Raw genomic sequence first — 72089 nt, 5'->3', positions numbered from 1 at the left:
TATTACAGTATGTGTCAAGTTTTCGTACTAAGCTCAACAGAGTATGTGAGTTAGCCAGAGAGAATCTTACAGCTTCTCAGAAGAGTATGAAAACTAAATATGACAAAAAGACAGTAAGACGCAGATTTGAAGTTGGTCAAAAAGTATTGGCCTTACTTCCAGTTAGTGGTAAGCCACTTGAAGCTCGTTATTTTGGACCTTATGTAGTAGACAAGAGGCTAAGTGATCTTAATTATATTATTTTCACTCCTGATCGGCGTAAATCTAGACAACTTTGTCACATGAACATGTTAAAGCCATATGTAGACAGAGATAGCACTGATCTCAATGTTGTACATCCTAGTGGAGTTGCTATCTCTTGTTTTCCAGTGCCAAGTTGTAAGAGAGAATTAAAGCGTTTTTGGGCATGGCAGGTTATTATCGTAAGTTTTGTAGGAACTTTTCATTTGTTAGTGAGCCACTAACTTAGCTGTTAAAGAAAGGTGCTAAATTCTTGTGGTCCATTGAGTGTCAGAGATCTTTTGATAGATTAAAGGCCATGCTAAGCCGCGGCCCCATACTTGTAGCACCTGATTTTAATTTACCATTTAAGCTAGCTGTTGATGCTAGTGATATATCTGCTGGGGCAGTTTTGTTACAAGAAAATGAAACAGATCACGTTGATCACCCTGTATGTTTTTTCTCGCGCAAATTTGACAAGTGCCAGAGAAATTATTCGACAATAGAAAAGGAGTGTCTGTCCTTTATTCTAGCATTACAGCATTTTGAAGTATATGTGACTTCGTCAAGTTACCCCATTGTTGTGTATACAGATCACAATCCCTTAACCTTCTTGCACAAACTAAAAGGTAAAAACCCAAGATTGTTACGGTGGAGTTTGCTTTTGCAAGAATTTAATCTAGAGATTAGACACATAAAACATAAAAAGGAAAGATAATGTGATTGCTGATTGTTTGTCACGTGTCTAGTTGGTTTTCTGCAGCTTTGTTTGTAAAGACTGTGGTAAACGTTATTATTATTCATAATTATGAATATGTTAAAGAAAGTTTTATGCAAAACTTTTTTTCCCTGAAGGGTGGGGGTGTTATGTATGACTATTTAACGTTTTCATGTACTGTTAGTCTGCGGACCTTTGTGTTATATGTTATAAGCATAATAGGCCCTGTTATATATGTACAGCGCGGACCTGATGGAAAGCACCTTGTTCAATGCTTTGTTTATTTCACTGGCTGTTCATTGGCTGTTAGTTCTGTGTTTAAAAATAGTTGAACTCAACCTGGGACGTATATAAGCCGTGTTTTCTGTGCAGAGAGGTGGTATTTTTGCTGCATCCACTGGGAGCCAGGAGAGTGTGCGACGCTCTCGTATCGAGTCCATTATATTGATATGAGCTGGTGATGCCAGTTTCGTTTATTATTGGTTTATTTTCGTTTTTGGGTTTATATGAATTTCTGCGGAAGTCACGTTTATTGGTGTTCGGATCTTTATTATGATTATACGGTGTTGACTGTGTAATTTGTTTAACACGCTGACCTCACCTGACCGAGAAGGTCGTCAAGGACTCTAAACTGAAGTTTTCAGTTTTGCAAAGGACGTTCGTTCTGCCACAAGGTGACATTACTCTACGTCTCTGAACGGCTCGTTTGTGAGTTTCTGCGGGAAACTGTTCTAAAGTGGATTATACCTCCATGCCTGTATTTACCCTGTGTTGTGCTCTGCGGGTGTGACGTCATTCAAAGGCTTGACTGTTCCAGTTCTGTGTAACCTGTGTACTGTGTTCGCGTTCGCTAACCTAGCGAAGTGCCTGACTGGGACAATTTGTGACTTGTGTGAATTGTGGGTTTATCCCATGGTCTTTACGTTGGATCTCCTGGAATACGTTCCTTGGGATGCAAAGGTGAACTGGAAACTTTTAAAGTCCGGTAATACTGATGTGTATGTTTTTTATGTTGTTGTTGTTGAACTGTCTGTAAAACTGTATGTCTCATTTTATATATATAAAGCATTGTTTACATTGTAATATTGAGTCACTGAGTCTGTTTTCTGTTGCTGTTTTCAATACCGTAACAGTATTCATATGGAAACAGGTATAGGTCTGCCAAAAGAGGCGCACAATTGATGCCCATTGGAATACAGGGTTCGTACGGGTCATGGAATTTCTGGAAAGTCAGGGGAAATGCTTTTGCTTATTCCAGGTCCTGCAAAGTCAGGGAATTTTGTAATGCTTGACTTAGGTCATGGAAAGTCAGGGAATTTTAGCAATATGTAAATCATTTGAAATTACAAATACATGAAAATAAAATATGGTATTGCAAACCAGAAAATATATCCAAAATAATGCTCTTAACCATCCGCTCACGTTCGTGCTAGTGTTCTCTGATTTAGGGTATGTAATCGTAAATAATATTGAAGAGCTCCGAAATCAGGGGTGGCAACTCCTGTAGCTTCCCACATGTCTCGGCCATTTTGTCCAGTTATTGAAGCGTAAATAAGTCAAACAAACAAGCGGCGTTGTCATGCCCAAAAAGTGTCGTTTTAGTGATCGCTGGTTGGATGATGTACGGTATAAGGACTGGTTGGCTGGTTTGAGGGATAAAACCGAACTAGCTAAATGCACCGTACTTCAGGAATCTTCTGTTCAAACGTGCCAATGTGAAAACACAGAATAAACAGATGGACATGTACATACGAATATGGAACAATGAACAAGTTGTTTCACGTTACTTTACCTCATTTATTGGACATTCTACTGCTGATGACAAGCAACATGTGTTTGGAACATGTACAGCAGAACTGAATATGACCTCACTTCTCCAGTTGTCATTGGACGGGCCAAATGTGAATTGGAAGCTACATGAAATGATGCAAAAAGAGAGAGGAAGAGCGGGTTTCTCGAAGCTTATTGATATAGGGAGCTGTGGACTACATATTCTACATGGAGCTTTCAAACATGGGATAGATGCAACGGGATGGACTGTGAATGATTTCCTAAAAAATGCACATTGGTTGTTCAAGGATACACCTACCAGACGGGAGGACTATGAAAATGTGTTACGAAAGAGCTCTTCAATGTGGCCTGTGAAGTTCTGTAAGACACGGTATAATTTGTTTGTTTGTATTTTTTGTTTGTTTGCTTTTATTGAAACACGCTGTGTTTTATTCATAAAATACATATTTACTTCAAAATATGTATTTCTCTTTTATAGAGATATGTTTTAATGTTTTAAGTTAAAGCCACAGTTCTCTGAAACTGATATAAACCTGTTCTTGAAAATATAATATTAATAATAATTTAATTAAAAATAAAATTATGAAGATAAACAAAATATAGTCTAAAAGTTATAGTACTTTTAAGAGTTTATAGTGTCAAAGTTTAATGTAGCAATTCACAAGTGTTTTTCACAGGATGTTTTGGACAGGTCACAAACCTGAAATTCACACATCTACTCAGTGTTGCATTGTAATACTTGTATTAATCATCATATTTATTTTATAAACAGACTCTTATGCATTGTGGTAAGTTTATGAATTTTTTTGATTTTGTAGATGGGTGGAAAATGTTACAGTGGTGGAACGCCTACAGACGATATTTCCACACCTTGCCATGTATGTCCAAGCTGTGGGGGATGGTAAATGCCCTAACCCAAACACTAAGTCATTCAGATCTGTTAAGGAAGCTATTAAAGATCCTCTCAGGTCGGCAAAACTTTCATTTGTTTTGTCTCTTTCCAAAGAAGTGACCCCATTCCTAAGGCGCTATCAGACAGATAAAACAATGTTGCCGTTCCTGGCACCTGATCTGCATTCTCTTCTTAGAAGTTTTAATGGGGAGGGTTATCAAAAACGATGTGCTGACAACAGCATCCACAATAGTTAAACTAGTGAACATTGATGATACTGCCAGGAGCAATCACTGTGCCTCTAAAAATATACAAATAGGGTTTAGAACTGAAAATTTAGTGGAACAGCTTGTAACAATGAAAATTATCAGTGACAAAAGAGTGTTAAAATTCAGAATGGAATGTAAACAGAGTTTGTTGAAAGTTATTAACAAACTACAGGAAATGTCTCCTTTAAACCACTCCCTTGTTCGTAATTGTACTTTCCTGAATCCGAAAAACATGACCTCAAATGATACATGTACCAGTAATCTAAATAAATTGAAACATGCCTTGAGAATTGTGGTGGATGCTAGAGTACATGATGAGCATCTATGCGATGGCATCATACGTGAATACCAACGATTCACTACGGACGTTGTTCCGAGCAGAATGAGTGACTTTAATGGGTTTGACTATGATACTTCCAGAGTAGATGTACCGTTATTTGACACCATGGCAAACAAGACTACATACAGTCATTTGCGGAAATTTGTTGCCTCCCTACTTCTGCTGTCTCACGGACAAGCGTCTGTAGAGCGAGGCTTTTCAATAAATCGACAGATTGAGGTTGAAAATCTTAAAGAACAATCTTACGTGGGACAGAGGATTATCTGTGACCATTTGCAGGCAATTCGCAGTATTGACAACGTATCAATAACAAAGGAGCTGCTGTTGTCTATTGGTGGGGCGAGGCAGAGATATTGTGCGTACCTAGAAGAGCAGAAGAAAACAAAAGAAGCTGAAAAGGTGACCGAGAAACGGAAACTGTTGATTGATGATATAGAGGAGATCAAATTGAAAAAGAAAAGACTGGAGATAGACGCAGCAGCCCTGGAAAAGTCTGCCGATGAGTTCGCAATAAAAGCAGAGACAACTCGCAATTTGACATTTATGGCCAAGTCTAACAGCCTTCGCCAGTCTTCTAAAAGAAGAGAGAGGAGGTGAAGGTGTCTGAGAAAGAATGGAAGGAGAAACTAGATCAAATTAAGAACAGTTAACTTGATTGTCAATCAAATGACTGAGTGAAATATACCGGTATACTAAGTGTTCTAAAGAAGGAAAAGTGTATATTTTTATATTAAAATACATGTATGTTGTTCTCAATGCATAATTTGTGTTATTTTAACAGGGATAGCTAGAGTTACTTCCCTGGTTTCACTTAGTCAGAGAATTTTCAAGATTCTCATGCTCGGAGCTCCATCATTGTTGGTGGTACACAGAAATCTGCTCACACACTGATATTGTCAGTGGAAATCACTAGGAAGATATAAAAGAGCCGTCAGTATCTTCCGTGCATGATGGTCAGTGTTTCTTTAGAGGCACTCTGGCTTCCTCTACCAGGAAAACTTGCATGCTCTACCAATAGTTTATAGTATGACGATTAATGCCAACCAATAAATCAATCCATCAAACATTGGCTGAAGAAATGCCAATTGTGACGTCTTCCCCTCCTTCATAAACAACATTCTTTGTGTAAGATTTTGAGTCACAAGGATTTGTGTACATTCGTATTATTTGCTGCTTAATTAAGAAAGCTGATCCGGATTGTGTCTATCAAGTTCTTAATTTAAACACTAATGGACGGTGTCAAAACCCGCCTTGATGGCCTGGTGTATAGAGCCTTGCCAGAGGCTGGGGAGATCCAGTGTCAAACCGTATTCCTCGCTTGACACTCGGCATGGGAGGAATAGAGAAGGGAAAACACAGGTGACAGTTGGTCGGCCCGGTGTCCACTTAACTAGTGACTGGCTGGGCTGTCATTCGGTATCTTTGGCATGATGCTTCAGTGGAGGCAGCACTTTGGGAACAAGGTCCTTCCCTTACCACAAGGAGATAGTATATCACTGTCATATGACTGAAATAATGTTAAGCGCAGTGTTAATCACCAAGCAAGCAAGCAAGCAAACAAAAGCATGAAAGTACCTGGAATTTCATAAAATCTACCTGGAAAAGTCATGGAATTTCACCAGATTATAAGTGTACGAACCCTGGGAATACCTATGCACCGTTGGTAAATGGTATTCCCGAATTTCACATAAATGTTATTAATGAGAAATTGAAGTAATTCAATAAAGAGTGAGTCGTAACCTTCATAAATAGTGGAACTAAAGAAAGCCTTATTGCTTCTTACGTTAATGTAATGGTGACCTGTTTTAGTCAATAACGAGACAAAATAGCGACGATATTCTTTCAGTAAGATCTTTGTGAGGAAATGTGGTATAGAGAGTAGAGAAATCCCATGTGGATACGTCTTTGTACGGTATAATTCATATGAGCATCAAGCTCTTCTGTAAGGCGTTTGGAGTTGTTAAGAATCCACATGCAGTTGACACCTGAATTTTTTGTTATGGCACAACAATACTTATTCTAAAATGACTTTACTTCTTGTAAAGCTCTCGTAAGTAGGGTCGACAAGAGTTTGGTGGTATTTCTTGAACCCGCAATAAATCGAGCCTTGTTTGGGGATTTATGCATTTTAGGAATCCAGTAAAGTTGTGGTATTTCTGTGTGACGGGTAGGTATATTTATGCGCCTTTCTTTAGGAAAGGTTTTGTGTTTATTAAATTGTTCCTCCAGAGTACATGTAGTAGCACAATACATGGATGTCGTTGTAGATGCACATAGCTCTTGAACGAGAATTTGATAATAATAATTCTTGCAAATAGATATGGCATTATTAGGAGCCTTGTCTGCTACAGTGATGACAGATTTACTATGAAGGTCAGCGAGTGTTTCTTGCACAATGGGATCCTTCAGAACCTGTTTAACTTTAGGTAGAGCGTGAATGCCTATACGGTGTATAGCGAAACTAACCTTCTTTTTGACAATCTCAAGCCAATCGTTAAGTATCGAAGAATCCATTTTCTCCCGCTTTGACCATATTCCTCAAGCGCTGAGATGATATTTTTTTTGGTTAGATCAAATGTTGACATTTCTCTTTTCTCTACACTTATGACCTCTCACAAAGAGATTGCTTAGATAATGATTCTTTATAATATTAAGGTCACCAGTCAGGACATGTCTATTTGTAGGTAAAAACTGAGGATTCACAATCCCAGCTATAGCCGCCAGAAGTATACGTCGCCAAATCGAACTCCTTGATGGCCTGGGAATAATTGAAAATTTAGGAAACGATAGGCTTTGTATACTCATAGGATATGGAAGGCACAGCACTACGAACATCAAGTTCATTAAAGATGAGTGGTAGGTTAACTAAATCAAGGCCTCCGTCTACATACTTTATCTTCAGAAAGTCGATCGTGTGAGTTTCAGTTGTAGTTACAGGGCGATATAATCGAAAATACTATACGTCTTGACACAGATGTATCAGGTGAGATTGAACATTAAAATTGTGTATGTTACTGGATACGTCTTGACCTACCTGTTTTAGCAAGTTCAATGTCAGTGCATATAATACTGTGCGTAGAACATACATGCTATTGGTGTCATACGACAATCCTACTAAACAGCTAACTGTAACGTGTTTGTGAATCATGTTTCTATTGAACATTGCCGATTCCCATCACGTTATCATTCAACCCATACGGGAAGACTGAACCAATCTCTAGCATCCAGAAAAGCTCATGGTCACGGATTTTACGTTCAAATTCGACATCTGTCTCATTTGTTGATGGATAAACCGATTCTATTATTTGAATGCTGAAATGGTCCCAATCATGGTCGGAGGCAGAGAAATGCTTGCCTATTAGCAATTGTTTCTTGCGCACGGACTTACGGTGCCCGTTCACCCGTAGATGTAGTTTCTGGGTGGTCTTCCCAACATACTGCTGACCACAGTTCTTGCATGTTACCAAGTAAATACAGTTGGAGGCAATACAACCTAAGTTAACGTAGGAATTAACAGAATAACATTTACCAGTCAGTGAAGGAAAAAAAGTGGCAGATGTATCAAATGATGGACATGTAAGACAATTGGTATGTCCACATTTGGAAATAATTAAATGTTTGCCTTGGGAACTCAGTGTCAAACAATCGTTCAGTTGGATAGAACACGGTTTGGTGGAAATACCAAGTTTAATGGTCTCAAATATATCCGATATTCGGATGGAAATGGGTCATAGTGCAAACGAATCATTTATTGACTCGCTCTGGGAACATGCACCACTATTGCCAGCGTTAGTCCTATACATATTGTTGCAATTCATAGTTATTGGTATAATTGTGCATAGGCCTCGCCACAGGGTCACAAACCACAAGCAGAATCGGGGCATGCACAGGTAATATAAATATAGCGTCATGTCCGACATTCATATACCATTCGTAGTCCGTGGATATTCAAGGCATGAATTCCATATCATAGTTCTAATTCGTAGTTCATGAATGAGTTCCAGGTCAAATAATAATTAATTAAGATATCTCAGTCGCGCTTTGATTACAACTATTCATAAGTCTATTTAACACATTCTTGGCACACTCACATAAACACCGAAGTCAATCCAGATCGTTGCCGCGCAGCACGGCGCGTCGAATGGCGTGGGTGGTTCGAGACAGCAGTGACTCAACGACACACTCCCTCCTCCCCAATCGGACACATTTGCAACATTCTATACAACTGTTCCCAGCTTTGCCGTTTTCAGGCTTTACGTGTATCGCGAGGGAAAATCGCGAAATTATGCAGCAGGTACCACCGGAAGAAACACATGCGCTCTTTTTAGCCTATAGTGTCATTTCTTCTCCTTTAAACAGAGGCAGCCTAGAAGTCTCCCAGGAATCTCTTGGCGTAGTCCTGCAGCTAGCTCTTTATACCATGAATAAATGTTTGTATGCTTGTGTATGTGTATATGTATGCTTGTGTATGTATATATGTATGCTTGTGTATGTATTATGTATCTATGTATGTATGCTTGTGGATTTATGTATGTATGTATGCTTGTGGTTTAAACTCGTACTTTACAATTTTTCAGTCATATAACGACGAGGGATCATTAGGTGCTTGTACATATATTGTGTCTTGGGGCAGGGCGAGTCCATGCAGAAGATAATAGACATGCACCCCACCCTGTCACATTATACTGATACCGGACCAACCAGTCATGTTTCCTTACCCTAACTTCTCAGTGCTGAGCGTTTAAGCGAGTACCGTTTCCAAAATGTTTGGTATGACCCGATCCAGGTTTGATCAGGTGGCCACCCAACTTCGCGCCGGGCGCTCTAACCATTAGGTCAATAAAGCGGTCCATGAAGTCAGGTGGTTGGTAGGATATCTCCACCGCCATGTAGTTGAAAAATGCAGCAGTAAACACTAGGAAAATGAAGGTCATTGTGTGAGTAAAAAGAAACGGAAGTCCTGTGTTTCGTTTCAGTGACAAATATTTATTTCCCTCAGACAGTCTTAGGCACAGCAAAAAAATGCGAAAAGAAGTTATGAAAGATACACACGTATGGTTATCCTTGTTAAAGCGCTGACTCGCTACCACAATAAGGCCTTAACGACTGCAAATCAGGAGAATTGACAGGTACCTGGTCAAGGTCGGTGGGTTACCCCACCAAAAACATCACCGCCGTCGTGTAAGCGAAAAGGCCAAAAAAAACTAAATAGAGATAAAAATGCTGCATTATTATGCTGTGGTGCGGGGGTTCCACCCGGATCCACAGACCACCAAGCGTCCCTCCTTCACTTGTGTGATTCCCAGGTAGCTGGCCTGATACAGCCTGAAGTGCAGGTGCCTGTAGACCTGCCCTCCTACCGGGCTCACTTCCCGGGTCAGATGGCAACCTCGAGGTCAAGGCCGTACGGCCCGGAGGTAACCCTCATCCTAAAGTTCTTGGTCTAAACAAGCATCAGGGTTGGGTGGCCCTGCCTGTCCCTCTCCTAAGTCCAGGCCAAGTCACGTTCGGGAATAGACATGACAGTGAGGGCAGCGTTGATCAATATCTTCAAGAAGTCGTAAAATGGCTGGGCAGATCCGTTGCTTAACTTCCGGTATGCAGAGGTAAAGATATCTGGCTCCTGCAACAAGAGAAATACAAGTATATCAAGCACAATATCAGTCAAACATTTTCTGACCTCAAATAAATAAATACATAAACAAATGCAGGCCACACCAGTCGGTTGGAATAGAAATCTGGACAGTGGTTTGCTAATACACTAAGTCTATATTTACAATGTGATTTTAATAGTATCAGTAGTAGGGAAAGTTGCAAATGCGTCGCATTGAGGAGGAGCAGGTGTGTCGTTGAGTCCGCGCTCTGTGAATGAGGTCACAAGTTCCATGTCCAGCCAAATCTGATGTCACGCCCAAGAGCATCAGCTCCATGTCGCGCCAAAACGAACCAATGGATGAGCTCCATGTCGTTTGCGCCAAAACTGGGTGAACTCCATTTCATTCGCGCCAAAACCGATGTCATGCGCAAAAGCAGCTCTGTTTTCTCTCTCGATCAATTCGTTAAGGTCCGCGTTGCGTCGTCCAGTGCGCAAGGAGGATGAGGGAGGTTTTGTTTTTCCCTTCATGCATTCTCGTTTTGTTTTTTTACCTATGTGTGTTTTTTACAGGGAGATGACTAGGGTGGTGCGCGTTATAAACATTGACCAGTGTCGGGACTTTCATGTTGGCGATACAATCGTCATCACGAGACATATCTCATCGTGACAACAAAATAATGGACACTTACAGCATGTATTTATTCGTTCATTCGTTGATTTGTTCACTGTTCGAGTTCGAAAAAAAAATAAAAAAAAGTTTTCAGGTTGACGACCCTGGTCTTTTGTGTTGGTTATTGTCTTTACCTGTTTGTTCAGGGATAGTCTATCTATCTATCTATCTATCTATCTATCGTTTTGATTGATGTGGATAGGGTTCGGTCGGTGACGGCATTAGAATGACGACGGTGTCTTCTTTATGTCTTTTCTGGCCTGGCGAAGCTCCGTACAACACCGCAATGGAAAGACTGGGTAGCTGTCGTCACCGACCTACAAAGCTACACGGGTGTACTTCGTAGTATGTTTGCGGATGGTAGGGTGAACGAGAGCCGACTGCAGGTGCTGCGGGGGTACACTGAAGACGTCTGTCAGCATGTCGAGGATTCCCGACCTATTCAAGCGTATTACGTAGAGATTGTTCTTCCCACGTTAATGTACGAAGTGCGACTCCCTCCCAACCACACAGAGGTCTATCAACGCTCCGTGTTACATACCTGTACATTGCTGTAAATAATAATAATAATACTGTTACCTTACTATGGAATCCATCCCCGGTTTTTGTGTTTTCTTTTTTTTCATATGGACTGGGTCAGTGTGTCAAGCTAGGGTTGGTATCTATCCCGATAGCTCCTATGTATTATGTATGGACGCACCAGCTAGCTGGCTGGCAACAATGTATACAATGTATACAAGGCGCAGCCGAGCAAAAAAAACACGTGTCCAAACAAAAACCACGTGTCAAAACAAAGCACAGCTGACAGCATTGTCGGCCTGACTGCGGGCAGGCTGGCTGGCGGGTAGGATCGCTCAGCGTGTCTTTGCAACACTGTTCGCCCAGGAAGGCTCACTGCTGCAGGCAGAGGGTCGGTGTTATGAACCGTAGAGCCTGTCGGTGGGATTTTCCTGTCTGGCTACCTGTGGGCTGTGGTACGGATGGCTGGATCGACACCACACCCAAACATACATGCACACTGGAGACTCTACTCTACTCTACTCTACTATACTATACTATACTCTACTCTACTCTACTATACTATACTCTACTATGCTCTACTATACTATACCATACTATACCCCACTCCACTCTATACTATATATAGGCGGTCTGAGGTAGGTTCACTCATTACACACAACAGACACCAAGCAGTAAGGACGACGTTGCGGACTATGCCTCGCACCAACCCACGGCGGAAAAAAAAAAAACCAGTCACGCCGGGTCGTGGTTCAAACCCGATCGATACCGCTCTCCATGCTTTGTATTATAACCCGGACAGTCCAGCGGCTTACAGCGGGGTTCAAACCCTGCTCAAGGCAGCTCGACAACAGGAACTCAAAGTTAGTCGAACCCACGTGTCGGCTTGGCTGGCTCAGCAGGACACGTACACACTCCACCGGCCTGCACGCCGCCATTACCCGCGTAACCGAGTGGTGCTTGGGGGTATGGACAGTCAGTGGCAGGCGGACCTGGTCGACATGACAGCGTTCGCCAAAGAGAATGACAACAACCGTTACCTACTGACCTGCATCGATGTCCTCTCCAAGTATGCCTGGGTGATCCCACTCCGGGCCAAAACCGGGGCTCGTTTTCAACAGATTTTCAAGACGGGTCGCCGACAGTTGTACCTCCAAACGGACGAGGGGAAAGAGTTTCTGAACAGACCGTTTCAAGCCTTTTTAAAGGACAAAGGGGTGTTTTTCTTTCACACGTTTAACGAAACCAAAGCCTCCGTGGTAGAACGGTTCAACCGCACTTTGAAAGGTCGCATGTACAAATATTTCACCGCTCACAACACTCGGCGATACCTGGACACCTTACCGGCGCTGGTTCGCGGTTACAATCAAGGCTACCACCGAAGCATACGACGAGCTCCTATCGACGTCACCCCCCAGAACCAGAAGGAAATCCGGTAAGTCTTGTACGGTCCACCCACAGTCAAACGTTCGGTCCACCGTTATCGGGCCGGTGATTTCGTGCGTATCAGTAAAGTGAAAGGGAAATTTGAATAATCATACCTGCCGAATTGGAGCACGGAAATGTTCCGCATCGTCCGGTCCCACCCTCGACAGCCTGCTGTGTACACACTGGAGGATTTGAACGGGGACCAATTGCTAGGGACGTTTTACGAAACCGAACTCCAACCGGTGACAGCCGCGGTGGATAAGTTTTATCAGGTGGAGAAGATTTTAAAAAGGGAGCGGCGGCGAGGAAAACTGTACTATTGGGTGAAGTGGGTCGGTTATCCACCCAGCTTTAATTCTTGGGTGCCGGCCACGGACGTGAAACGTATTTAAACCCGAGGCTAACGGGATCGCTACCACTTCCAACTGACCTGCCTTAAGGGATGGATCGGTGAATACAAGGCTTGCGCGAGAATAAAGGGACCGTAGCAGCCGTACTGGGCGTTCTCTTGTACATCGGTGCTTTAGTGGGTGGATTGGCTGCGGAACTCAGCCTACTACTGCTCCAAGACCAGTCAACCCTGCAATATCTACGAGGATAATTGAACAAGACGCGTTTCCGCTGGATTGGGACACCTGTATCGCCACCCCAACCACCGTCAATTGCCCATCGGTTTGACAATGCCGAGAACGCCGCCACTACCACTAGCGCCATTACCCCGAGCTGGGATCGAACTCCCACGCCACAACCCTCCACACCCACCACAACCACACTACACCGACGGCACCCACTCTCCTCAAACTCCTCAAACGCCTCAAACTCCTCACCTCCTTCACCCACCCCTACTCACCCCACCACACCAATACCTAGCATCATTTCCACACTTGTCTATCTACCCCCTAACACAACACAGGCAACGCAGGTAACACACGCACCATCACCTGCCGTCATTCCCCCCACTATCCACCACCCCCACCCGTACGACGATCCAAACCGCCGACGGACCTAGTTCTTCCCATGGACACGCGGTGGGAGCATCCCTTTACCTGCATTGTCAGCGGACCGACGGGATCTGGGAAGTCTGTGTTTGTGAAACGGTTAGTAGAACACGCTCAAGCTCTCATTCATCCACCCCCACAACGCATCGTCTGGTGTTACGGGGAGTGGCACCCATTGTACACCACGTTACCTCACGTTCAGTTTGAAGAAGGTGTGCCCAGTCCGTCCACTTTCGACTCTTCACCAAAGGCAGTCACCACCGCAATATCAGCGTGGTGTACATCGTGCAGAATTTGTTTAACAAAACCAAAGACCATCGAACCATCAGTCTGAACGCACACTACTTGGTGTTGTTCAAAAACCCGCGAGATGTATCCCAAATTACCACGATCGCTAAACAAATGGCTCCAGGGCGGACACAGTATGTGCGCGAGGCCTTTGAAGATGCCACGGCTGAACCTCACGGGTATTTGCTGGTGGATTTCAAGCAAACCACACCCGATCACCTGCGACTTCGCATCCACATTTTCCCCGGGAAGATTCAACACGCCTATCTCCCCAAGTCATAACACCAACTTTGAACCTACAATCTATCACATCAGTTTGTTTTGGCTGGCTGGCTGGTGGGCTGGCTGGTGGGTGGGCTGGCTGACGTGTCAGCTGACGGACTGGTAAAACAGTGTATTATTGCGGCGAGCGGTGACTAGGTCAGTGTGTCAGTGTGTGTGTGTCATCATAAACATAACACACCTATCTCCCCAAGTCATAATACCAACTTTGAACCTACAATCTGTCACATCAGTTTGTTTTTGGTTGGCTGGCTGGCTGGCTGGCTGGTTGGCTGGCTGGTGGGCTGGCTGGTGGGTAGGGTGGTGGGTGGGCTGGCTGACGTGTCAGCTGACGGACTGGTAAAACAGTGTATTATTGCGGCGAGCGGTGACTAGGTCAGTGTGTCATCATAAAACTTTGAACACACAGTCTATCACCTCAGTTGCTCTCACGACGACTACCCGTGATGAGGTCACGCCGTCTCCAACGTTACGGTCCCTTATTAACCCTGCTCGCACGAGCCACCCCCTCTATTCGTCAGGCTGTGCTGCGGGGTAACGATCCAAGATTACTCCGGTGCTTGTGTGAATGTGCTAAGAATGTGTTAAATGGAAACGTTCCACTCTCGCCGGCTCAGAAGGTGAAGTTACAGCGACACAAGACGGGTCTTCGCACTTTGGTGAAGAAAAGTGTTCCCCTGCATAACAAAGGACGGATTGTTCAATGTGGTGGATTCCTGCCACTGCTACTCGCCCCCCTCCTCGCCAAAGCCATTGTACCAGCCGTTCTCGGGGGTGTTGTCGGCGGTGTCGTTAAGGGTGTCACTAGTAAGGCTATAGCTGGTGGCAGGTAATGCAGCACGCCAAGAAAATGGCCTTGGTCGAGCCGCGGCTCTTAGAGACGCTCACACGACCTTCACCTCCAGCCCACCCACCCCTAGCCTACCCCAGCTCCCCATACCCCGTCCCCAGTACGGTGAAAGCCCTCAACACGCTCGATTGAGAGTTGGCCTCGATCCTCCACGACAGGACTCTCTCGGACGAGGAGAAAATACAGCGATATCACCACACCCTTCAACGGTACCGAACGTTTCAAGATCAATACCAAATCGGGCAGCGACCGAGGTCGATCCCACCTCATGCCAAACCCACGCCCAGTCGTTTTTTGAGCGAGGCGGACAAGGCGATGGTAGACAAACCAACCCAGACCCTTTAGCCTACCACCCCTACCACCCCTGGCCCCTCACACGAACGCTCAGCACCCCAGGATCACTACCGGGCTTGGGTGCGGGAAAAAATGAGCACATCCGCCGAGCTGGGGAATCCTCCGATCACCAGAACCCCGACCAGCCCACAGAACAAAAAAAAACCAGGGCCTCCACCACTACCGCCTCTAGTACCACACACACCACACACACCACACCAAAGCGACCCAAGAAGACGCGACGAGGCCAGCGACCTGAACTCCGGCCCGCTTCATCTTTCATACGCCCGCTAAGGTGGGGTCCCTATTAATTAAATACAGGTGCCAGAGGACAAAACGATCAGCCCACCTGAGGGAGATCATCTCATCCACACCATGTTTTACGTGACGCTACCCAGTAACAGCTCGCTCGACTACTTCCCCAACAATACCTTGACGCGTTTCACCACCCAATTACCCCGCCCCATCCATTTGACAGGTGACTGGGAATGTGGGCTGGTCGAAATACAGTATCCCCGGACCTGGTTTAACGTGCGGTCAGGTGAAGTGTGGTATACCATAGACTCCCCAAAGGACTCGCACCACGGTACGCATAAGCTCATATTACCAGCCGGCTACTACCCGACACCCAAAGACCTGGCCTGGCGTTGACCAAATTGTTAAGCGAGACAGAGATCTGCGATCTCCAGGAGCACGCCGGGGACTTAACGTTTGAGTTCGACGATATGCAGCGGAAATACAGCGAGCGGTTTGAGAAACCACTGGGGCTTGGTTTCAGCCCGCGGCTAATGGAACTCATGAATTTACCGTACGGATGGGTCATGGGACCGGCGGACCTCATGTATGTCGGTGCACAGGATTTAACGATCAACACACCCACGCTGTACGTGTACACAGACATTATCGAACCGCGTGTGGTGGGGGACACGTTGGCCCCGCTGCTGCGGACGGTTACCACGGAAGGGCAGTATGGGGAGCACGCGTCCAAGACTTTCCAACACGTGGAATACATCCCCGTGCAGTCCAAACATTTCTCGACGGTGGACATTGATATTAGGGACGACACGGGTCAATCCGTCGCATTTGAACGCGGTAAAGTGGTGCTCACACTTCACTTTCGACAGCGGCGTGCTTTACCCTTGCAATAATGGCATCACAGCAGGCTTACATCGACTATTACACCAAACAAGCCGGCGGAGGTGGGTTACCTGTGTTTCGGGGTGTGGCTGTCCAGCGCGGTCACGGTTTGCTGGGCGGTCTCAGCAAACTGCTCCCACAACCCTTGTTAACCTCGCCGGCTGTGAAAGCACTGGGCAAAACGGCGTTACGAACCGGACTGCAAGTCGTGGGGGACGTGTTGAGTGGGGGCGTGTCACCACAACAGGCTTTGAAACGATGCGGTTTGGCGACTGGAAAACAGCTGCTGGTCAAAGCTAGTCGCTACGCCCGACAGCGGTTACTGGGTGAGCCTATCAAACGGAAGACACCACGCGTCACGCCCACTCGTCACCGACACGTGGGACTTAAAAGACGTACCGTCAAGCTCAGAAGAAGACACATCAAAGCTCGAGCCACATCGAATGCCCTGAATCCACCGGATATTTTCAGCTAAACACACACGCGCACGCGCCCATACACAAGCCATGGCTCTTCCCCACCCCGAATGCTGCCCGTCCGTCAGCAGTAAGTTTGATTTGTGGACCTTACCCCCGACCGACACCAGCGCTCGAGAAGGCCGCTGGGATGCTTACAGCCCCATCGCCAGCCTGAGTGATGTGGGACCTGTGGAATTTGTCATCACCAACGCCGACGCGGACACTTACTTGGACTTGGCCAACACCATGCTGTACGTGAAGGCAAAAATCCTCAACGGGGACGGGACGGCTGACAAGAAGGTGGCTCCGACTAACCTGTGGATACAATCCATGTGGCGACAGGTCGACGTCTCCCTGAACGATAAACTCATCACGCCGTCCACCAACATGTACCCATACCGGGCTTACTTGGAGACATTGTTGTCTTACGGTAAAGAGGTTAAAAATAGCCAGCTGTCTGCTGCCTTGTGGTATGCGGACACCCCAGGAAAGTTTGACACGATGAGTGACACCAACGCCGGGTTTGTCGATCGGCTGACCTGCACGGCTGAAAGTCGGTCGGTTGACATGCTGGGTCGCCTGCATTGTGACATGTTCCTGCAACACCGACACCTGCTCAACAACGTCACTGTCCGCATCCGTCTCACCCCGGTTAAGGATTCGTTTGCTTTGATGTCCGATGAAGCCGCTCCCGGCTACAAGACCCGCTTGGAGGAGGTCTTGATCTTTGTGCGCAAAGTGAAAATCACCAGCGGTGTACAACTGGGGCATTTGAAAGCCTTGGCCAAAGCTCCTGCCAAGTACCCAATCAAGTATTTCTCTGTCCCCAGAGGTCACAATCTCATCAATGAACAAAACCTATTTCTGGGCAGCTTACCGACACGTTTAGCGGTGGGGTGTGTGAGCAACAAGGCTTTTGACGTGGACTACACTAAAAACCCGTTTCGTTTCCGACACTACTACACAAACTTCGTCGCCTTGTACGTCGGCGGTCGTCAGATTCCAACCAAGCCCCTGACACCCGACTTTGAGAACGAGAATTTCATCCGCACGTACATGAACCTCTTTACCCACACGGGGAAAGCGTTCCACGACGAGGGAAACAATATCAAGCGCACCACATTCGCCGAAGGCCACACGCTGTTTTGTTTCGACTTGACCCCTAGCCTCCACGATGACCACCAACTGAACCTGGTACAAAAAGGGGATTTGCGCCTGGAGATGCGGTTTGCCAAACCACTGCCGGAAACCATTAACGTGGTGTGCTACGCTGAATTCAGCAATATCATAGAAATAGACCAAAGCCGAAACGTGCTCTGTGACTTCGCCAGTTGAACAGCCAAAAAACAAACAACAACATGGACACGGTACAATTGCGACGTGTGCTACAAACAGACGTGTTTACCCGGGCTGTGGTGGGGGCGGGAGGAGGTGTCTACCCTCGGGATCATCTCCCCTCACTCCTCTCACGCCCCTCACGTCCCTAGGATGCCCTGGACCCCCTGGGCCTGCATCATTAACACAGACACGTGCCTTCGCCCAGGACGACATTGGGTCGCCGTCTTCATAGACCAGTGGTCCAACCCACCCCATCTCCGGGGCGAATACTTTGATTCCTACGGACTCCCACCCCTCTACCCCGATATCACCGCTTGGCTTAACCGGGGAACACACCACTGGACGTGGAACGATCGGCGGCTGCACAGTCTGGACACGACCGTGTGCGGTCAATATTGTGTGTATTACTTAACCCAGCGAGCTCGAGGCCGTCCCATGGATGCTATTGTACACACGTTGGACACAGCGTGCACAGCCTACGATAATGACTTGCGGGTGTTTGATTGGGTGGATCGTCAGTTTGGGATTCATCCCTCGTTTTTTTTCCACATCCATGGACTGTAAAACATACATCAAATAACATTCTTTCTTGCCAGTTCGATGTGTTATGCATTCCACGTTCTTGCTTTCCCTGTTCGACCTGTTACGCCATACAGTATGGAATAAAATTAAAAAAGAGACTATGAGACTCACCTACCGTGGTGGTTTGACTTTTTTCTTTATTATTATGAGGACTACCACAACAGCATGCAGGCCAGCTATAGCACACTGACACACTGACCCAGTCACCGCCTGTTACATCGTCATACATTGTTGCGTCATGCATTGTTACCAGGCCGTCTGCGGTATACCGACAAGGCGCTGCTCGGCAACAATGTATGACGATCTAACAGGCACGGCGAATCGGGTCAGTGTGTCAGGCTATTACGGCTGCCGACCCGCCGCTCCCCGCTAGGCGTTTTTAACTTTTTAACGTATGTACCACTGCGAATGATAAAACACATGAAAAAAAAATTGTACAATTAAAAAAAAAATGGGAAGACTGTGTCTGGTGTGGGGCTTCTTTTCTTTCTTTTTTTTTTTCAGTGCTTAGATTGAGAAAGTACTCTTTCGGGAAGAGTTGGTTGGCCCTGAAAAGGGCCGTCGGAAGTGTCACAAGAGCACAGGAGCCGGGTGTGTAGAGTATCCATGGCACCGTTCTACAGATCTAAATAGGTGGTGCTCACCCCGTTGGGGAGCACTTTTCGCTTCCCGTAAAAGTATGTGAATGCGTCTTTGTGTTAGGTATACGAGTACATCGTATTGCCCCGCATCCGCATCCCCCGATTCACACCACTCGCGCTTTGGTGGTCGCGCAACACAGAGAGGTACACGGCCTTGTCCACACCTCGTGCGCTCACACCTTTGCAGGAGAGTTTGTCTTTGGTGTTGGATACCCCGCCGTAACAATAATAAGTCTTGGAACACAAACTGACGATGGCATCACCGGTCTACTTGACTTTGAAAAGCCCCGGTGTGCGCTTATCGTGGTCGTGATGGTCGCGACGGGGTAACCACGCTCGGTCTCGTACACGGCTCGCAGCTCGGGTTTGACGAGGGATTCCCAGTCTGGGTCAGACCAAGCCATGTAAGCAGAGTCTGTGTCCATCTCACAGTACTGCCAATCCGCCTTCTCGAAAAAACGAGCCATGAAATCGTAATAAAATTCCAGCATACGGAGTTTGGCATACTGGTAGACCATGCACCCTATTGGCAAGGGGAGACTGTAGCGAATGGTCTTCTTGCTACTCGTCACTTCAAAGGTGGTCTCGTCGATGGGGTTGACGGTTCGACACCGAACACTCTCCAATAATTTTCGTGTTTTTTCCAGATCACAGATTTTGACATCCACGTGTCGGTCTTGACTGGTGACGGTTTTTCCATAACCTGAATTCCCCAACAGCTTCATCGTCTCCCCGATCAGGGCTTTGGTCGGGTCGACATCTCCCTCCCGTGGAGCTTGGGTGACGGCGTCTGCGAAGGCTTCAAACGCTCGCTCCGGTGTGTATTCCATCGCTTGGTAGACGTGCGTGACGACCAATCCCCGACCGAGATACCACTGGAGCAGAGGTGTGGCTAGCAGAATTTGCTTACCAAACATGCTCCCGATCAGCATACGCCTGGGTGTGGGCATGATGTCATTCACAGCCGCGAACTCTGCCATGGTGGGGCCTATATCAGCCCGACTCACCTCGGTGTTTTTAAAGATGGGTGGGCATTCGGCAAAGTCCGCTTTCAGGTGGTCCGGCACGTGAATGTCACATTCCACAAAGCCAAACAACTGGCCTTGAATGACAGCCTCCATGAGCTGAGCTTGTGTCTTGGGTTGTCGCTGTGTCGGGGGTAAACCGTACCGTTGTAGGAAGTCCCGTAAGGCTGGGTTTGTCGCGCGTTGGCGGTGGAACTCGCACTCCCATATCGTCACCAAGGGATAGCCCTGGGAGCGAATGTATGTGTCGTCCGCATCCACCTCCCGCCGTAAGTCCTGGGGGCTTAATCCCCGCCGCTCGTTGTAGCACACCTTTCCCGGGCGAGGGTGATTCAGGCGACAGCCGTGATAGTGTAAATAACACCCGTGGAATTGAAACACAGTAGGCTGTCCGTCGATATAGGCGAACCCGTCTACGGGAAGTTGTCGGTCGCCGATCCGCTTCTCCGTGTGATTGAGTCGGTGACGGATCGATACCCCCAGCTGCTGTGACTTCCAGTCCAGCCATTTTTCAGCCAGACGGGTGGCGGTGCCGGAGGGGCCGAACTTCTCTCCCCCGTCCCGACGGTGCCAACGGACACAGTGACCTGCCGGCATAGGTGAGGCCAGGCAGTACAGGTATAGCGCGTTGGCATCGAATCCCACGATGCGCTGACGCAGCTTTCCTCCCCGTATACGGGTCACGCCTCGTTCGTGGTAGCGCTGGAAAATGATGCTCGGCCCACCCACGATGTTTTTCTTGAAGCAATCGAGCATGTCTTTGTCTTTCTCACCGACGAGGGTGAACACGGAGCGTAAATCATGGAATAAGTAGCGGAGGGTAAGCCCTGGTATGCTGATGCAGTCTTTGATTTTTTTTTTTTTTTTTTTTGATTGTTGTTTTACGCCGTACTCAAGAATATTTCACTTATACGACGGCGGCCAGCATTATGGTGGGTGGAAACCGGGCAGAACCCGGGGGAAACCCACGACCATCCGCAGGTTGCTGGCAGACCTTCCCACGTACGGCCGGAGAGGAAGCCAGCATAGGCTGGTCTTGAACTCACAGCGACCGCATTGGTGAGAGGCTTCTGGGTCACTACGCTGCGCTAGCGCGCTAACCGACTGAGCCACGGAGGCCCCATGCAGTCTTTGAAGACATCCACATGCATGGTTCGGTAGAACACCGACATCTTCTCCGCAGCCTCCATTAAGGGAATGACATCTAGGTTATTATACCACCGCAGCAAGTCTTTGACGGTCCGCATGCTGTGCTCTCGCCACACCGTCTGTAAGGTCTTGTACTCTGCGTCCGTACACGGCTGGTGGGTGAGATCATTGTCGAAAGCATGCTGCGGTGGCAGGACCGTTTCCTCCAGCCGGGCCAGGGAGTCTATGTAGCTGTAACAAAATTTCCCTTTGGTCACGTGACAGTCGTAAGCTTTCACCCACTTGTCGTAACTGTAATTCGGGGCCAGGTAATTCCGAATGTCCAGAAATTTCAGCTGCGGTGTGGTGAGGGCCATGTGATTATTGTTCCGCTTAATCACATACTCCAAATCACCGCTCTGGACCAGGTGGGGGTAAAGCTGTTGTTTGATTAAGTTCAGGTCATAGTTACCCGAGTTAAAGCCGAGGACGGGGAGCTGGTCCATATAGGTCACGAATCTGTCCCGCACTCGGCGCGTGTAAGACGGTTTCTTCTCGTCGGGATCGATCCGCTAAGGCGTCCAGGATGTAAGCATAACGCTCGTGGAGGTAGGCGCTACTGATCTCGCTGATGGTGTTGAGGTAAGATATCATTTGTTCGACGAGTTCCTGGGGATCGCCAGTGGAGATGAAACACACGGGTTGGTCGTAATCCGGTACATTAGAGTTGACGCTGACACTCATGGGGATGTGTTGAGCCGTCCATTCTGTCGAGCCAGTCGCCGCATCGTCCACCGGGTTCACCGGAGCCAAGTACGTCTCAAAGTCATAACACGCTCGGTACGGGAAGATGCCGTCGTCACCGTCCTGGAGTTCGATCCCCATGTCCGCCAACGTTTCGAAAATGGTGGGCTGATTGCGGAAGACGCCGCCCGGGTATTTTCGTCGAATGGCGTCGGTGCACGTTTGACCGTGCCGTCGTAACCCCACAGTTTTGGGAAACTCTTCTGGCACACCTGGCAGGTGTAAGATCCAGCATAACGCCCCATGTCTTTGATATAGCTGAAATGCCGCTGGTACAGGTTTAACCACAGGGTAGGGGAAGAATAGCGCTCGGCACTGCGGTGAATGAGTTGTGCTGAGTACGACCTGTCCATGGGGATGAGCTGGTAGACTTGAATATTCACTTGAAACAGCCTTTTCACCGTGTCCAGCGCACTGAGGGGTACCCCGCGGAAATACCTCGGCTCCATCTCCATTTCCTCCAGATACCTGCGGTAATACACCTCAGCCTGGGCGTCGCAGTTTTTGGGGTCGTCCTGGTCTAGATGGACGGCCAGACACCGAAACAAACACCAATAGTCCCTGTAAGGACCGTTAGCTCCACCCACCAATGTGTGTAGCCCCATGTTTCCTTTCAGGTAAGACGGTAACGTTACCCCACCTTTACCGATAGGCTGATGCGGCAGTTTGTGGACGAAAAACAGCACGTTGGTGATGAGGTCGACGGTCCATTTCGTATTGGGGCGTTGTTTTTGGGCCCAGGTAAGCGGGTCTTGGGTGAGGAGATGCTGGGTGTGGAATCCTCGCAGGTCAGCCCGACTCGCCACGCGGTACGGTGCGTCGAGTACTCGGGCGTTGTTGGTGCTCGGGTAATAATACCGCACCTGCCCCGTCTCTTTGTGGCGGAGGATATATCCAAAACTGTAATTGATAGTGAAAGTAGTCGGTTGGTCTTCGTAAATCTCGTCTACATAGGCTGGGATAGCACCGAGATCACTCAGTCGGTAATTATAGCAGTCTTGAATTGGCTTGTGGCGATGGAAATGCGTCCTGATCGATCGCCAATGCCGCTGGTACAACTCCCGCACGTCACTTTCACCGCTCGGCAAGACAGCCTCGTGAGGTTGTACCGGGTCGGGCTCGAACTGGCTCGTTGGAATTTTTTTCTCTTCTTCTTCTTTCAGCGAGGTATCCGCCGCTAAACTCACTTGAGCTTTACTCGTTGGGGTGGTGGTAGATGAAACAGGTCTCTGTAACATAGAAGGGTGTAGACGTTATAACCAAACCCTAGACATACTCCATACATACTATTGGCGATCGTCTCAAGGATGGTAAATGAGTGCTCGATTTAAATAACAACAAATCATAATTAATTTTCATGGGATATTGTAAATTAAGTGAAATAAAGTAATACAATGTGTTTAAATGAATTGTGACATGAGTTTGCTTTACACAAACATGAACTAAATGATAACTCTGCAAAACCCCTATACACTTTTGGAACAAAAAAATAAAGAAAATTACTATATATTACTCTTTCCAGACACGTATTGTCGTTTGACATTTAGAGTTATGCCCCTTATTTCCATTATTCCAACAAAAGTAGTCGCCCCTGCTAAGCGTATTCCATCAGGAGTTATCCGCCTTGTTTACATACATTTGACATCGCACACATTCGTGGATTTCTACTACGAAATACATAAGGAAATATCCTCTAAGCTACTCAGGCTTTCTATCTAGCCTTACTGGAGTTACAAACTATTAAAAGACACAACTATCCTTAAATATATTGAACTAAAACTACTGTTATTTCAATAAGAAATCTAGCGATCTCAGCTGTGAATAGTCATTTTCAGCAATGAAATGCAGCTTGTCTTATTGCATATGATCCCGTAAAGAAGTTATTTTTTTATACTTTTCATATAGTGTTACAAACATGTAACATGCGATAGCTCTTACTGTCTTCAATTAACTTTTAAGAAGCAAAGCGGGTTCGGGGAGAAAGAAGACATCTAAGCCTACAATGACCACTTATTCAATTGACACTTATACACGTAGAAATCACAACCACCAGCCGATGCAGGGTAGGTTCGTCAGTATTAGACATATATATATATAAAGATATATACATAGCAGGCGAGCTGAACACAACCCTGGCTGACAACAATGTAGCGTCACGCGCACAGCTCTGCCAGGCTGATGATTCTGTATGAAACGGGCGGGAGAAAAAACATAAAAGCCCGCTCGCACTCATCATCCAATCAGTAGGCTGATAATTCCTTTTGTCGTGCTTTCGCCCAGGCCAGGGTTGTTAGTATATATAACATAACCGCGGGTTTGAGTTGGTCAGACTGCTACGGAGTTTGCTATTTTCCACACCACACACTATGGACCGTCGCTTTCATGATTTTTTGGGGAGTGCCGTTGAGGGGCGATGGGAAGATGTTACAGACAGTGAGAGTACCAGTGAAGAAGACCAGTTTTCTGGGGCGGTCTCCCAGGATGAGGAACCCTGGACTCCATCACCCCCGGCCTCCCCAATCATCATCCCTGACACACCACCCCAGGAGAGAGAGAGGGGGGGAGAGATTACACCCAACGAGGAGCAAAGAGACCCCCGCCCCTGTCCCTGCCCACGGTGCGTGGGTAGGAGAGTGGGGATGGGGCGATGGAACTATATAAACAGACTGAGAGAAGTACTCACCAGATGGGGGACGATCACCACCACCACCACCGCCACCACCCCGGTCAACAACAACCCAGAAGCACCCCGCCTCACCCAAACGCTCATGGAGCGATTTACGACCCGGAGGGGTCCCGTGAGGCGGGGTATTGGCCGGGGACTCCCCCAGCAACTGGACATGAACGAGGGCCTGGCGGGGAGTTCGAACCCAGGTCAGGTATCGCCACCACCACCACGATCACCTCCACCACGTTCACCTGGCTGGCTGACAGCGCGCCGGGGTCGGGCGCGAGCCCGTGTCTCACCCCACCGTGAGGATGAGGGCCGGTTATCTCCACCCCTAGCCCAGGCTTTACCTACCACCCCGGCTAGGGAAGTAGGGACGGTTAGAGCTCTCCCCAACATGGCATATCGAACAACAGAGATTTCGAACCATAATTATCTGACTGCAGAGGAGAGGGATGCCATGGTCAGAAATCTAGAGGATCGCTTGAGAGCTCAACCGCCCCTACAATGGTTCCTCATCCCCGCGGCGGTTGGGGCATTGCCATTAACAACAACTCCACCAGAGTCGACCCCACCACCACCACCGACAGCAGCAGCAGCACCGTCAGCAGCACCACCTGTTTCACCTGGGCCGGTGGCAGGTGAGGAGCTTGCGGCATCCCCGCAGGGTAGGAGACATGCATCCGACGGTTTTCCGACATGTCGGATTTGCTATGAGAGACCGTCGGATGCGTGCCTCCTACCCTGCGGGCATGCAGCGATCTGTCTCATCTGTGCCCGCAGACTCGACCCCCCAGCGGTGTCCGTTTTGTAACTTATATATTTTACGTGTTGTTCGTCTCTTTTATTAATTGTATGTCCCGTTTTTAATCGTTTTCATGTTGTGAATTGTTTGTTAAAAAGAAAAAAAGAAAAAAAAACAGCTGGCTGTTAAAAAAGAAAAAAAAATGGCTGTTTAAAAAAAGAAAAAAAAGAAACATGGCTGTTTAAAAAAAGAAAAACAGCACTTTTCCAACGGCCCTTTTCAGGACCACCCAACTCTTCTCGAAAGAGTACTTTCTCAATCTAAGCACTAAAAAAAAGAAAGAAAAGAAACCCCCACACCAGACACAGTCTTCCCATTTTTCTTTTAATTGTACAATTGTACTTGTTCTGATATTTTTTATCACAAATCCTCAAAGTCTTCCTAACCTGCTACTCCACCTAATTCATACCTAAAACTTAGAGGTACTTAAAACTCTGCCTAATTCACACCCAGCCTGAAACAAACAAACCACTGTTTTCTCTATTTATCTATCTATATCTACATCCCATATACTGTTATACTGTACTCTAGTCTACTACACGCTATATCACGCTAGTCTATACACATACACCCCGCGGTGTGGAAAAAACCCACCAAATTTTCTTGTGTATATGTATAATGTATTGCTGTTACTTATGTATTTTCAATGCAGGCTGGTTGAGAGGTAGGCAGGCAGGTCAGTCGATGCAGCCGGTGTAGGGTAGGCTTGTCAGTATTAGACATATATACATATATTACATATATACATAGCAGGCGAGGTGAACACAATCCCGGCTGACAACAATGTAGCGTCACGCGCACAGCTCTGCCAGGGACTGCCAGGCACTGCCAGGCGGAGGATTCTGGATGAAACGCGCGGGAAAATGTAGCCGAGATGGATATATGAAAACACGCCCGCCAATGATACATCACCTTTAGTGCTCTCACTTAGGCCCGCGCCCCGCGTTTCCCTCCAACTTTACAAGCCGGGGTTGTCTTATAAAAGGCCGATCACCTCGGTGGCACGTCGCTCTACAGCGCTATCTTTTCTAAGATTCAGGTTTTGATGTATAGACAGTGGATCCAAAACTGAAGTCAAGCAAACTCCGTATCAGTCTGATGTATACACTCGCCTTGTCTACACGGACAACAAACCAGGATTATAATGTTCTACTGGTTTTGTTAGTTCTTTGTGGGTTCTTTCATATAATCGACCCGTCTATAAGGTCGAATATTCCGGCCTAGAGGTACGCGTATAAATGGCCCAGAAAATAAATAACATTCTTGATGAGAATCAAAAGGTATATAACCAACCCGTTAGTAGGTCACTCAGCCCGAGCAGGACACAATGACTCGGTCGCCGTACATGTTTGTTTACATATGACGACGTCATAACAGACATCATAATACATTATAATGCATTGTCGCCAGTCAAGGCGGAAGGGGAAAGGGAGAAAGGGGAGGGGGAGGGGGAGGGCTGTGAGGGAGGCTCGTGGGTTAGTAGGTCACTCAACCCGAGCAGGACACAATGACTCGGTCGCCGTACATGTTTGTACGTGTTTGTTTACATATGATGACGTCATAACATACAGCATAATACATTGTCACCAGCCAAGGCAGGGAGAACGGGAGAACGGGTGAAAGGGGGAAAAGGGGAAGAGGGTGAGGAATGCGTGGGAGGTTTGTGGTGGCTCGTGGGTTAGTAGGTCACTCAACCTGCTGCTTGGGGCGGAGAAAAATAAAATAAAATAATAATAAAAAAAACTTACCGAGCCGTTTCCCACGTTGATGGGTCCGCCAATCCCACAACCGGTAGAAAGACTTCTCGCAGTCTTCACAATGCCACACACGTTCTCGTTTGTTGCCATGGCGCTGTTGATGGCGGATCAAATGTTCTCGGCGAAAAAACGCCAGGTCACAGGTCGGACAGGTGAATTTTTTGTTTGTCTGGGGCTAGTGATGCGTCCGCTGGTGTTGAAGCCAGTTATTCCGCAGGGTAAAATGCTGGGCACACACCCGGCAAAAATACTTCTCCGTCTTCTTCTTTTTCTCCTTATCGCCGTGCTGTGTTTTTTGGTGACGTCGCCAGCTATCGCGTCGGGTGAATCCTCGATCGCACACCTCGCAGGTAAATAGCTTCGCCGTCTTCTTCTCCTCCAACGTCTTCTTCTCCATATTAACCTCGAAATCCTCTCGATCCATCGTTGCTTGTTTACTCGCTCGCTCGCTCGCTCGGTTGGTGTCTTCAGGTGAAGTGATCTGCTATTTTTTTTTTAATTACTGGTTTTAGGGCCACTTTCCTGGCGGATATCGTGGCCCATCAAATCAGTGTTTTATTTTTTACCTTTTTTAACACATGAATATTTTGGTTACATAACAGCAGTGCGTTGGAATACTATTTACATATGTACATGAGTCAATTAGTGGGATTAACCTCTTTGTGGTAGCATGTTACAGCGATCTGCTACTGCTGCACCTGTCTTTTTGTACGTATCCACGCGGAAATTCACCACACGCTGATTGGTTCGTTTTTTTCTTACGTAACCTCTTCTCGCACGCTGATTGGTCCGTTTTGCGGGCCCCCCATCGGGCAGTTTTGGGGCAAATCCGGCTCACCCATTGGCCCGTTTTGGCGCCAGGGAGCTCTTTTCGAGCTGTCCCACTCGACTTTACAAGCCGACGTTTTGCCTCTTTTTTTCTCTCTTTTTTCCCTATACTGTTATACGGTTATACTGTACACTATATTACACTAGTCTATACACATACGCCCCGCGGCGTGGAAAAAACCCACCCAACTTCCCCAGCGTCAACTGATCGAACACTCATCGAAGGGGTGACGTCACACCGGCAACATTTGCAACATCTGCCAGCCCTTCCGGCTGGCAGGTGTGACGTCATCACCACAAAAAACGGATCCCCAAAACCACAAAAAATGGATCTCCAAAACGACACCAAAGTCACATTCTCAACTACTGGCCATCCTAGTTGAAGGCGGCTCATGGTGATGCTCTCGACCACTGTATCCGATGCAATCGGGACACAACCATGTCAGAGATTCAGCAGAGGATGCTGGATATTTTCCGAATACAGGTCAGCTCGGAATGCATTCGTCTGCATGTCCGCAAACTTGGATGGTGTAAGAAGGAAATCAGGTAAAGATGGGATTCTATAAATTTTTATTGTGACTGGGCAATTATATATAAACTTTCTAATAAAAAATATGCAGTAAAGTTTTCCATATTATTATTTTACCAGTTACTTCCAGAGAATACTGTTGATTGTAAATGGTTACATGTACATTTCGTGTATGGAACAACACGTCATTTTAAAGTTCACGCTCAAACTTAAAGTTGGTTATCAGTAGGCCTACATGAACATGTATTTCAAACCTAAAAAAAAAACTAGTAAGACTAAATTTTTTTTTCTTTTCAGGTACTGCCAAATGGTAAGACGGGCAAACCAGGTCAATAGGTTGACATACTGTTTAACCCTTTCTTTCCCAACGTAGACAAATGCAACAATGTATATCAACACGTAGATTACGCGAAGCTGTTGTCTTTCGGCTACAGTGGGCTTATATGGTGTTCTATAGATGTAGACTCTGCGACCTACAGTGTCAGTTACCGCCAAACTATCACATGACCGTCACGTGACCAGTTGAAGTGTGCCATGTTGGAAGATCACAATGCACGTGTCTGACATCCCGGATTGCTACGGTAAATATACACAAATGACTTATCTCTTCACACATATTTTGAAGTGCATTTTGTAAACAAACATTACACTAATAACGTCCACTAATAAATCAAAATAATTACTAGCTTTTATACTTTGTTCGATTTTTTAAATTTTAGTTGTATCCATTTGGCAACAGTGGGAACTGATTAGCAAAATTACAGTAAAAATCAAAACAATGGTGATGTAGTAACTGAGTTTCTACAGTGGTCCATCAAGGGCATACGTGATGCTTTCCTTCGTTCAATTGTTTCGCACAACTTCGAAACTGTGATAGGGACGTTTTAACAAAGATTTAAATGTAGTAGCTGTTGTTAGACTGTTATTTCGCATCGGATATTTTTGTGCTGGAAAATGCTTGTTTACCCAAACTAACCAGTGTATTTTATTACTTTGCAGATGGCAAAGTCGTTGAGTGTCGATAAGGTACTAAAGCTGATATTTATTCCTAGTGGTGAACTTTCAGATATTGACCTCAGCTCAGGTGATGAACTTGATCAGCCCAAATCGTCTGATCCGTCAGATGACGGCTTGGACTATGAAGTAGAACATGATGCCACCAGTGATAATGAGCCCACGGACACTTCTTCGGACGAGGACAGTGGGAATGCGACTCCATCAACCTCTAAATCAGCTGGAACATCAAAAACTAAACGCTCCGTCTATAAATGGAAGAAAGTACTTCCAGAATTTCGCGACACAGATTTCACGGGCGGAGATTTTCAAGACCCACCAATGGATTTACCTACTCCGATGGAATACTTCAAAATGTTCATCAATCAGGAATGTATTCAGTATATTGCTGACCAGACAAACCTGTTCGCCATGCAGAAGGATGGCAAGGAAATAAAGGCCAGTACCGATGAGATTGAACAATTCATAGGTATTTTGCTCATGATAGGTTTTTTCCCTTGTCCATCATATCGAATGTATTGGTCCAATGACTCCAGATTTTCTTCAGTTGCCGATGTCATGTCTCGAAATCGATTTGAATGTCTTCTCCGATATGTTCACTTCAACGACAACAGCAATGTACGAGGTAGAGAAGACCCAAACTATGATCCATTGTTTAAAAACAGACCCCTCCTAGATATGCTTCGGGTTGAAATGGGTAAGTTAGAACCTGAGGAGTGTCAAAGCATCGATGAGCAAATAGTTGCCTTCAAGGGCCGCAGTAGCCTAAAACAGTACAACAAAAACAAGCCGCACAAGTGGGGTTTCCAGGTTTTCACTAGGGCGGGATCCCCCGGCATCATGTATGATTTTGAGGTATACACAGGCAAAAGTATGAAACTGGAGGGAAATTTCAAGGTGTACTTCGACAACTGGTTCACATCCGTTGACCTAGTGAGAACACTTGCGGAACGAAACATCTGGGCTGTGGCTACAATACGTCGTGACAGGATGGGGGGATGCCAACTTGCAAGTGATAAGCAGCTAAAGGATAACGGCCGGGGTAGCTTTGACTATAGGTCTGACAGGGACAGCGCCATAACAGTTGTCAAGTGGCACGATAACAAAGCTGTACATCTCGTATCATCTTTCTGTGGAACTGAGCCTGTCGATACGTGTCGCCGCTGGTCTGCTTGTGCTAAACAAAAGATAGACGTGAATAGGCCACTGATTGTGAAGGAGTACAATCATCACATGGGCGGCGTTGACCTGGCGGACATGCTGATCGAGTTGTACAGAACAAACATAAGGAGTAGAAAATGGTTCATGCGACTTGTCTTCTACTGCTTTGACGTGGCTATTGTACAGACGCCATATGACACAACTACAGGAAGACAGTCGTAAAACACTTCCACTGAGGGAATTTCGAGCTTCAATTGCCCACAGTCTCATTCAGGCAGGAAAAGACCCCATTCGGAAACGCGGCCGCCCATCCCTAGATGATGCCGGTGGTCCTCCTCCGCCAACGAAGCGACATCCTCCAGCAGTTGTTCCCGTTGACGATGTGCGCTTTGATGCTCTTGCTCACTGGCCAATCCATGCTGACAAGAGGACTTCGCTGCAAGAACTGCCCAGATGGTTTCACACGCATCAAGTGTGGCAAAATGCGATGTTGGACTGTGCCTAAATGGCAGGAATAATTGCTTCGTTCATTTTCACATGGGATAATTGCAACTGTGCAATCGACTCATACAGGAATGCTATGTGACGAACATTTGACAAACTTTGCGGTTGTTATGCAGGGATTTGTTGGCATTCGGATTCCACAGTTTTGATATAATCGCTCACTTTTCTGTTGGTGGTTTAACAGACCCAACATTTGTGCACGGTTTGAGAATTTTTAACATTTGAATGATTAATACAGTTTTCCTATCTTACCACTGTAAACTTTTCTATTTTACGGCAAGCTAAGCTTTAATTTGGACTATATGCTATTATGCTACTATTAATTTGGTAATAATGTTGATGCAAGACAGCATGAATGTTACTAGATGGACTATTGGTTTAACAGTTTTGATGTATAATCAAACGCGACTTTGGAATAAAGTTGTTTGAGCATTATAATCATGCTTTCTTGTCTTTGTAGCATCAGACTCAAATGCAGTCAAGGGAAAAAATTTCGTTGAACATGTGATCTTATAACCCAGTGGTGCCATATGGCAACGTTGCCCAGTTTCCATGGCAACCGTCCAATGGGGTTTTTAGTCATGAAAATGAAAATAGGATATCAAGTGTATCATTTGTGCAAAGTTTGTGAATTTTCAAGCAGGTATTTCATATAGCGGGAAAGAAAGGGTTAATGTGCTATTCTAATAATAGGGAATTTCAAGATTGTATCTTTTCAGATGAGGCATCCATAGAAGTTATGAGAAGTGGGAGGATGCAGCTTATACACAAGGAGGAAAAGACCATCGTCGCAAAAGTGTGGAAGCCCAAGCATCCTTTCAAAGTATGACATCAGTCAGAGGGCATACTATTTACGTAACAGTGAAAGTCCTTACAACTGGGGATGCCACATTTTACGAGTAACCACTCATGTATGAACCGATATGAACAAATTAATTTCCTACACTTGCCTCCTCATTAAACGCCAGACGTCATGTACTGGATTTAATAATTTACAGGTTATTTTGTGTCAAACTCAGGTTTATATTGATACTGGAAGTAATAAATAAGGGCATATATATATAAAACTAATCTGTACCTGTATGTCATTCACAGGTACATGTTTGGACCGGAATTTCCTACAGAGGAGCCACAAAGATTCGCATTTTCACGGGAATCGTGCACAGCATGGGCTGCCAGAAGATTTTGGAAGACATATTAGTTCCTTTCATCAAAAGGGGTTACACATTTTCGTTTTTCGTCATAAACCACATGAAGTATAATAATAACTGCAAGTTTGTGAAACGAGCTACAATGGGCGTATGCATATGTCATCTATGTGAATCAGGTTTGAAGTACAAAAAAGCAAATAAGTCAAAACTGTTCTTGTATGTAACATTAAACAACATATACGTGTACAGCTGAAGTGGCCAGATTTTAGTACGATCGGTGATCTGAATTTTGTTCTATAACATTGTTTTATTAATCATGTTCATTATCAAAACGAATTATGAATGCAGGTCTTTTTTTGGGGGGGGGGGGGAATTATTTGTGACAGATTTATCCAGAAGGGCACAGATTCATCCAGGACAACGACCCTAAACACACTAGTAGAAGCACAAAAGGTGAAGAAACACCTTGTCTTGTATGAGTTGTTGTTGCGAGTGCATTTTAAGAAAACTGTGATATCTAACTATGTGAAATATTGCTTTTATCAGTGAATAAAATTGTAGTATTTCTCCTTTATACAGGTAAGAACTGTAAAAATTAACTTCTGCTGTAAACAAATGCAGGTTATATATATAATATATATGAAAGTAAGATTTGTTTGATGTGGAGAAATGATGGAATAAAAAGGGAGTGACTTTCTACATCTTTGCATTCTGACTCCAGTTTCGACTGTTTGTTCTTATCTAGGAAAGATAATTCTAGGAAAGATATATATGGACTTGAAAAGACTTTTACATATATTATTATAGAATTTATGAAGTCACATGGAATCAACCACTGGAGGACACCACTCCAATCCCCGAACCTCAACCTCTTAGAGATGGTATGGGCAATATTGAAGGCAAACCTGGCAAAGAGACACAAACCGTAGACAAAGGATCAGCTTATAGAGGGTAGACTGTTGGCGCAGTATCACGCCACAGCTCTGCAGAAGGTTTATAGATCATTTACGAAAAGTTATTCCTCCGGTAATAGAACGTAATGGGGCAGCATCTGGTTATTGATTGGAGACGATATTTTCTCTATGAACCAGACACGTCTCAGATTGTCTTTATGTATGTCTTACTTATATGTCAGTATCTTTGTATCTTTTCAGACAGAAGGCAGTAGTACAAAGGGCAACCTGTGAACTTGGCTTAAGGGCAGTGTAATGTTCAAACCAATAATATGACTGCCGTACTGCGGATGTTTCTGGTTTCATTCATGTTTAGTTGTTATATTTATTACTTCATCTTCGTTAAACTGAATTAATGTTGACAACTTTATGTTATTCTTTTGTTTTCACAATGATCAGGTTGTGTGTAGTCTGAAGATTTTAGTTTTCAATTTTAAAGTTTTCACTACATCTTTGGGAAACTTGATTGGCACAACTATACTCTAAATATAAGCGTCAAGTCCGACATTCTTATACCATTCGTTGTGCGTAAAGGGCGTTCCAAGTCGATAATCGCAAGATCCATTTCCAAAACAACGTTTAACACTAACTCCCAAAGACAAAGGTATGTAAGAAATTATACAAATAAGAAATAAAGCCGGTAACACACAAGAGACAAGCGGTCATCAGTTTTCAATGATGGCGGACAGACAATGAATATTCCAGGCATGAATTCCATATCAAAGTTCAAATTCGTAGTCCGTGAATGAGTTCCATGTTAAATAACAATTAAACAAGTATCTCAGTCGCGCTTTAATTGCAACTGTTCATAGGCCCCTAGCCCCAGGTTAAGCGGTATTAGATACAGTTTAAAAATGGCAAGCGTTACAGACCCTAACCGATCAGATTGAAATTCAAAAGTAACGGACGATTACGTCTTTGCCGTTAATATGTAAAGATCTCATGCTACAAGAGGCGCCATCTATAATGTTACACATGACATACAAGATAGACGGTTACAATGGGCAACCAGCGCCATCTATGTTGTTAAATACCATGTAGGTGATAGATATGTACATAGGGACAATAGCGGCGTCTATGTGGTTGATCGCAGTGTAGATCGCCAGAGATTCTGAACTATCTGTCCATACTTGCCAACCAGAGTGTTATACTTATTGTAAAATTTGAGAAACTTAGAATAAAGGCGTTTGATGGAGTATCCTTGACAAACTAGTTTTTGAACTAGCAACTTGTGACGCAGATTAAGTCATCACAATTAACGCAAGATCTAAGAAATGCTACAAAGCGAGATTCTGAGGTGGTAGATATTTTTTAAACTACTTGTTTTATCAACTACCCTTTTGATAAATTGCATCTACAGCTAAGTTTGATGCAATGACCACCTGTATTTTGTATATATTTCCTTTAAAGGTCAACACAAAACTTCCAGTAAATTAATACTTTTTACATTTCATCTCTTTTCAGACAGTGCAGCACACAGGGCATGAACATTAACCGTGAGAAGACTTTTCATCCTAAATCTGAATTAAATGTAATTGTGTAAATACTTTTTTTGTAATCCCTACGCTTTTTCCAGAAAGAGACACTTCCGTTTTTTTTGGTGCGCGGGAATAGTTTTCACACTCTAAGCATCACGAGTTGTCAATAATGGTACATAAATTCCTGTTTATAAATTGATAACAGGTCAGCTGCGTTTTTAACATGCATGGACTAACAAGTGGAACATTTATGTAGTTTGTACAGTGAATCATAACTTGTTGATTGGAATAAATTGTTGGTTGAAAAAGTATTCTTTCACGTTCAGCTGTGTGTGTTTGTGTGTGTGTTTGTGTGTGTGTGTGTGTTCTTATCTCACCTCACTCATTCACAATAAACCACGAAAACACCCGAAGTGTATTCTAGCTATTAAGAGTAGAGAAGTGTGCCTCAGACGTTGCATGATGTTAAGTGATCAGCATGCAATATCATCCACTCCACAAGTTCTCGTGAATCAATTTCGTGTCCGTATTTACTTCTTAAACTGAGACATCCTTATATGGCGATCTTTCACACCCCTACGAGGCTGTACATTTTATATTGTGACAGGACTTGGTGCAACACAAAGGAAATGTTGCTATATTGTGATATGCGGGAACAAGCCCGGGTTAATGAAAAGATCATTTTTGCATCTCTCCTTCAGGTCGGCCAAATAATTTTAGTGGGAAGTGCTGTCTCATGAAAGCGGTTATGACGGGTTCAAATCTTGTTTACTGAAATAAGCAATCAAACAATATGTGACAGAGAACATGAAAATGTCCTATTACATGAAATATCCCCCTGCTTAATTAACTATCACCAGAGAACCGCAGTTCTTAAAAGAACCACTGGTATGTTCATACATCAAGGGTGAGGTAGGTACGCTGTGGAAGGAATACAATTCGAGTAAGTGGTGCATGCAGCCCTTTCACATGAAATTTACATGTACAGTATGGGGACCAATAAATTTACATCAGGTTATTGAAACATCTTAAGGACAGACAATACATGTGGACAATCTTATGAACTCATCAACTGCTCTTAAGTGACGGCATTTCCTGTTGTTTCACTTATTAGATTTTGGATTTTCTTCACTGCGCTAACCTCTGGGCTGTTATGTTCCACCTTTCAACACTCTTTACACTAAGTAATACAACATTATGGTGATAAGAAGCCTGGTCTGAAGGGATGTTCTAATGCATGTCATCAGCTATCACCAAGCCGCTAGACACTTCATAGAGTGCAAAATGGCACAAGGAACCATGTAAAAGTGTATCAGTGACCCTCCTTTATATGCCTCTTCAATACATCTACCAACCAGGGACCAGTTCAATCCGGAACTAGATTTTTCTTCCAGGTTCACCAAGTTGTAACATGCTTAGCGCTTTGAAAGGCAGGACAAGACACACTGCCAAATTCCAGCATAAACTGCCTGTTCAGAGTACTCTGGAGGCAATGGAGGGTTCTTTAAGACTGAAAAAAAACCCACAAGATGTAGGAATTATCTTGCAATCACAGATGTTGGGACAGCCGCAGTAAGATATGTATTCATTGGAATTTAAAGATACTGATATGAAACACTAAAAGACAAAACCACGGGTAAATAAAGTACACATCTTAGATCAGTTCATGTTGATTTCTACACACTGCATTTCAACCCCAAAAAAGTACAATAATAGATGCTGAACTATATGTATACTGATGTTGATTGGGGGAATATAGGAAAAAGACCATGTTTGAAATAGTGTACTTTATTTAAACGCGGCCATAACCTGAAGAAACACAGTAAAGTTCACTCAGTCTTGTAATATTTATAATTTATTTAAAACACTAAAATGAAAAGTTAAACAATTTTCTATATACAGCAATTTCTAAATAAGTATTATATAATTAACAAGTTATTTATAAATGTAAATATTTTACAATTGGTTTTAAATATTTGTATTGCACTATTATCAATACTATGTGTGAATAAAAATTTCAATTATATACATATCTCATATAATAATAAAAAAATCAATAGCATGAGTATTTCCCCCCCCCCCCCCCCCAGAGGACAGAGACTGTAAGGCAAGAATTGGCCAAAACAGCAGTTTCCCAGCAATACCTTGACCGATAGGAAACCAATTTGATGGAGGAAAATAACTTATGGAGGGAACCAACTTGTTGGAGGGAATTGTCAAGGATACTCCATCAAACGCCATCATCCTAAGTTTCTCAAATTTTACAATGAGTATAACACTCGTTGGCAGGTATGGACAGAGCGTTCAAAATCTCTGGCGATCTGCATTGTGATCAACCACACAGGCGGCGCTGTTATCCCTATGTACATATCTATCACCTACATGGTATTTAACAACATAGATGGCGGCTGGTAGCCTAGTGTAAACCGTCTATCTTGTATGTCATTTGTAACATCATAGATGGCGCCTGTAGTAGCATGAGATCTTTACACATTAACGGGAAAGACGTAATCGTCCGTTACTTTTGAATCATAATCTGATCGGTTAGGGTCTGTAACGCTCGTCATTTTCAAACTGTATCTAATACCGCTTAACCTGGGGCTAGGGGCCGTAAAGGTAGCCATGCTAATTACATCAGCATGATGCCTTTATGAACAGTTGCAATTAAAGCGCGACTGAGATACTTGTTTAATTGTTATTTGACATGGAACTCCTTCACGGACTACGAATTTGAACTTTGATATTGAATTCATGCCTGGAATATTCATTGTCGCCTGGCATCATTGAAAACTGATGACCGCTTGTCTCTTGTGTGTTACCGGCTTTATTTCTTATTTGTATAATTTCTTACATACCTCTGTCTTCGGGAGTTAGTGTTAAACGTTGTTGTGGAAATGGATCTTGAGATTATCTACTTGGAACGCCCTTTACGGACTACGAATGGTACAGGAATGTCAGACTGACGCATATACTGAAATATACCATATCTTAATTATTTTTATAGATTCTGCAACATTTTTTATGTGGTAAACTCCAGCAGCTTAAGAGGAAACCAAAATGACTAAGGGTTGGAAAAAGGAGCTGCTTTGCAGATAATTCTGATTATTCTGATAAAAACAGAAAAAGTGGCAGAAAATCCAAAGCTATATTAACTGCAAACTAGGATTTTCTAAGGAGGTTCCTACGTTTGCAGTTAATGCAGTTTTACATTTGTGCCACTTGCACAAGCACGTTTTGTTTGATGGCACTCAGGCGTCGAGGGCTCAAAGCTGCCTTCCCTTGCTTTGAGCCATCAACAGCCCTACCAGACATCTCTTCGCCCCCCCCCCCCCTCCCAAGTAGTGCCATGGTCAAGGTCGAGGCAAAAATCTGTGGATTCCTGCCAATTCCGGGATGACGCACAAGTCATGCGTAAAATGGCACTCATCCTTGTGCGCACCAAGCCTTAGCAACACTCACCCCAACAGTAGATGGCATCTCTGGAGGGGTGGAAGGCAGTGCGGGGGGCAGCTGAGGAAGAGGCGGGTGGGGAGTCAAGGACTCTGCCTTCTGCCTGTCTCTCCAGCAACACTGGCAGTATTTCAGCCAGCTCTTGCTTCAGCATGCCCTCAAACCTCCGATGTATTTCTTTTGTGTAAGAAACCAGTTCCTACCAAACAATATCTAGAATCTGGTCCGGCAGCTGAGGGATCGCGCGGCACTGCTGACAGCAATCCCTCTGTTGAGGAGCAGATTCATGCCGAACAACGACCTGGCCAGTCTTGAACGCATCAACCTGTTAACAGAAAGAAAGAAATAAATTAAGCAAAAATGTGGACTCTTTGTGTGATAATCATGCAGTACCTCATATGTTGTGACTTTTAAAAAATAGAAGTAATGGTAATTAACTTCTTGTTTCAGTGCTATAGATATTAGATGAATTTTTTATCGTCAATTTATTTGTGTAAATATGTATAAAATTTAGCATGAAGTTTGGTTGTTTAAAAATGATTCTTGTTTTCAAAAAGTTCTACATGATAACTAGGCGCATGATAAACTATTTTTGTGACACAACCTCATTTCGGGGCATGGCAAATATATTCTAATCCAATATTGCCCTAATCATGAACAATAATGTTACATTAATATTTATGTAATTAAAATCCTGAATATACATACTCATTCCATTTCAGTTTATCACCTGGAAGCCTATTCTTAGTTCTATGTGAAATAGTCTGTGCGTTTTACAATCACAGAAGTACAGATTTATTTCCTAAAATCGTATAAATGTGCAAGATGTCTACAGCTCTTACCAGGTCGTTGTTCCATGTAATATCCGGAAAGTCTGGGACTCTGTGACCCTCGGCCCTGTTACTTCTCTCCGAATCCCCATCCCTCAATACAACCATCTGAAACAGAATAAAATATGACATGAATACTAAGACATAATTAGTTACATACTTCATGCAATTAGTAAAAATGGACTTGCATTTCACAACAGCATGCTTTGATATTCTTGATACAGGTGTTGACTATTTCTCTATACAACAGGACTGCTTTTACTGATATCATTAGTGTGAGATTACATTTACCACGACATGTTTCGATACACATTTACAGACAAGTTATATGGAAATAATACAAAGGCCATTTCCAGATAATATTAACACAGCCTTTTTGTTTACAAGGAACTAAAACTGAACCTTACCTTTGCTTTACTCCCGCTTTCTACCTCATGCGCAATCTTTCTTTTTCCTTTCCCTTTCCCCTTTCCCTTCCCCCGAACTACTACCTTCCCTGTTTTTCCCCACTACTGCCTACACTAGATTCCCCCGCTACACCTTCACTCCCCCTGTTGCCACATTCAGACCACCCCCCACCAATACTTGACTACTACCCACCTCTAGCACCCCCTCACCACCCCCAGCTACACTAACCCCTTCCAAAATGTCGTCACTAATCCCCTCACCACTATTCCCCTCTACTGATACATTTACGAAACCTAAATCCCCCAAATCCTCCAAATCCCCCACTCTTAAACCAAAGCAGAAAAATCAATTTCTACCATCAACTGCAAACAAAATAATAAAAGCAAATTATAACCAAATAAAGTTAAAGGTTACTACAAGTATTATTTGCATTGGATCGTAATAACATTTAACCATGTACAGAACACTTTTGAAATTTATAATCGTGTGTATTGAATAGCATTACCTTCATTTTACATAATCTGCATTGAACATTTAGTGAACGTTTGCAGTAGACAATATTTTAATCCGTGATATAAGAGTGGTAAGGCGAAACTTCGGTTCAGAACACACAAGTGAATACATGTAAATCAATCAACCTGAATAACTTTATTCAAAAACGTTCCAACCAAACATAAAGTAACCATCAACGCAGCAAAGGGTTTACTAACAGAAAAAAACAAGGATGTTTCTAAAGAACAACTTAAACAAATCTTGAACAGAGCTTTTGATACCTTGCTTTCAGGCCAAATGGAGATATATCCCCTTGAAGCCACATGTCGGGACTCCAGGGACTTTGTACTGGCCTGGCCCCAGTGGGTTTGGGGCTAGGCCTGATCTGTTATATCCAGTTCTTCTGGTGCTACACATTGAAAAGAAAAGATTTGGCCCAGGTTATTGTTTTTATAAAGTATGGAGAATGTTTATTGTAATAATCTGACATAAAGAGAATGACATTTTACTTATGTGTAAGAATGATATATTTACCTCCAATTGCCAGGATCTCCACCAGATACTTTTGCCCACCATGAAGCAGGTGGCAGACAGAGATTTTAATCTCCGAGGACAGCACAGAAAACTTTGGTTTTGACATTCTAGTTGTCTTGCCGTCCTCGTCGAATAGAATAAGGTATTCTGAAATAAAGAAAATAGATTTAGAAAAAAATATTAAGATGTATGGCAGTCTATTGAAAATTAATTTTAAAATGGCTGTAGAAATATTAAGACCATGAATAATGCAAATTATATCATAACATTATTGAGCATGGCAAAAAAAAAATACGGTTGAAACAAATGCTGAATGCTATTTTAGTAGGTCAATAATGAACATACCATTTTCCTTCTCTGCTGCCAGCTGCTTCAAAACTGGCGGGCGGTGCATGGTGCTACTGTGAAAAAAAAAATGAAAAAAATTTTTTTCTTTTATGATGATGATTTCCTGGTTGCATTTGGAATAATTTTGTGTTGTATACTCAGGGCCCGCGGAGCGATTTGAGAAGTGGGGGGGCTAACTGCAGGCCCGGGACGATTATCCCTGCCCTACAGGGGAGGGTCCAGGGGCCGCCTAGGCCCCGGGAGCTCTGAAACCCTAGATGGCCGGAGACGCGATTTCGGCGATTTACGGCGCTAAAAAGGGAAGGATGAATGAGCGAGAAAAGTGACTTAATTCCAATAACTTGAAACACCAATGGTGTTGTTGGATTTTGAAAACAATTAAGGAACTACAAAATTTCGGATCTTAATCTTTCATTAAGATTGTTTAAAACGACTATTACAAACATTAACGTTGGCAGTAACTTGAATATACCGTTGATACTATATCTCTGTGGTAACAACTCCTGTGGTGGTAACAACAAAGTGGCTAATGTCTCCCCGCCATCATATAGGACAGAAATAGATTGCTGAATACACGGAAACCCTAATTCGACCAAGCAACCATCACAACAAGGTTGTAATGACTAATCGGTATATACGGTAACTTTTTAAACGGCAGTTCTGTATATTCGCTAAATAGAGATTGAAGAATTTCAATGGTAAATATGCAAGTGCTGAGAACAACTTAAGTGACAAGCATGCTGATATTGTGAGTTTCCTCCAAAACAAGCACCATAACAGCCTAAAACTAGAATCACAATTCAAAGTCGCCATTCTCACCTGGGTTACGCAGCAGATCTAGGCCTAATGAGCTCTGTCAAAGTCTTCCTTTTTGAAGGTTCCAAAAGTGGCTACTCGATTCTCATTTAAGGAGCTGAACTGATTAGCTACGGATACTAAATCTATGGCATCAGTGCGCTCCTTGTGGACAGTCAGAATTGCCAAATTGTTCAATCGACACTGGTTCATTGACGATCTAAGCCAGCTCTTTAAGCGACGGGCTGTAGAAAAGGATCTTTCACCCACAGCATCGGTGGCTGGATTGACCAAAATGAGTCTCATCAAAACTTCAACTTCTGAAACCAAAAATTTTTTCCCCAGGCTGAGTTGAATATAAGCTGAGTAGATATCTCGAAAACAGGCGTAAGTCTCATTTGGCAACATTGCCTTGAACAGTGTCAGCTGGGACTCAAATTGGAAGAGGTCAATATGGCCACTATACTCTCTCTCAACGAAAGCCAACTCTGCCGCATAGTCCTCTCCGTTTAGGCAATTCATGAGCAGACTCTCCATCTCTGCATAGGCCTTGAACCCTGGCTGCTCAAAGCGGCTTTTGATAGCATTAACAGAGAGGTCAATCGCTTCAAAATATATCCTGCGGTATCGATCTTCGCATGTTCTGGGAAACGTTGCTTCGCCTTCACCAACTTCAAATCTACGTGGGGCCGACCGGTTTCTTGGTAGCGATGGTTTAGCTATTTCGTGCTCAGTAGCTTTGCTGTTGACAGCAGCGTAGAATGCGCTGAAATTGTCATCAGTTCTCATATTCTGTAGAACACTAGCGACAAGCTCTGCGTTACGCTGACCATCTACTGCCGAGAGTTTGCCCTGCTGCAACGTTTTGGACAAATTGTCAGTATGACTGTATATCCTCTGTCCCAAGTTCAATGCAAAAAAATAATCAAAACTCTCCATTTGAGCCTTCACGCCTATTATTCTGGCTCGCATTTCAGAATCTAGTTTGCCCTCCAAACATTCATCCCATTCTAACTGAAGCGCATCATAGTTTTCTAGGATGCGTTTGTAACTTTCAGCTCGGATTGTCCATCTAGTTGGACACAAAACTTTGAGCCCAGGTGTGTCCAGTTGCATCTCGGCCTTGAGTTGTTCCAGTTTTTCCTGGCGTTTAGGAGAAAGCTTTATTAGTTTACAGATTTCTCTGGTTGTGTCCATGGCATCGCGTAGCAGCTTGTAGCCACTAGTTGTATCCTTTACGGCCAAACTAAGTGCGTGCCCATGACAGTGAGTGAAATGTGCATTCACTGATTGAGCCTTGATTTGAGCAGCCACGCCATTTTTCCACCCGGCCATAGGCAGACTTTATCGATGTTGCAATATCTTTCACTATGATGTTGGCCATGATTTTGAGTAACTCATTTTGGATATCATGGGAGGTATATTTGCCAGTTTTTTTTTTTCTAACCATTTCAAAATAGATGGGTCATCGATTGCCCTGAGTTTCAAAATCTGTATAAAATTGGAGTCTTCGTCTGTGCTGCCTTGCAGTGAAAGCCCCTGTCTCCCCATCAGCCTAAGGTTCTCTAAAATCTTCACTAAAATGGAGCGGTTCCACTTTTTTTCAGCTGCTAGTGCAGTATCCAACCGCTCTCCGATATCTCCACATTGTTGTGGTAACTCAACGCTCTGAACAGCTAGTTTGTGGCACTGTGATTTCTGATGATCACGGAATTTTTCAAGGGCTTTTTTCCAGTTGGAAAATCCATTTATGAGAAATGCCTTCTCGGCATTTTTGGCGTTACCAAGTTTGCGCTGCTCGTCAGCAGTGACACAAGTGTGACATAATACAGTGTCATTATATTCCAGATAATGCAGCCAAGAAAAGGCTTTGAACCACTGAGGTTGAAAAGATCGCTGCTGTTTCCCGAACATCCTGTTTGGGAAATTAAAATTTGACGGCTGGTTAGGCGAAGTAGAGACTGGCTCACGCATAGCCATACCATCCAACGAATGGGGACTATCGGCATTAGGACCAGATTTTTGGGTGGCAGGTGTTGTTTCTGAAAGCTCACCGGCCGTAGTGGACTCGGTCTTCTCCGCAGTTTGCCCGTGTGAGGTACATGGCTGGCTCTCATCATCAGCGAGTGTCGGAATTTCGTCAACACGCTATGATTTTGAGGCGAAAAAAAGAAGCTATATCAGGCTGTAAGCTTCGCCACGGGTAAATAAAGTACACATCTTAGATCAGTTCATGTTGATTTCTACACACTGCATTTCAACCCCAAAAAAGTACAATAATAGATGCTGAACTATATGTATACTGATGTTGATTGGGGGAATATAGGAAAAAGACCATGTTTGAAATAGTGTACTTTATTTAAACGCGGCCATAACCTGAAGAAACACAGTAAAGTTCACTCAGTCTTGTAATATTTATAATTTATTTAAAACACTAAAATGAAAAGTTAAACAATTTTCTATATACAGCAATTTCTAAATAAGTATTATATAATTAACAAGTTATTTATAAATGTAAATATTTTACAATTGGTTTTAAATATTTGTATTGCACTATTATCAATACTATGTGTGAATAAAAATTTCAATTATATACATATCTCATATAATAATAAAAAAATCAATAGCATGAGTATTACCCCCCCCCCCCCAGAGGACAGAGACTGTAAGGCAAGAATTGGCCAAAACAGCAGTTTCCCAGCAATACCTTGACCGATAGGAAACCAATTTGATGGAGGAAAATAACTTATGGAGGGAACCAACTTGTTGGAGGGAATTGTCAAGGATACTCCATCAAACGCCATCATCCTAAGTTTCTCAAATTTTACAATGAGTATAACACTCGTTGGCAGGTATGGACAGAGCGTTCAAAATCTCTGGCGATCTGCATTGTGATCAACCACACAGGCGGCGCTGTTATCCCTATGTACATATCTATCACCTACATGGTATTTAACAACATAGATGGCGCTGGTAGCCTAGTGTAAACCGTCTATCTTGTATGTCATTTGTAACATCATAGATGGCGCCTGTAGTAGCATGAGATCTTTACATATTAACGGGAAAGACGTAATCGTCCGTTACTTTTGAATCATAATCTGATCGGTTAGGGTCTGTAACGCTCGTCATTTTCAAACTGTATCTAATACCGCTTAACCTGGGGCTAGGGGCCGTAAAGGTAGCCATGCTAATTACATCAGCATGATGCCTTTATGAACAGTTGCAATTAAAGCGCGACTGAGATACTTGTTTAATTGTTATTTGACATGGAACTCCTTCACGGACTACGAATTTGAACTTTGATATTGAATTCATGCCTGGAATATTCATTGTCGCCTGGCATCATTGAAAACTGATGACCGCTTGTCTCTTGTGTGTTACCGGCTTTATTTCTTATTTGTATAATTTCTTACATACCTCTGTCTTCGGGAGTTAGTGTTAAACGTTGTTGTGGAAATGGATCTTGAGATTATCTACTTGGAACGCCCTTTACGGACTACGAATGGTACAGGAATGTCAGACTGGACGCATATACTGAAATATACCATATCTTAATTATTTTTATAGATTCTGCAACATTTTTTATGTGGTAAACTCCAGCAGCTTAAGAGGAAACCAAAATGACTAAGGGTTGGAAAAAGGAGCTGCTTTGCAGATAATTCTGATTATTCTGATAAAAACAGAAAAAGTGGCAGAAAATCCAAAGCTATATTAACTGCAAACTAGGATTTTCTAAGGAGGTTCCTACGTTTGCAGTTAATGGCAGTTTTACATTTGTGCCACTTGCACAAGCACGTTTTGTTTGATGGCACTCAGGCGTCGAGGGCTCAAAGCTGCCTTCCCTTGCTTTGAGCCATCAACAGCCCTACCAGACATCTCTTCGCCCCCCCCCCCCCTCCCAAGTAGTGCCATGGTCAAGGTCGAGGCAAAAATCTGTGGATTCCCTGCCAATTCCGGGATGACGCACAAGTCATGCGTAAAATGGCACTCATCCTTGTGCGCACCAAGCCTTAGCAACACTCACCCCAACAGTAGATGGCATCTCTGGAGGGGTGGAAGGCAGTGCGGGGGGCAGCTGAGGAAGAGGCGGGTGGGGAGTCAAGGACTCTGCCTTCTGCCTGTCTCTCCAGCAACACTGGCAGTATTTCAGCCAGCTCTTGCTTCAGCATGCCCTCAAACCTCCGATGTATTTCTTTTGTGTAAGAAACCAGTTCCTACCAAACAATATCTAGAATCTGGTCCGGCAGCTGAGGGATCGCGCGGCACTGCTGACAGCAATCCCTCTGTTGAGGAGCAGATTCATGCCGAACAACGACCTGGCCAGTCTTGAACGCATCAACCTGTTAACAGAAAGAAAGAAATAAATTAAGCAAAAATGTGGACTCTTTGTGTGATAATCATGCAGTACCTCATATGTTGTGACTTTTAAAAAATAGAAGTAATGGTAATTAACTTCTTGTTTCAGTGCTATAGATATTAGATGAATTTTTTATCGTCAATTTATTTGTGTAAATATGTATAAAATTTAGCATGAAGTTTGGTTGTTTAAAAATGATTCTTGTTTTCAAAAAGTTCTACATGATAACTAGGCGCATGATAAACTATTTTTGTGACACAACCTCATTTCGGGGCATGGCAAATATATTCTAATCCAATATTGCCCTAATCATGAACAATAATGTTACATTAATATTTATGTAATTAAAATCCTGAATATACATACTCATTCCATTTCAGTTTATCACCTGGAAGCCTATTCTTAGTTCTATGTGAAATAGTCTGTGCGTTTTACAATCACAGAAGTACAGATTTATTTCCTAAAATCGTATAAATGTGCAAGATGTCTACAGCTCTTACCAGGTCGTTGTTCCATGTAATATCCGGAAAGTCTGGGACTCTGTGACCCTCGGCCCTGTTACTTCTCTCCGAATCCCCATCCCTCAATACAACCATCTGAAACAGAATAAAATATGACATGAATACTAAGACATAATTAGTTACATACTTCATGCAATTAGTAAAAATGGACTTGCATTTCACAACAGCATGCTTTGATATTCTTGATACAGGTGTTGACTATTTCTCTATACAACAGGACTGCTTTTACTGATATCATTAGTGTGAGATTACATTTACCACGACATGTTTCGATACACATTTACAGACAAGTTATATGGAAATAATACAAAGGCCATTTCCAGATAATATTAACACAGCCTTTTTGTTTACAAGGAACTAAAACTGAACCTTACCTTTGCTTTACTCCCGCTTTCTACCTCATGCGCAATCTTTCTTTTTCCTTTCCCTTTCCCCTTTCCCTTCCCCCGAACTACTACCTTCCCTGTTTTTCCCCACTACTGCCTACACTAGATTCCCCCGCTACACCTTCACTCCCCCTGTTGCCACATTCAGACCACCCCCCACCAATACTTGACTACTACCCACCTCTAGCACCCCCTCACCACCCCCAGCTACACTAACCCCTTCCAAAATGTCGTCACTAATCCCCTCACCACTATTCCCCTCTACTGATACATTTACGAAACCTAAATCCCCCAAATCCTCCAAATCCCCCACTCTTAAACCAAAGCAGAAAAATCAATTTCTACCATCAACTGCAAACAAAATAATAAAAGCAAATTATAACCAAATAAAGTTAAAGGTTACTACAAGTATTATTTGCATTGGATCGTAATAACATTTAACCATGTACAGAACACTTTTGAAATTTATAATCGTGTGTATTGAATAGCATTACCTTCATTTTACATAATCTGCATTGAACATTTAGTGAACGTTTGCAGTAGACAATATTTTAATCCGTGATATAAGAGTGGTAAGGCGAAACTTCGGTTCAGAACACACAAGTGAATACATGTAAATCAATCAACCTGAATAACTTTATTCAAAAACGTTCCAACCAAACATAAAGTAACCATCAACGCAGCAAAGGGTTTACTAACAGAAAAAAACAAGGATGTTTCTAAAGAACAACTTAAACAAATCTTGAACAGAGCTTTTGATACCTTGCTTTCAGGCCAAATGGAGATATATCCCCTTGAAGCCACATGTCGGGACTCCAGGGACTTTGTACTGGCCTGGCCCCAGTGGGTTTGGGGCTAGGCCTGATCTGTTATATCCAGTTCTTCTGGTGCTACACATTGATAAGAAAAGATTTGGCCCAGGTTATTGTTTTTATAAAGTATGGAGAATGTTTATTGTAATAATCTGACATAAAGAGAATGACATTTTACTTATGTGTAAGAATGATATATTTACCTCCAATTGCCAGGATCTCCACCAGATACTTTTGCCCACCATGAAGCAGGTGGCAGACAGAGATTTTAATCTCCGAGGACAGCACAGAAAACTTTGGTTTTGACATTCTAGTTGTCTTGCCGTCCTCGTCGAATAGAATAAGGTATTCTGAAATAAAGAAAATAGATTTAGAAAAAAATATTAAGATGTATGGCAGTCTATTGAAAATTAATTTTAAAATGGCTGTAGAAATATTAAGACCATGAATAATGCAAATTATATCATAACATTATTGAGCATGGCAAAAAAAAAATACGGTTGAAACAAATGCTGAATGCTATTTTAGTAGGTCAATAATGAACATACCATTTTCCTTCTCTGCTGCCAGCTGCTTCAAAACTGGCGGGCGGTGCATGGTGCTACTGTGAAAAAAAAAATGAAAAAAATTTTTTTCTTTTATGATGATGATTTCCTGGTTGCATTTGGAATAATTTTGTGTTGTATACTCAGGGCCCGCGGAGCGATTTGAGAAGTGGGGGGGCTAACTGCAGGCCCGGGACGATTATCCCTGCCCTACAGGGGAGGGTCCAGGGGCCGCCTAGGCCCCGGGAGCTCTGAAACCCTAGATGGCCGGAGACGCGATTTCGGCGATTTACGGCGCTAAAAAGGGAAGGATGAATGAGCGAGAAAAGTGACTTAATTCCAATAACTTGAAACACCAATGGTGTTGTTGGATTTTGAAAACAATTAAGGAACTACAAAATTTCGGATCTTAATCTTTCATTAAGATTGTTTAAAACGACTATTACAAACATTAACGTTGGCAGTAACTTGAATATACCGTTGATACTATATCTCTGTGGTAACAACTCCTGTGGTGGTAACAACAAAGTGGCTAATGTCTCCCCGCCATCATATAGGACAGAAATAGATTGCTGAATACACGGAAACCCTAATTCGACCAAGCAACCATCACAACAAGGTTGTAATGACTAATCGGTATATACGGTAACTTTTTAAACGGCAGTTCTGTATATTCGCTAAATAGAGATTGAAGAATTTCAATGGTAAATATGCAAGTGCTGAGAACAACTTAAGTGACAAGCATGCTGATATTGTGAGTTTCCTCCAAAACAAGCACCATAACAGCCTAAAACTAGAATCACAATTCAAAGTCGCCATTCTCACCTGGGTTACGCAGCAGATCTAGGCCTAATGAGCTCTGTCAAAGTCTTCCTTTTTGAAGGTTCCAAAAGTGGCTACTCGATTCTCATTTAAGGAGCTGAACTGATTAGCTACGGATACTAAATCTATGGCATCAGTGCGCTCCTTGTGGACAGTCAGAATTGCCAAATTGTTCAATCGACACTGGTTCATTGACGATCTAAGCCAGCTCTTTAAGCGACGGGCTGTAGAAAAGGATCTTTCACCCACAGCATCGGTGGCTGGATTGACCAAAATGAGTCTCATCAAAACTTCAACTTCTGAAACCAAAAATTTTTTCCCCAGGCTGAGTTGAATATAAGCTGAGTAGATATCTCGAAAACAGGCGTAAGTCTCATTTGGCAACATTGCCTTGAACAGTGTCAGCTGGGACTCAAATTGGAAGAGGTCAATATGGCCACTATACTCTCTCTCAACGAAAGCCAACTCTGCCGCATAGTCCTCTCCGTTTAGGCAATTCATGAGCAGACTCTCCATCTCTGCATAGGCCTTGAACCCTGGCTGCTCAAAGCGGCTTTTGATAGCATTAACAGAGAGGTCAATCGCTTCAAAATATATCCTGCGGTATCGATCTTCGCATGTTCTGGGAAACGTTGCTTCGCCTTCACCAACTTCAAATCTACGTGGGGCCGACCGGTTTCTTGGTAGCGATGGTTTAGCTATTTCGTGCTCAGTAGCTTTGCTGTTGACAGCAGCGTAGAATGCGCTGAAATTGTCATCAGTTCTCATATTCTGTAGAACACTAGCGACAAGCTCTGCGTTACGCTGACCATCTACTGCCGAGAGTTTGCCCTGCTGCAACGTTTTGGACAAATTGTCAGTATGACTGTATATCCTCTGTCCCAAGTTCAATGCAAAAAAATAATCAAAACTCTCCATTTGAGCCTTCACGCCTATTATTCTGGCTCGCATTTCAGAATCTAGTTTGCCCTCCAAACATTCATCCCATTCTAACTGAAGCGCATCATAGTTTTCTAGGATGCGTTTGTAACTTTCAGCTCGGATTGTCCATCTAGTTGGACACAAAACTTTGAGCCCAGGTGTGTCCAGTTGCATCTCGGCCTTGAGTTGTTCCAGTTTTTCCTGGCGTTTAGGAGAAAGCTTTATTAGTTTACAGATTTCTCTGGTTGTGTCCATGGCATCGCGTAGCAGCTTGTAGCCACTAGTTGTATCCTTTACGGCCAAACTAAGTGCGTGTCCATGACAGTGAGTGAAATGTGCATTCACTGATTGAGCCTTGATTTGAGCAGCCACACCATTTTTCCACCCGGCCATAGGCAGACTTTATCGATGTTGCAATATCTTTCACTATGATGTTGGCCATGATTTTGAGTAACTCATTTTGGATATCATGGGAGGTATATTTGCCAGTTTTTTTTTTTCTAACCATTTCAAAATAGATGGGTCATCGATTGCCCTGAGTTTCAAAATCTGTATAAAATTGGAGTCTTCGTCTGTGCTGCCTTGCAGTGAAAGCCCCTGTCTCCCCATCAGCCTAAGGTTCTCTAAAATCTTCACTAAAATGGAGCGGTTCCACTTTTTTTCAGCTGCTAGTGCAGTATCCAACCGCTCTCCGATATCTCCACATTGTTGTGGTAACTCAACGCTCTGAACAGCTAGTTTGTGGCACTGTGATTTCTGATGATCACGGAATTTTTCAAGGGCTTTTTTCCAGTTGGAAAATCCATTTATGAGAAATGCCTTCTCGGCATTTTTGGCGTTACCAAGTTTGCGCTGCTCGTCAGCAGTGACACAAGTGTGACATAATACAGTGTCATTATATTCCAGATAATGCAGCCAAGAAAAGGCTTTGAACCACTGAGGTTGAAAAGATCGCTGCTGTTTCCCGAACATCCTGTTTGGGAAATTAAAATTTGACGGCTGGTTAGGCGAAGTAGAGACTGGCTCACGCATAGCCATACCATCCAACGAATGGGGACTATCGGCATTAGGACCAGATTTTTGGGTGGCAGGTGTTGTTTCTGAAAGCTCACCGGCCGTAGTGGACTCGGTCTTCTCCGCAGTTTGCCCGTGTGAGGTACATGGCTGGCTCTCATCATCAGCGAGTGTCGGAATTTCGTCAACACGCTATGATTTTGAGGCGAAAAAAAGAAGCTATATCAGGCTGTAAGCTTCGCCACGGGTAAATAAAGTACACATCTTAGATCAGTTCATGTTGATTTCTACACACTGCATTTCAACCCCAAAAAAGTACAATAATAGATGCTGAACTATATGTATACTGATGTTGATTGGGGGAATATAGGAAAAAGACCATGTTTGAAATAGTGTACTTTATTTAAACGCGGCCATAACCTGAAGAAACACAGTAAAGTTCACTCAGTCTTGTAATATTTATAATTTATTTAAAACACTAAAATGAAAAGTTAAACAATTTTCTATATACAGCAATTTCTAAATAAGTATTATATAATTAACAAGTTATTTATAAATTTAAATATTTTACAATTGGTTTTAAATATTTGTATTGCACTATTATCAATACTATGTGTGAATAAAAATTTCAATTATATACATATCTCATATAATAATAAAAAAATCAATAGCATGAGTATTTCCCCCCCCCCCCCCAGAGGACAGAGACTGTAAGGCAAGAATTGGCCAAAACAGCAGTTTCCCAGCAATACCTTGACCGATAGGAAACCAATTTGATGGAGGAAAATAACTTATGGAGGGAACCAACTTGTTGGAGGGAATTGTCAAGGATACTCCATCAAACGCCATCATCCTAAGTTTCTCAAATTTTACAATGAGTATAACACTCGTTGGCAGGTATGGACAGAGCGTTCAAAATCTCTGGCGATCTGCATTGTGATCAACCACACAGGCGGCGCTGTTATCCCTATGTACATATCTATCACCTACATGGTATTTAACAACATAGATGGCGCTGGTAGCCTAGTGTAAACCGTCTATCTTGTATGTCATTTGTAACATCATAGATGGCGCCTGTAGTAGCATGAGATCTTTACATATTAACGGGAAAGACGTAATCGTCCGTTACTTTTGAATCATAATCTGATCGGTTAGGGTCTGTAACGCTCGTCATTTTCAAACTGTATCTAATACCGCTTAACCTGGGGCTAGGGGCCGTAAAGGTAGCCATGCTAATTACATCAGCATGATGCCTTTATGAACAGTTGCAATTAAAGCGCGACTGAGATACTTGTTTAATTGTTATTTGACATGGAACTCCTTCACGGACTACGAATTTGAACTTTGATATTGAATTCATGCCTGGAATATTCATTGTCGCCTGGCATCATTGAAAACTGATGACCGCTTGTCTCTTGTGTGTTACCGGCTTTATTTCTTATTTGTATAATTTCTTACATACCTCTGTCTTCGGGAGTTAGTGTTAAACGTTGTTGTGGAAATGGATCTTGAGATTATCTACTTGGAACGCCCTTTACGGACTACGAATGGTACAGGAATGTCAGACTGGACGCATATACTGAAATATACCATATCTTAATTATTTTTATAGATTCTGCAACATTTTTTATGTGGTAAACTCCAGCAGCTTAAGAGGAAACCAAAATGACTAAGGGTTGGAAAAAGGAGCTGCTTTGCAGATAATTCTGATTATTCTGATAAAAACAGAAAAAGTGGCAGAAAATCCAAAGCTATATTAACTGCAAACTAGGATTTTCTAAGGAGGTTCCTACGTTTGCAGTTAATGGCAGTTTTACATTTGTGCCACTTGCACAAGCACGTTTTGTTTGATGGCACTCAGGCGTCGAGGGCTCAAAGCTGCCTTCCCTTGCTTTGAGCCATCAACAGCCCTACCAGACATCTCTTCGCTCCCCCCCCCCCCCCTCCCAAGTAGTGCCATGGTCAAGGTCGAGGCAAAAATCTGTGGATTCCCTGCCAATTCCGGGATGACGCACAAGTCATGCGTAAAATGGCACTCATCCTTGTGCGCACCAAGCCTTAGCAACACTCACCCCAACAGTAGATGGCATCTCTGGAGGGGTGGAAGGCAGTGCGGGGGGCAGCTGAGGAAGAGGCGGGTGGGGAGTCAAGGACTCTGCCTTCTGCCTGTCTCTCCAGCAACACTGGCAGTATTTCAGCCAGCTCTTGCTTCAGCATGCCCTCAAACCTCCGATGTATTTCTTTTGTGTAAGAAACCAGTTCCTACCAAACAATATCTAGAATCTGGTCCGGCAGCTGAGGGATCGCGCGGCACTGCTGACAGCAATCCCTCTGTTGAGGAGCAGATTCATGCCGAACAACGACCTGGCCAGTCTTGAACGCATCAACCTGTTAACAGAAAGAAAGAAATAAATTAAGCAAAAATGTGGACTCTTTGTGTGATAATCATGCAGTACCTCATATGTTGTGACTTTTAAAAAATAGAAGTAATGGTAATTAACTTCTTGTTTCAGTGCTATAGATATTAGATGAATTTTTTATCGTCAATTTATTTGTGTAAATATGTATAAAATTTAGCATGAAGTTTGGTTGTTTAAAAATGATTCTTGTTTTCAAAAAGTTCTACATGATAACTAGGCGCATGATAAACTATTTTTGTGACACAACCTCATTTCGGGGCATGGCAAATATATTCTAATCCAATATTGCCCTAATCATGAACAATAATGTTACATTAATATTTATGTAATTAAAATCCTGAATATACATACTCATTCCATTTCAGTTTATCACCTGGAAGCCTATTCTTAGTTCTATGTGAAATAGTCTGTGCGTTTTACAATCACAGAAGTACAGATTTATTTCCTAAAATCGTATAAATGTGCAAGATGTCTACAGCTCTTACCAGGTCGTTGTTCCATGTAATATCCGGAAAGTCTGGGACTCTGTGACCCTCGGCCCTGTTACTTCTCTCCGAATCCCCATCCCTCAATACAACCATCTGAAACAGAATAAAATATGACATGAATACTAAGACATAATTAGTTACATACTTCATGCAATTAGTAAAAATGGACTTGCATTTCACAACAGCATGCTTTGATATTCTTGATACAGGTGTTGACTATTTCTCTATACAACAGGACTGCTTTTACTGATATCATTAGTGTGAGATTACATTTACCACGACATGTTTCGATACACATTTACAGACAAGTTATATGGAAATAATACAAAGGCCATTTCCAGATAATATTAACACAGCCTTTTTGTTTACAAGGAACTAAAACTGAACCTTACCTTTGCTTTACTCCCGCTTTCTACCTCATGCGCAATCTTTCTTTTTCCTTTCCCTTTCCCCTTTCCCTTCCCCCGAACTACTACCTTCCCTGTTTTTCCCCACTACTGCCTACACTAGATTCCCCCGCTACACCTTCACTCCCCCTGTTGCCACATTCAGACCACCCCCCACCAATACTTGACTACTACCCACCTCTAGCACCCCCTCACCACCCCCAGCTACACTAACCCCTTCCAAAATGTCGTCACTAATCCCCTCACCACTATTCCCCTCTACTGATACATTTACGAAACCTAAATCCCCCAAATCCTCCAAATCCCCCACTCTTAAACCAAAGCAGAAAAATCAATTTCTACCATCAACTGCAAACAAAATAATAAAAGCAAATTATAACCAAATAAAGTTAAAGGTTACTACAAGTATTATTTGCATTGGATCGTAATAACATTTAACCATGTACAGAACACTTTTGAAATTTATAATCGTGTGTATTGAATAGCATTACCTTCATTTTACATAATCTGCATTGAACATTTAGTGAACGTTTGCAGTAGACAATATTTTAATCCGTGATATAAGAGTGGTAAGGCGAAACTTCGGTTCAGAACACACAAGTGAATACATGTAAATCAATCAACCTGAATAACTTTATTCAAAAACGTTCCAACCAAACATAAAGTAACCATCAACGCAGCAAAGGGTTTACTAACAGAAAAAAACAAGGATGTTTCTAAAGAACAACTTAAACAAATCTTGAACAGAGCTTTTGATACCTTGCTTTCAGGCCAAATGGAGATATATCCCCTTGAAGCCACATGTCGGGACTCCAGGGACTTTGTACTGGCCTGGCCCCAGTGGGTTTGGGGCTAGGCCTGATCTGTTATATCCAGTTCTTCTGGTGCTACACATTGAAAAGAAAAGATTTGGCCCAGGTTATTGTTTTTATAAAGTATGGAGAATGTTTATTGTAATAATCTGACATAAAGAGAATGACATTTTACTTATGTGTAAGAATGATATATTTACCTCCAATTGCCAGGATCTCCACCAGATACTTTTGCCCACCATGAAGCAGGTGGCAGACAGAGATTTTAATCTCCGAGGACAGCACAGAAAACTTTGGTTTTGACATTCTAGTTGTCTTGCCGTCCTCGTCGAATAGAATAAGGTATTCTGAAATAAAGAAAATAGATTTAGAAAAAAATATTAAGATGTATGGCAGTCTATTGAAAATTAATTTTAAAATGGCTGTAGAAATATTAAGACCATGAATAATGCAAATTATATCATAACATTATTGAGCATGGCAAAAAAAAAATACGGTTGAAACAAATGCTGAATGCTATTTTAGTAGGTCAATAATGAACATACCATTTTCCTTCTCTGCTGCCAGCTGCTTCAAAACTGGCGGGCGGTGCATGGTGCTACTGTGAAAAAAAAAATGAAAAAAATTTTTTTCTTTTATGATGATGATTTCCTGGTTGCATTTGGAATAATTTTGTGTTGTATACTCAGGGCCCGCGGAGCGATTTGAGAAGTGGGGGGGCTAACTGCAGGCCCGGGACGATTATCCCTGCCCTACAGGGGAGGGTCCAGGGGCCGCCTAGGCCCCGGGAGCTCTGAAACCCTAGATGGCCGGAGACGCGATTTCGGCGATTTACGGCGCTAAAAAGGGAAGGATGAATGAGCGAGAAAAGTGACTTAATTCCAATAACTTGAAACACCAATGGTGTTGTTGGATTTTGAAAACAATTAAGGAACTACAAAATTTCGGATCTTAATCTTTCATTAAGATTGTTTAAAACGACTATTACAAACATTAACGTTGGCAGTAACTTGAATATACCGTTGATACTATATCTCTGTGGTAACAACTCCTGTGGTGGTAACAACAAAGTGGCTAATGTCTCCCCGCCATCATATAGGACAGAAATAGATTGCTGAATACACGGAAACCCTAATTCGACCAAGCAACCATCACAACAAGGTTGTAATGACTAATCGGTATATACGGTAACTTTTTAAACGGCAGTTCTGTATATTCGCTAAATAGAGATTGAAGAATTTCAATGGTAAATATGCAAGTGCTGAGAACAACTTAAGTGACAAGCATGCTGATATTGTGAGTTTCCTCCAAAACAAGCACCATAACAGCCTAAAACTAGAATCACAATTCAAAGTCGCCATTCTCACCTGGGTTACGCAGCAGATCTAGGCCTAATGAGCTCTGTCAAAGTCTTCCTTTTTGAAGGTTCCAAAAGTGGCTACTCGATTCTCATTTAAGGAGCTGAACTGATTAGCTACGGATACTAAATCTATGGCATCAGTGCGCTCCTTGTGGACAGTCAGAATTGCCAAATTGTTCAATCGACACTGGTTCATTGACGATCTAAGCCAGCTCTTTAAGCGACGGGCTGTAGAAAAGGATCTTTCACCCACAGCATCGGTGGCTGGATTGACCAAAATGAGTCTCATCAAAACTTCAACTTCTGAAACCAAAAATTTTTTCCCCAGGCTGAGTTGAATATAAGCTGAGTAGATATCTCGAAAACAGGCGTAAGTCTCATTTGGCAACATTGCCTTGAACAGTGTCAGCTGGGACTCAAATTGGAAGAGGTCAATATGGCCACTATACTCTCTCTCAACGAAAGCCAACTCTGCCGCATAGTCCTCTCCGTTTAGGCAATTCATGAGCAGACTCTCCATCTCTGCATAGGCCTTGAACCCTGGCTGCTCAAAGCGGCTTTTGATAGCATTAACAGAGAGGTCAATCGCTTCAAAATATATCCTGCGGTATCGATCTTCGCATGTTCTGGGAAACGTTGCTTCGCCTTCACCAACTTCAAATCTACGTGGGGCCGACCGGTTTCTTGGTAGCGATGGTTTAGCTATTTCGTGCTCAGTAGCTTTGCTGTTGACAGCAGCGTAGAATGCGCTGAAATTGTCATCAGTTCTCATATTCTGTAGAACACTAGCGACAAGCTCTGCGTTACGCTGACCATCTACTGCCGAGAGTTTGCCCTGCTGCAACGTTTTGGACAAATTGTCAGTATGACTGTATATCCTCTGTCCCAAGTTCAATGCAAAAAAATAATCAAAACTCTCCATTTGAGCCTTCACGCCTATTATTCTGGCTCGCATTTCAGAATCTAGTTTGCCCTCCAAACATTCATCCCATTCTAACTGAAGCGCATCATAGTTTTCTAGGATGCGTTTGTAACTTTCAGCTCGGATTGTCCATCTAGTTGGACACAAAACTTTGAGCCCAGGTGTGTCCAGTTGCATCTCGGCCTTGAGTTGTTCCAGTTTTTCCTGGCGTTTAGGAGAAAGCTTTATTAGTTTACAGATTTCTCTGGTTGTGTCCATGGCATCGCGTAGCAGCTTGTAGCCACTAGTTGTATCCTTTACGGCCAAACTAAGTGCGTGCCCATGACAGTGAGTGAAATGTGCATTCACTGATTGAGCCTTGATTTGAGCAGCCACACCATTTTTCCACCCGGCCATAGGCAGACTTTATCGATGTTGCAATATCTTTCACTATGATGTTGGCCATGATTTTGAGTAACTCATTTTGGATATCATGGGAGGTATATTTGCCAGTTTTTTTTTTTCTAACCATTTCAAAATAGATGGGTCATCGATTGCCCTGAGTTTCAAAATCTGTATAAAATTGGAGTCTTCGTCTGTGCTGCCTTGCAGTGAAAGCCCCTGTCTCCCCATCAGCCTAAGGTTCTCTAAAATCTTCACTAAAATGGAGCGGTTCCACTTTTTTTCAGCTGCTAGTGCAGTATCCAACCGCTCTCCGATATCTCCACATTGTTGTGGTAACTCAACGCTCTGAACAGCTAGTTTGTGGCACTGTGATTTCTGATGATCACGGAATTTTTCAAGGGCTTTTTTCCAGTTGGAAAATCCATTTATGAGAAATGCCTTCTCGGCATTTTTGGCGTTACCAAGTTTGCGCTGCTCGTCAGCAGTGACACAAGTGTGACATAATACAGTGTCATTATATTCCAGATAATGCAGCCAAGAAAAGGCTTTGAACCACTGAGGTTGAAAAGATCGCTGCTGTTTCCCGAACATCCTGTTTGGGAAATTAAAATTTGACGGCTGGTTAGGCGAAGTAGAGACTGGCTCACGCATAGCCATACCATCCAACGAATGGGGACTATCGGCATTAGGACCAGATTTTTGGGTGGCAGGTGTTGTTTCTGAAAGCTCACCGGCCGTAGTGGACTCGGTCTTCTCCGCAGTTTGCCCGTGTGAGGTACATGGCTGGCTCTCATCATCAGCGAGTGTCGGAATTTCGTCAACACGCTGTGATTTTGAGGCGAAAAAAAGAAGCTATATCAGGCTGTAAGCTTCGCTTTTTTTTTTGCTCCTGCGTTTTGTGACATATTTAAATGTTGGTGCGTTTTTGAAAGCGACACTGAGACACTCAGTCTGTCTATAGACTTGACATAGACTGCGTCAAAGCTGCATGTATGGGTAATACAACCATATAGTTGCCGGAACGCCTCTAAAGTTCACCTTGGCTCAGAACACTTCACTAGGTATTTTTGGGGTTTGACCTGCAGCGCCATCTATACATCCGGTAAAATGCTTATTTGCACAAAAACAGTTCAAACTAGATAAATGGCAACATCAGTGTTACGCTGTCTGTTAAAAGAGCGAGGCCTGCATGTTATGATGCCAACTTTATAGTTTACTTCCGTGAAAACTAAAGCTCAAAAGAGAGATAAAGAGTGATTGGTGTTGTTGTCTTAACGTACCGGTATCGAAATCCGGTACCTCTGCAATCCCACTGTTTATCAGATCGCGACGCAAAGCCTCCATGGAAAATGGAGTCATGTTAAACGTTACGGTACAGTACTGACTATGTGGCCCTGGCCCCGTAAAATATCAGATCAATAATAATGCCGCAACTAAATTTTAATTTCATTGAACTTGGAATGTTTGTGGACATTTTTAAAAAACATTTGGTTAGGAAAAAGTGGGGGGGCTTCAGCCCCCCCCCCCCCCCTGTTCCGCGGCGTATGATACTGCCAATTCAGAACATTTTACTTTACTTTTATATAGCCTGTGATGTGACAGCAGTGAGAAAGTGGTTTTATAGTACATATACATGTATCAATAATCAATAAATAGGCAACTGAAATCGTAATATAATGCAAAGTTTTTATGAATATATAGAAAATAATGTACTGGCAGTTTTATTCCTAAAGCAACGCTTATAGAAACTTGTCTCAATAGGCAAACTTGCATTTATGTATACAATATTCTTGGGTATGGGGTAAAACACCAGTCATATAAATAAATCAGGTTATTGCAACCAGCTTGCTTCAGCAGGTTATTTTGAAAGAATAGACAAAATTGTCTCCCTTTTTATCCTACATTCGATCGTGAACAACTAAAAAAATGTACTTGAAGACCAGCGCTGCGATATTTATTTATAGCATTTTACTTTAAAGTTTAGGTTATTTTGTACATGTTGGATGTCAACATAAGGTTATGTGAGATTGCCCACCCTGCTGTATTCGTAATTTAAGATCATGTGAACAGAAGACGGGGCCTAAATGTGCTTGTGAGGAAAACCCATAAGTTGTTTTCAATTACTCGAAGGAAGGGGGAGTTAACGAGTCCAGAATTATACATGCAGTTGTTACCATAGTGAGTAATTTGTGTTTGTATCTGAACGGCTTTGAAACAAGAGAACCGAGTCGGATGAAGTTCATTTTGAACGTAAATGGCGGCGAGAAGCTGCGGTGCCCGTAAAGGTTTATTTCCAGTATTTTTTTTAGGATTAAATGTACCATATACGGCACAACGTAAATACACACGCTCGTAGGCAATTGCTGGATCGTATTCAAACCATTAGTTTGATTTTAAATATATCTGTGTCACTAAATTAATTGAATACTGATTGAAGGCATTACGCTGTGCAAGCCTCTGGGCGTACGAGGGCCGGGAGTGAGAGTGACGTCACAATGGGCCGGGAGTGAGAGTGACGTCACACCTGTGACGTGTCAGGTGTGTGATGGTGGTTTTTTTTCCATGACGGGGTGTGTATACTAGAGTAGAGTATAGTATAATATAGCACAGTATAGGATAAGTACTAGGGGCAGTGGTGGTAGTGGGAGTGAAAAAAAGAGGCAAAACGTCGGCTTGTAAAATTGAGTGCGACAGCTCTTTGTCGCCAAAAACGGACCAATGGATGAGCGGGATTTGCCCCAAAACGGACCAATGGATCGCCCCCAAAACGAACCAATCCGCGCTCGAGAAGGGGTTATGTAAGAAAAAATGAACCAATCAGAGTGTGGTTGAGTTCCGCGTGGATAGGATAAAAGCCCGTGAAGACGACGACCAGCATCCTCAGATTTACCTGACGCCCTACCTACCTGCCAGCCTGCTGACGACCCGCGAGAGAGAGAGAGAGACTGCTACACTGCCTACCTACCTGCCGAGATGAAACGCTCTACGACTATGAACCCCCTGCATGCTGCCGTCAGGATGAAACGCTCAGCTTCTGTACCTGCCCAGCTATCCACCATGGCCGAGCAGCAACAACCTCCCGAGAAGAAGAAGGTGTGCTTGGCATTACCCAGCGAGGTTCTTGCCAAATTACAGCTCGCCTCCTGGCTGTGGGTGGGGGTGTGTAGAGACGAGACGATTGAGATTTGCCAATCACCTACAGACCCGAACGCTCCACCCAAACGCGTCAGGTTTGACGGGGAGGGGTGGACTCGGCTTAAGACCCTGGCTGTTTATCTACCTGAGGCGGGTTTACCAGTGCGGGAGCCGTTATCCAACGGGTACTTTCTGTCCACGCTGACGACCTCGGAGGGTGTCCTGTATGTTCATGTGAAGAAATGGAGAGCCTACCGTCCGAACGGTCGACTCTACCCGACGAGTGAGGGTATCACGCTCAAGTACCGGACTTACTGGCAAAAACTGGTCCAGGCCATCCCCGACATCGACGCCTTGTTGCCGGTGGTGGTAGAGGCTGCAGATAACGACGATATCCAAGAGCACCAAGAGCCGGGGATGGAGATGATGGGGATGGAGACGGAGGAGGAGGGGAAGAATGGAGAGGTGAGTGCTGCTTTGACTGCTGCTGTGACTGCTGATGATGAGACTGCTGCTGGTGCTACTACTGCCCCCCATCATCCCCGACGTCCCAGTGGAAAAAGTGGAAAAGGCGGAGCCGTTAAAGCCAGACCTTTAGACGGCGCTAACAGACTTGCTGTGGCAAGCTTACGATGTAGCTCTCCAACCCCACCTCCTCAAGTTACAGCGCGATGTGCACGGTCAACAACCCACCACCACCACGAGTGATCCATCTCCTCCCCGACCTCCCTTGCTGGAAACCGAGAGCTGCCGCTGAGTATCGTGGACGAGGCTCGTATGCGTCACCTGAAAGAGGGAGCTGTGTTGGTCAAGTTCATGCGCCAGGCCCGTAAGGCAGCCTCCTTCCCGTGAGCTGTGGAGAAGAGTGTGAAAGACCAACTGCGGCAGTTTTTAAATGAGACGCCGATCAACAAATCGAACCCAGCATTTGCCCAGATGTACGTGGAGTATTTGATGACAGCTAACAACCTACCTGTACCTGACGATCAGCCTACAATCCTACCTAACAACCAAACCGCCCAGGCCACCCACACGATGACCGAGTGAGTGTTTTTTTTAACCGCACCACCCTTACCCACTTTTGTTTTGTTTCTTTTTTCCCCTCTCCCTTCATTCATTCTCGCTTTTTTACGTATGTGTTTTCACAGGAAGGTGACTAGGGTGGTGCGCGTCATAAACATTAACCAGCGTCGGGACTTTCATATTGGCGATACAATCGTCACGACGAGACATATCTCACCGTGAAAAAAATAATGGACACATACAGCATGCATTTATTCATTCATTCGTTGATTCGTTCACTGCTCGAGTTCGAAAAAATAAAAAGTTTTTAGGTTGAAATTTCACTCTGGTCTTTTGTGTTGGTTATGTCTTACCTGTTGTTAAGTGATATCTATCTATCTATCTTTTTTTTTTTTTTTTTTTTTTTTTTTTTTGTACGCCACAGCAATCTAGGCTGTGGGAAAACAGAACCAAATCTGTCCGCAGTATGTCTATCTATCTATCTGTCTATAGTTTGATTGATGTGGATAGGGTTCAGTCGGTGACGGCTTTAGAATGACGACGGTGTCTTCTTTATGTCTTTTCTAGCCTGGCGAAGCTCCGTACAACGCCTCAATGGAAAGACAGCTGTAGCTGTCGTCACCGACCTACAAAGCTACATGGGTGTACTTCGTGGTATGTTTGCGGATGGTAGAGTTAATGAGGGACGATTGCAGGTGCAGCGAGGGTACACTGAAGACGTCTGCCAGCATGTCAAGGATTCCCGACCCATTCGAGCGTATTATGTAGAGATTATTCGTCCCACGGTAATGTACGAAGTACGACTCCCTCCCAACCACACAGAGGTATATCAACGCTCCGTGTTACATACCTGTACATTGCTGTAAATAATAATACTGTTTTTTTTTCACTATGGAATCAACCCCGGTTTTTGTGTTTCTTTTTTTTTTGGACTGGGTCAGTGTGTCAGTGTGTCATGCTAGGCCTGATATCTATCCAGATAGCTCCTATGTATTATGTATTAAAAAAAAATTTAGGTTCGCCCATAGGGTCCTCATTGAGGTGATAGGGTCTACTCCATGTAGGTGGTATGTACACTGTTGACCATAAAGTTGGAATAAAATATTTTAGCCACAATCCCAGAAGTTTAATATTATTTTTCGACTCAAAAATAAGCCGACACGAATTGATGCATAATTTCTCTCTACTACGTGTACAAAAATGTTTTATTCTATGCTAATATGAGAATTACATAAGAAGCTCTGATGGTAGTGATAAAAAGCCCTGTGCCTGGTGCTTCTCCAGTGATCTTCATTCAGAGAGAGGTCAAATGACCTCGCGCATAACGGAGTTCTCGGTTTCGCATGGAACAAAAAGTAGTGTAGCGGGGATTCCGGCTATGCCTCGTGCTACTCCAATGCCAATACGCCGGAGAGTGATTGCCCTCCATCAAGAAGGCTACAAACAGTCCGATGTTGCCGATTTTGTAGGCATATCGCAAAGTACAGTCAGCAAAATCATCAGACGTCATCGAGAAGTGGGTCATTTGCGGCCACGTCAAACTCCAGGACGACCACGACTGACTACGAGACGGGATGACCGCCGACTGCTCAATCTCTCTCGCACAAACCGGAAAATGTCTGCGAACCATCTTCGCCGTTTGTGGCGGAGGCATTACGGAATCAATGTTTCCCGAACAAAGGTGAATCGCAGATTACTTCAGCATGGTTATCGAGCAAGACGTATGACCAAATGTCCCCGCCTAACCGCCCAACATACAGTCCAAAGGCTTCGCTGGGCTAGGGAGCACAGACAATTGCAGTTAGGGCATTGGCGACATGTGCTCTTCACGGATGAAAGTCGCTTCTTCCTGAAACCTGTGGACGGAAGGCAAAGGGTTCGTCGTTTGCGAGGAGAAAGCCTTCGAGATAACTGTGCAGGAAAACAATCAATGGGGTGGCGGTTCAGTAATGGTTTGGGCCGGTATTCACTGTGGTGGAAAAACGCCGTTGTTGGTGCCTGACGAAAACGTCAACGCCGTCGTGTACATTGATATCCTTGAAAACCATTGCCTTCCACACGCACAAAGGGTTTATGGAGTCAATTTTCGTTTGACGACAACGCTACACCAAACCGGGCCGCTGCAATACGAGAATTTCTTCGGGCACACGGGGTGGAGCAGTTACCTTGGCCATCGTGTTCCCCTGATATGAACCCAATAGAACATGCCTGGGACAAGTTAGGGCGAGCCATCAACGCACGTGACAATATTGCTGAAAATCTGCAAGAACTGGCACAGGCTCTGATCAATGAGTGGAACATTCTGCCCATTGAATTCATTAACAATCTGGTCGACAGCATGCAACGACGTCTTGACGCATTGATTCGTGTCAGGGGTGGTCATACGAGATATTGATGACTGTTTCTCTTACAAACTGTATTGTCTGTAACTTATAATACGAAGGGAACAAATACGTTTATGTTTGTGATATGGAGACATTGCAGTAAAGCCTTCAATCCTTTCGTCTTGAAATGCCAGTTTTTGTTTTTACGCCGTTCTACAGCCTATAATCGATCCATTAAAGATTACAACAGGCTGATATGTGTAGAAAAGACCAACATTTGCTGTTATGTTGATATCTACGCCATAATCAAGCATTCAATACCGCGTACAATTAGAATAACTCCGAATTCAGTCGTCGAATTAATTTATTCCAACTTTATGGTCAACAGTGTAGATGTGTTTTCTATCACATGTAGATGGTGTATAGATATGGTTTCTACTCCATGTAGGTTACATGTATAAGGGTCTACTTCCCGGCTGGCTGGCTGGCAACAATGTATACAAGGCGCAGGCACAGCCGATCAAAACAAAAACCACGTGTCAAAACAAACCACAGCTGACAACATTGTTTGCCTGACTGCGGGCTGGCTGGCGGGTAGGATCGCTCAGCGTGTCTTTGCAACAATGTTCGCCCAGGAAGGCTCACTGCTGCAGGCAGAGGGTCGGTGTTATGAACCGTAGAGCGTGTCGGTGGGATTTTTTGGGTGACCTGCCTGATTGTCTACTTGCTGGTTGTGGTATGGATGGATTGATCGACTAAGTTGTACACCACACCCAAACATGCATACTATACTCTACTATACTATACTATATGTAGACGGTCTGGGGAAGGTTCACTCATTACTCACAGACACCAAGCAGCAAGGACGTGTCGGACTATGCCTCGCCTCGCTCGCATCACTCGCACCAACCGACGGCGAAAAAAAAAATCAGTCACGCCGGGCAGTGGTTCATAGCCGATCGATCGCGCTCAATGCTTTGTATTATAACCCAGACAGTCCAGCAAGTAGTATAGGGAAGGAGGGTTCTGGCACACCCTCCCCCGGGGCCCTCCCCAGAACAAAATGGAGGCCCCCAGCCCCTTCTCGTGTTCTATTAGACATACCAATTGCACCAGGTATACTCCGATAAATACAACAACATGCCAAAGGTTAGCAATAATTGCCAGTGGCTTCTCATCGGTTCCACGGAGCTCTGTGGTAAGAGTTGTCTGTGGGAGTACTGTGGGGTTCACCTAGCCCGTCTGCGGAAGAGTCCTGGCACCCAGCCATGTATCAGCTGTAGCCGGGGTGTTAAAAACCGATTTCGGCTTTGCGGGGCGTGCGGATATAATAATGTCCAGACGTGTGAAAGGCAGCGGAGGCGCAAGACTTTCTTGGACGAATTCAAACGGCTGGCGGCTATCGAAATTCCCTATTAGAGAATCACTGTCAATAGGTATAATGATGATGTTGGTATAACAGCGAGTACAATGAAACATCATCAAAGAGCCCGAGCACTACGGGAGGAGTTTGAGACGCTCATAGGTGTGCGGCCCAAGTACCAACGGTCCCGCATTGCCTTGGAAGAACTGCAGGGGATCCTCAACAGGTATAAAACGGCTGTGGTTGAGTTGAAGCGGCTGCAAGACAGCAAAAACTCCCGAAGTCACGAGGAGTTGAAGCAAGACGTCAGTAACGAGGAGTTGAAGCAAGACAACAAGAACTTCCTCAGTAACGAGGAGTTGGATGAATTGCTAGGTGAAAAGAAACTAGAATTCGTTAACACCGGCAGGGTTATAAGGAATCTCCTCCGGGTCTGGCAGATGAACGTACCCGAAGGCGTTTGGACGGACTCGGTAGCCTTCTTAGAAGAAATTCGAGCTATTATTCGCCAGAAGCTAGAAGAAGAGATCCTGGCACTCAACGGGGTTAAGTTCCAACAAGGCCTCAGGGTTCAGTTGCGAAAGGGCAACGCCGATGGCAGTGAAGAGTATACCAGCGCAGTACTCCACAGCAAACAGGAGGCCATCTTAGAGGCTGGTGACATTGATGGGGCTCTAGATAAGGCCTTCCCCACCATCCAGGAGGTGCTAGAAAAATGGACACAGCGAGGATCAGGGTGGGTTGTCAATAGCGTGCAAACACTCTGGCTTGACATTGCAAGGTATCAGCCACTGAGAAGTGGGTCCTATATCCACCTACCCGCAGCTGTGAGTGATATGAAAGCAGTCATCAATGTGAAGAACAAAGACGACGACTGCCTCCGATGGGCACTCTGGTCTGCCTTATTTCCAGCCGCTAGAAACCCTCAGAGACCAACAAAGTATCCCACGAATGATGGCCTTGACTTTCGTGGGATCGACACCCCGACGCCCATCTCTCAGATCCCTAAAGTGGAGGAAAAGAAAGACCTCGCCATCAACGTGTTCGGGTGGGACAAGGGCGTGATCGTGCACCGCCTCAGCAAGAAGCCCGGCGACACGCCCCGAATCAATCTGCTGCTGATTGAGAAGGCAGGCAAATTCCATTATACGTGGATAAAAGATCTCGATCGTCTTCTGTTCCAAGAAAGTAAGAAACGAAATTGCAAACACTTCTGCGAGCGCTGCCTAAACGGCTACACAAGGGAGGACCTGCTCGAGGCGCATAAGCCGGAATGCCGAGGGATTGACCAGACGCCGGTGAGGGTGGAAATGCCCCAGGAGGGGGAAAATAAGTTCACCTTTCAGAACCACCACAAACAGCTACCGCCTCCGTTCATCATATATGCCGACTTCGAGGCTCTGACCAGAAAGGTTGAAGGCCCGCCGCCGCCTCCTCCAGAGAGCAGCACTCAAAAGACTCAGCACCACGAGCCCTGCAGTTACTGCTATGTTGTGGTGCGTTGCGACGGCCGCACAAAACGCCCCGTGGAATACAGAGGCCCTAACGCGGCGAAACACTTCCTCAGAGATCTCCAACAGGAGGAGCGGGAAATCAAAAATGTTCTAGCCAACCCTATAGCCATGAATATGACCCCCCAGGACTGGCAGGCCTACAACAACGCCGCAACCTGCCACGTGTGTGAGAAGCCTGCAAAACGCATGCAACCTAAAGTTGCGGCTGGGTCCCAAGACAGCCATACCAGTAGTCCTCCACAACCTACGGGGCTACGACGGGCACCTCCTGATGCAAGCCATTAAGTAAGGCGGAGGGCCGCATCTCCTGCATCCCCAACAACACGAAAAAGTACATCTCCTTCTCGCTGGGGCAGCTCCGCTTCATCGACAGCGTTCAATTCCTTCCGACTTTCCTTGACAATCTGGTAGAGGCCAACAAACCTGAGGCTTTCCACATCACAGCCCGGTATGAGCCCGCCGAAGAAAAACGAAAGCTACTCATGCACAAGCGTGTCTACCCCTATGAGTATACGGACTCCTGGGAGCGCTTCGACGAGTCCAGCCTCCCACCCAAAGAGGCTTTCTACAGTAAGCTCAAAGTCGGAGGCATTAGCGATGAGGACTACATCCACGCTCAACAGGTATGGAAGATATTTAACTGCACCAATCTGGGAGACTACACAGACCTTTACTACCGCACAGACGTGCTCCTGTTGGCCGATGTGTTTGAGGCCTTCCGGAAGACTTGTTTACGGCAGTATGGATTGGACCCTGCTCACTACTTTACGAGCCCAGGGCCCGTATTCATAAAGATTCTTAAGATTTAGCTAAGAATTTATACTTAAGTATAGAAGTTACTCTTAGCTAAGAAAATATTTAAGAATGCATTCATAAAATTTCTTAACACGATTCTTAGAGAAGAAAATACTTAAAAGATAAGTTTTTCTCAAGCGCGTGTCCCGTAGCAACGAGAGAGGTCTCTAATAATAAAGGTAATTTTGGTACATCATAATGTCACGTGAGCAGCAGACGACATTTCGATGTAAGCACAATCTGACATGGAGAAAAAAGGGAAAAGAAAGCCGAACTGGTCAAACGACGAGTGTTTGAGCCTCGCCAAATACATGGCACAATACAAGGACATACTGAGGGGCAAGCTGGGTCCAGGATTGATCTCAGAAAAGAAAAAAAACTACATGGAAGTTGGTGACGGACAGGTTGAATTCCTCGTTCACAGACGTCAAGCGGTCACAAGAAGAAGTGGGGAAAAAGTGGCACAATATTTTCTCCCAAACCAAATCGGAAATCTCGGCCTACAAGAAAGCGCAGTGTGCGACGGGTATGTAAACTTAAATTATTTTATGTAAAATATTTAATTGGAATAGTGTAACGGTATTCTATAATTATAAGATTAGACCAAGTCTCGCTAAACTTTAGTTTCGGGAGTTATTTTCTGAATAATCAACCGTCGAGACTGCCTTTGAAAACTAATCCAATTCAACCGTTTGTACCCGGAATTCGAGAGCTGTCGGCTCGATTATCTCTCATAAATGCAGCTAAACATTGACTAGGATTTAAACATTGTACTAAAACAAAAATGGCACAGAGTATAATTAAAACCATAGTTCTTACTTGAAGTTGAGGGGGTGTATGGAGTGTAGTGCACTGGAAAAAATAATATTGCAAATGATCAAAGTGAAAGACACATTAAATTAGGATGATAAACTTGGCCTTTATTGACTAGATTTTTGTAAAGTGAGTGAAAACAGTTCATTTATTAAGCTTAAGAATATTTATGTACGAGGGAAACTGATTTATTTAAATTAAAATGCAAATGTAGGTACTACTCCAAACTGTGGAGACTAGATGTAAAATTATCAATGAGCCAGATATCATTTTTATACCAAGCACTACCACAGACAAAGACTCATTCAAATAGACCTATATTTCGATTTGTGTCATAAATGAAATTTTAGAATAGGTGAGGATTAATCTAATAACCAAGACGTTGTTAAGTATGACATAAAACAAATCATGGGGCTGCCGTGGCTCAGTTGATTAGTGCGCTATGACCTGGGAGCCTCTCACCAATGCAGTCGCTGTGAGTTCAAGTCCAGCTCATGCTGGCTTCCTCTCCGGCCATACGTGGGAAGGTCGGCGGAAACCTGTGGATGGTCTTGGGTTTCTCCCCGGGCTCTGCCTGGTTTCCTCCCACCATAATGCTGGTCACCGTCGTATAAGCGAAATATTCTTGAGTGAGCGTAAAACACCAATCAAATAAATAAAATAAATCAAAACAAATCACTTTCTGTTTGTTACATAATCAGTGATTTATGCATTATATTCACCTAGCAAACAGACCATTTAACCTGCCCCAACACTTGCACACTTTGTATGTTCTCATGTGTTGAGGTTTCAAACTTTGACCCAGAGACCATCTGTGCCCCATTGGCCTATTTGTATTATTTTTTTTATTTCTAAACAACTCAATGTCAACTTTCACTGAATTGAAAGTTCAAAAGATTTTTCATATTAATTTTTTTTTGCAAGTTGACTGGTAGTACATAATTGTTACTTTGAAACATAATCTTTATTTATAACAAAACCTATTGTCAAAATCATTGATTGCATCATCAACAGTAAGTCTAAAATGATTTGAGATCAAATACAAAGAAAGATCTTATTATTTGGGCATATACTATTTTATTTTACAGCTGGAGGACCATCACTAAAGCCATTAAGTGCTATAGCTGAGGTGGTAATGTCCATTCTAGGGGAGAACAATGTTTGTCTTGGGGGAGTTGGTGATGGCATACATTCCACCTTAATTCAACTTAATGAATCTCAGTAAGTAATTTTTCTCAAAATGCAATGTACAATGATATCTTAAAATGAATGAGTAAATTTGGTATTTATCACAGTGCTTCAGATATATGTTGTGTTAAGCAAGTTTAAAAAGTTTCTAAATCCAATTTTGGTTTTCTCAAAATAATTACTATGTTTTATTCAACTTGAGTTGTATCTGTTGTTTAAAAGTCCCACCAACTTAAGTTTCTTTAAAGGGTCAGTTATAGTTGTATAACTGTATTATTGATATAGTATGTATGTTTTGTATAGAAAAATGTATATGTCTACATTTCAGCACAACTGACATGCCATACTTTCCACCAGCACCTTTGCCCATCACATATTTGGATGCTCGCCCTAGTGCCAGTCAGGCAGTGGACATCACCCACCTACAGGCTCTAGTGGAGGTACCTTCACCTGGCGCACCAGTGGTTCAGCATGAAGCACTTCCAAACCCAAGCAAGGCCGAGATTATTCAGAACCTTAAGATCAAAAAACTCAAACTTCAAATTCAGTATTATGAAATGAAATTGCAAGAAAGAAACCAAGAAGAATAAATTAAATGAAAATATTGTGTCACTTTTACTGCATTTCTCCCTGAGATCCTTGATGTTTGTGATAAAGGTATTTAGCATGTCTGTCACTACTTCCATGTAATATTTTTCTTTTCCAACTTGCCCATCAAAATGTACTTGTATTCAGCCATGTATGTCTGGTGAGTCTCTTTCACTTCAGGTTTGTTCAGTTTGGCTTTCTCTTCTGTATTATATTAGTTTAACTTGCAATAAAGGGTGTATTAATTTACCATGGGCTTATGGAATAAATTTATTTTTCCTGTCAGGTACTAATGAATGCCGATAGGAAGCAAGACAGCTCCTGAAATATTGGCCCTCTGTATGTAAACAAATATGTATTTGAATAATTGTAATATCAGATATTATTAGCATTTTTGAAGTATAATTGTACAGCTAAAATACCCCAGGGGAAAATCAGTTGAGTCTTAGCCTTAAGCTGTCTTGTCAAGATCATAGTGCTTCAGCTTTGAGGATGTGAGTGTAAACCTGGATTCTGCCATTTTCTTGCAGATAATGTCTGACAAAAGTCAGTCAGTAACTTGTCACTTAGCTTTGGTGTCCTTGGATTACAACACTTGCAATCTTAACACTGATTTTTTTTTTTTTTTTTTTTTTTTTTTTTTGATTGGTGTTTTACGCCGTACTCAAGAATATTTCACTTATACGACGGCGGCCAGCATTATGGTGGGTGGAAACCGGGCACAGCCCGGTGGAACCCCACGACCATCCGCAGGTTGCTGGCAGACCTTCCCACTTACGGCCGGAGAGGAAGCCAGCATGTGCTGGACTTGAACTCACAGCGACCGCATTGGTGAGAGGCTCCTGGGTCATTACGCTGCGCTAGCGCGCTAACCGACTGAGCCACGGAGGCCTCTTAACACTGAGGAACCGTCAGTACGTACTGAAACTGCAGGAAGTATTGTCATCTAGTATTGACCAAGCTCGGGCAATTAACATTAACTGAACAAGTGATGTGATTCAGTGTTGCTTGCCCTGGATATAAACTGGCTGCCATTACATGGCTGGGATATCGTGAAGCAGTATGCAAGGCACGCAGTGGAATCAAACTCAAGCATATTCCATTTCATATTTAATAAACGTAAGTTTTTTTCTTTTAGTAAAGTATCAACTATTGTGTTTGTTT

General features: G+C 43.7%; 5 protein-coding genes across 5 annotated transcripts; 2 read left to right on the top strand and 3 right to left on the bottom strand.

The window, feature by feature from the left end:
- The first annotated feature begins 16836 nt into the window (after positions 1 to 16836).
- On the top strand, positions 16837 to 19219 carry LOC135464850 (uncharacterized protein F54H12.2-like). The gene is made up of 2 exons (XM_064742418.1): positions 16837 to 18014; positions 19213 to 19219. The coding sequence occupies exons 1-2, from the start codon at positions 16837 to 16839 to the stop codon at positions 19217 to 19219; spliced, it is 1185 nt and encodes a 394-aa protein (XP_064598488.1).
- Positions 19220 to 28881: 9662 nt separating this feature from the next.
- Positions 28882 to 31322, top strand: LOC135464863 (piggyBac transposable element-derived protein 3-like). The gene has a single exon (XM_064742432.1). It carries the CDS (start codon positions 29893 to 29895, stop codon positions 31288 to 31290), a length of 1398 nt encoding a protein of 465 aa, XP_064598502.1. The 5' UTR covers positions 28882 to 29892; the 3' UTR covers positions 31291 to 31322.
- A 10737-nt stretch (positions 31323 to 42059) lies between these two features.
- LOC135464849 (uncharacterized) lies at positions 42060 to 43346 on the bottom strand. The gene has a single exon (XM_064742417.1). It carries the CDS (start codon positions 43344 to 43346, stop codon positions 42060 to 42062), a length of 1287 nt encoding a protein of 428 aa, XP_064598487.1.
- Positions 43347 to 49481: 6135 nt separating this feature from the next.
- LOC135464848 (uncharacterized) lies at positions 49482 to 50768 on the bottom strand. Its single transcript, XM_064742416.1, has one exon. It carries the CDS (start codon positions 50766 to 50768, stop codon positions 49482 to 49484), a length of 1287 nt encoding a protein of 428 aa, XP_064598486.1.
- A 6139-nt stretch (positions 50769 to 56907) lies between these two features.
- LOC135464847 (uncharacterized) lies at positions 56908 to 58194 on the bottom strand. The gene has a single exon (XM_064742414.1). It carries the CDS (start codon positions 58192 to 58194, stop codon positions 56908 to 56910), a length of 1287 nt encoding a protein of 428 aa, XP_064598484.1.
- Positions 58195 to 72089: the final 13895 nt, after the last annotated feature.

Source organism: Liolophura sinensis, chromosome 4 (assembly GCF_032854445.1).
Source record: "Liolophura sinensis isolate JHLJ2023 chromosome 4, CUHK_Ljap_v2, whole genome shotgun sequence".
In the NCBI taxonomy this organism is placed as follows: domain Eukaryota; kingdom Metazoa; phylum Mollusca; class Polyplacophora; order Chitonida; family Chitonidae; genus Liolophura; species Liolophura sinensis.
This window is presented reverse-complemented; position numbering and strand designations above follow the sequence as displayed.

Excerpts from the sequence above, each read along its gene's own strand:
- LOC135464850 (XM_064742418.1), top strand. The coding sequence starts at position 16,837 with ATGGCTCTTCCCCACCCCGAATGCTGCCCGTCCGTCAGCAGTAAGTTT.
- LOC135464863 (XM_064742432.1), top strand. The coding sequence starts at position 29,893 with ATGGCAAAGTCGTTGAGTGTCGATAAGGTACTAAAGCTGATATTTATT.
- LOC135464849 (XM_064742417.1), bottom strand. The coding sequence starts at position 43,346 with ATGGCCGGGTGGAAAAATGGCGTGGCTGCTCAAATCAAGGCTCAATCA.
- LOC135464848 (XM_064742416.1), bottom strand. The coding sequence starts at position 50,768 with ATGGCCGGGTGGAAAAATGGTGTGGCTGCTCAAATCAAGGCTCAATCA.
- LOC135464847 (XM_064742414.1), bottom strand. The coding sequence starts at position 58,194 with ATGGCCGGGTGGAAAAATGGTGTGGCTGCTCAAATCAAGGCTCAATCA.